Source organism: Larus michahellis, chromosome 7, assembly GCF_964199755.1.
Source record: "Larus michahellis chromosome 7, bLarMic1.1, whole genome shotgun sequence".
NCBI lineage: Eukaryota > Metazoa > Chordata > Aves > Charadriiformes > Laridae > Larus > Larus michahellis.
In genome coordinates this window covers 19060733-19121131 of record NC_133902.1, presented here as the reverse complement: position 1 = coordinate 19121131, position 60399 = coordinate 19060733, and the positions used below count along the sequence as shown (strand labels likewise).

The 60399-nt window shown below is 42.3% G+C and overlaps 1 protein-coding gene across 2 annotated transcripts; it reads right to left on the bottom strand.

The window, feature by feature from the left end:
• Positions 1-15007: 15007 nt before the first annotated feature.
• BARD1 (BRCA1 associated RING domain 1) lies at positions 15008-57428 on the bottom strand. 2 transcript variants are annotated; one of them, XM_074595809.1, is made up of 11 exons: positions 57050-57428; positions 56885-56941; positions 53992-54137; positions 46380-47374; positions 37941-38021; positions 37053-37225; positions 29106-29214; positions 27492-27627; positions 26346-26438; positions 17209-17306; positions 15008-16503 (listed from the first exon to the last, which is right to left on the bottom strand). In XM_074595809.1, exons 1-11 carry the CDS (start codon positions 57205-57207, stop codon positions 16174-16176), a joined length of 2376 nt encoding a protein of 791 aa, XP_074451910.1. In that variant the 5' UTR covers positions 57208-57428; the 3' UTR covers positions 15008-16173. The 2 variants fall into 2 exon arrangements, with proteins under 2 accessions (XP_074451910.1, XP_074451911.1); XM_074595810.1 differs by lacking the exons at positions 53992-54137; positions 56885-56941; positions 57050-57428 and adding an exon at positions 49882-49942.
• Positions 57429-60399: the final 2971 nt, after the last annotated feature.

The window sequence follows — 60399 nt, the reverse complement described above, 5'->3', positions numbered from 1 at the left end:
ACTTGCTCTCTCACAAATAATCCACTCCCACACATGCTGAAACGCTCATTTTGCGGTCCGTTAAGCTCAAGTTAATGCAGGTAGAGCATGTCTGGCATCAAGAGGATGGTAAAGGTTTCGGGTTTTAATTTTACTCAGATGAAAAATCCTACACGTTCCTGGCTGGTGTCGGTACTTCTGCAGCAAAGACAACAGGCCCCGCAGGAAGCATGAGGCCAAGGTTAAAGTACTTCTAAGTCAAGATGCTACAATACCCAAAGAAGCAATTTCCCATTGTATTACATATCTTCTGGCACTTTATCGGCATGAATAGAAACTGCGAGGGAAAGGGGTGCGCGGGGACCCATTGGAGCTGCAGATGGCTTTAAATTTCCCCTAACTTTCTCTGGATTCAAGGTTATCCTCTTGGCTTGCTGCAGGCCTGCGCGCTTGGGCTAATTGCATTTCTAAACAAACAGTAGCGCTGCCCCTCCTCGCCCCGCCAGCGTGAGAAGAAAGCAAATGAAGACGTGCCTGGAAAATAAAGCACGTTTGTTATCATGCTGTGAAGACCCACGGGATATTTTAGCCCTCGTGGTTTTGCTTAAAACATCCTAAATCCCACTGGTTTTGTCAGCAGCTTGAAAAACGACACATGGAAGGAGGTGCAGGCACCTCGGGCAAGGGAGCAGGAGGCACATAGGGAGAGACAACCCTTTGCAACCCTTAGAATTTCCCTGAGGGTGAAAGAGTCCACCTGGGGTAGGGGACAGTGCAGGAAAAGTGGAGATACCATAAATCCCACAAATGCTATGAGGCGATGGGGCTTCCCTGCCTGCTCCTCTTGGGTGCTTCCGAGAAGACAGCAGGCCGGCCTCCATCCAGATGGAGCCTGGGGACCAACGTTTCGTTTGCAGTCCCACCTCTCGCCAAAATTGTTAGCGACAAGGTGGGCTCCATCCTTCTGGATCTGAGAAAGTGGATCAGAAACCAAACCCATCATTTCCTGGGTCAAACTCACCCAATGTTTGGATGCTACAAGTGGCTGTGATGCCTTGTAGCGGAAATACAGGACTTTTCTTCTGCAAAACCATGTTAAGAGCAGAAATAAGTAGTTGCTGAATGGGAGATGAGATCCTGACAAGCAGGTGAGGGTAGAAACAGCAATTTAGGTGGATGCATGTCTGAATTTCTGACCAGTGAAGCAGACACACACCCTTTGAAGGAGTTACCCCAGCAGAGATAATTTCACTGGCCAGGCCTGGCCCACCGCGCCTCCAGCCTCGAGCAGGGTGGAGAGGAGATTTAGAGAAATCCACATGCACCACAGACTTGTTCTGTAATTTTGTCAGACACACTTTTCAATGAGTATTACACAACAAGTGGCATTTGGCCTTAGTTTTTGAGGCAGAATAAAAACTCCGGAAGGGATATAACACATAGCAAAGATGTTGCTACCTCCATGTGAAGGGGCAATCAGTGGGCACCAGTGCTGGAGCCTTGACCTCGGGAAACCTTGAGGTGTCACAGCCTTTCTGTTATCAATAAAGAGAAAAAGAGAAACTGAGCATCTTAGAAAACATGAAAAGAAAGAAACATGAAAACAGCGGAGCCACAAACAAACAAACATGAATTTGGACCAGAACCTGCTCCTGGAGAAGATGCAGGAGAAAAATTTCACCTCATGCAAAGATGCCACATCCGGCACCAGTGACACCAGGAGTCTCTCGCCGTTCCCCAGCCCTGATATCAATAGCTCCATTCACCACAGGAAATTATTCCTATGGGTACGAGCAACAAGGCTTCTCAATCCCATTTTCTCATATCTATTTGGTGACAAATGTACATTAATCCAGTGCCGGCTAATCTACACCACCTCTCTGACCCTGGAAACTTGTGCCTTCTGCAGGTAAAAGTGAACTTGGTACTTTTCCAAACGCTGTTATTTGGATGCACCGTGTAATACCGAAGTGACAACGGCTGGAAATGCAATATCAGTAGGATAGATCACACCAAAACCTGGGCCAATTTAGTTGTATTAAATTAGTGCACGGCCTCAAATTTCTAAGAGAAGCAGCTGGCATAAAAGTGATATAACTATCAATGCAACGTGTTATGAGCTTTATTCTTATTATCTTTTATTAACAAATTTTTCATTCTTCCCCCGCTGTGGAAATGCCACGCGATAAAGGGCGAGGGCTTGCTTACCTGCAAAACAGGAGCTTTATTACTTGTTCCGAAACAGATCATTTACAAGAACAAGAAACGTTATTAATAAAGTTCGGGGATAGCCAATTGCAGGGAACTGTTTCACGTCGCTGTGAGCAAGAGCTAACTTTGGGAAGGAAAATTAAATGCTAACCAAAAAGCCATTTCCAAGAGAAATAGTCCCACTGTACATCATCAAACTAATAAAAGCATGCAGTCATGTAACACAAGGAAATTCCTCCTTCTCCTGGCCACAAATAATATTTACCCCATTTTCCCGTGTTCTTGGTCCCAGAACACAATTACAGACTTCTATCAGTTTTTTTGGCGAATTTATGCGGCTCTTCACTGCTCACCCACTACTTCTCATCTCAGTCTTTTTCATTAATGAATCATGGAAGCAGTAATTAACGTTTAAGAGGCAGATAGTGGGGGTTTTTTTTGTCTGTGGATCACTTAATCAAAGGTGGGCCTGTGTTGTTCCATTATAAGCAGAAATCCAGAAATGGAGAACAGATACATTTTCAGGTTTTGCTTTACATATCCAGCAGGAAACATTTTAATATAAAACTTGAAATGTAAAGAAGGGACCTAAAGAAGCATCAGTTTCCAGAAGAGGCCCAGCCTTCACCAACTCTCCTCCAGATGATTTACAAGTCAATCTTTTGTGGAAAAATCAAACCCAGTGTAGTGACCGAAGAGGAACAGAGTTCTGAAAACTTGACTCTGGGCATCAACTCTCTGGCAGCCTTGGCAGCAAATGGAAAGCAACATCTGGAGGTGGGGGCTGCTCTTTATGGTCTCGGTGGTTGAGGAGTGGAAGAGCTCCAAGGTGGACTCCTGCGCAGCTGCAGGCTGTGGGAAATGGCGCCAAGGGCTCAAGAAGGTGGGACACAGGCATCCCTCAGCCATGGGTGCGTTCCCCTGGCTTATGCAGAGGTGGGTTGAATGTTGAGGGTAGACAATTATATTTTATGGGTTCACCTACAAACCCCATTCACTATCATTGAAGCAATAAAGACGGAGGGCTTGGCACTTCTGAAAAGTCAAGTTCGAGGTGTTTTCAAGAGTGACATCCTGAACTGAGACAGAGAAAACCTAAGGACCCAAAGCAGTTTGTTGTGATTTAGTCAAGGACTCTGGCACAGGACTGGACTCAGGGTGTCTCAGGATCCTGCCCTTGATGCAGGCCATCAGGACGTGCCACCAGGATGGAAGAGATGCACAATGATAAGACTAAAAACAACGAAGGAGAGGTGCTTCGAGGCAAAACAGTCTACCTCTGTCTTCTCATCAGACAAACCCTTCGACAGATCCTCCAGGCACAAATCACTGCATGTGTGCCATCTTTTTAAATGAATTGTTGCTACAATAACAGATCTCAAGTGTCCCCTGAAGGCACGCTGTTCGATATTTATAATCACTTAATAAACACATGAGAAATGGCACAGTACAGCCCTACATAATCTATGAGCAACGATCCTTGGTGACAAAGTGTAAGTGACCAAATCCCTTTCCAGGTCTAATGATATTTTGCTCTAGTAAGCCAGTGATATATCTCATATGGCAAAAATAAAGCACTCATGCATAAAATTAATACAGTAAGCTCTGAAGTCATAAAGCTTTCAGTCTGTGATATATTAGATAGGAAAAATGACTAACCTGTAATTCAAGTTGTCCCGGTGCCTTATTCCCGATAGGTTGTAGGGTCACCTAGGCATTGCATGATCAAACTGGGCCATTTCAGGAGAGTATGAATTATTAACCAACCAGTTAGGAAGCCCATTAGGGTCATGCACATACAAAGCCCTGTGAGGGCACAGGTAGCAGCTTCTCCTCCCAGAGGTCAAATGTTTCTGTCCTTTCCAAACCTGCATGAGAAAACTTACAGCAAATCGCTTCCATCCACGTTGCTCCCTCACTCCTTCCAGAAGGGCTCGTGATGCCACCAAAGGAGTTTGGTCAAAGTCTACTTAGTGAAGTAGCTGGGGGCCTCTTTCTAGGCAAGCTTCCCTGCTATTTAACAGCAGAAATACAATTCCCATGTAGGACTCCAATGTAATGGGGAACAATTTGCTAGAAATACGCAAAAAAGCATGATGGCAATGTGCACAAGCAGCCTATGCCACGCATTTGCTTCCAGAAACACCACCTTGATTTTCACTCCCATGATCCTCCAGCCCATCACACGCACACCAGCCATCCCAGTGCAGTGCCAGATTGGCTGCTGGTGATCTCTGAGGGGCTGGATCGTGGCTGGGCTCGTGCGCTGCTGTTGCAGGCTCATTCATCACACATCGCATAGCCCTTTGGGTGCTCTGTCTTCTGTACCAGTGTGAACCGGTGTCAGGGAAAATTTCTCCAGACACCTGGAAGAAGCAAGGAACCATCCAGAAGGCGAGAGCCGGGGTGGTGGCGAAGCAACCAGCAGCGTCGTGAGTCTGCAGCATGAGTGAGGGCTGTGAAAATGCTTTGCCATTGCAAAACCCGTTCCAGCCAACACCTTGCTGGGGCTCAGGGGAACGCACGGCATACAGCTGCAAACACTAAAACCCTTCATAAAGATATGCTCAGTAGGGTCAACTATTGAAAGGACCTCTTTGCACACATGTTGCAAACCTTTTCATTGCTGACTGTAGTAACCCAGTGATCAGAAATCCAACCCAATGTCAATTTTTCAAGGTCCTTCTATAAGCCCTATATAAGACATTCTATAAGAAAATGCAGACACGTATTTCTCCTACTGTGGCTGCGGCAGGCATCACACACAAGAACATACTGCAGACTCCATCGATCTGCAATCCATTCCGTGTATCAACCGGAAAAATAATTATCCTTTGCATGTGAAATGATCAAAGGGTTTTGAAAAAAAATCAAACTCCAGCTCCTCAATCAGGAACGCTGCCAAGCTATCAAATCAATAGGTTGTTAGATACTTGAAGTATGGAAATATGTGAAAGCTATCAAATGATTTCTTTGTTACTAAACTGCTACAGTAATTACCATTAGAATAGGAATGGAAAGATACGGATCAGAAATGGAAAGCTGTGAATGGTTTCTCATTAAGCAAAATTAAAGCGCTTTTCTTTTGGCCTTGATTCTGCAACGTTTTGAACTGGTGTACCCAGAGCTGCTCATGCACCCAGCTTTCTGTACCCCCATTTCACTTAAAGAGTTTCAAGTCAGTGAGCCGCCAGTAGAAGCGAGCTTACCTGGGATCTGGGGAACAATCGGTCACGGTCAGGGGCATGGGCATGTTGCACCTTGGAGAACCGAGCCTCATACATGGTGGTAGACCATCTTGCAGCAGCTCAGCCTGTAACGGTCACACTGGGGCTCAAATAAGTCCAGTGCAGATGTTCTCCATGAGCCACAGACACAAATCCTCAGCCTGAACAACAACATGGTACCGGGAAATAACAGTAACAAGATTCAGAAGTCAGGAGCTGCTGGTTCACAGCGCAGTGAGGGAGCCATGCCTCATCTTCACATACCACGTCTGCTCTGCTGCCCAGCCCCTCGGCTCTGCCAAGGGTGGAAAGTGGGGTACCATGGAGCATGGAGAAGCAGGTCAGACGTGTGGAAGGACCTTGGGGAAACTGGAGACCTGAGGGTTGAGTCCTGGTTTGGGGTGAGCAAGAGAGTGTGGGAAGACTGAGGGTGATGGTGTGGCTCTCCATTAGGGTCTTGGTAGATGACTCCAAGGGCGAGGATGTTCAGCCTGTGCTGACTACACGCTAAATACAAAGACAGCCAGCATGAGAGTATCATGACCCGAATTATTAACTTTCAAAGTCTGTGGTGCTAAAACATAAGGTTTCAGTTAAAGAACATGGCAAGCTCTGAAAATCTTAAATACATGAGAAGGCAAAACAAATAGCCAGCCCTCCCTCCCCCTCCCGCTTGCCACTTGTGGCGATTAGAGTAATAGACTCTTCAGTGAAAGCTCGACCTGGTCTAAAGTGCAGGTCAGAGAACGCAATGAGATACACTTAGGGGTCAGCCTCGCTCCAATTAGCAGGACAGAAATCGTCATGCTGGCTTTGGGGGGGGGATGAGGGAGAACCCCATTTATGCAGGTGGAGGAAGAGTCTAGCTGTTAAAGCCGGCTCAGCTGCCCACACAAGGGCCTGAACCACCCCGACCGCGCTCCTCCTCAGCTCGCCGGCAGCTGAGAGAGCACAGGGGTGAACGCACAGCTCCCTCCTGATGTGGGAGATCCACTCGCCGAAAAGAGCAGGTCTCAAAAAAACCCAACCCTTTTAATAAGGAAAAGAGAGGTTGTGGAGGTTGGGAAACACCTGAACAGTATCATTCAACATCTGCAGATCCCACTTTATCCGCAGCGCTTAGACAGGACAATATTAATAGCCCCACAGCTTTGCATGTGCAGAATTTCAAGTGCTTCCAGACCCTGTCCAGACCCAATGTATTTACTGAAATTGGTTGTCTTCTACTAGAACATAAAGAAGAAGGGGCAGGGGGGAAAGGACTAATGGATGTACATTAACCTTTTGGTACTAGATTTCCCGATACTAGCTGCTAATGCAAAATCCATTAGAAGGGAATGTCTGGGAACCGTGGTGTGTAAATGTTATAATGCAGTGAACAAGTCTGTAAAAATCTGAAGCGGGCATGGCGGGGACAGAGACCCATGCAAAGGTGGTTGCAAGTGCAAGATGATTAAAGCAAGCTCTCTGATTTGCTTTGGGCAGAGCAGCCCTGCAAAAAAAAAAAAAAACGGGTCTGGAGAGGTGAAGGTTTGGAGAATTTTGCTGCTCACCCCAAGGGCAGAGCTTTGAAGCACCTGCATAAACCTCTTCCATTGCTACACACGCTTTTTCTTGCGTCTTTTTCTCTCCCTTTGCTTGCCCGCCTGTGCCAGCATCGCCCAGCGAGCTGGTGGAGGCTGTGGTAGGGGAGATGAAATGGCTTTGCTTGCTCCAACGCAGCTGTTCACCATGGGTGCCTGGCTGATGGGCAGCGCCCCAACGCTCCATACTGACACGAACTCCTTCCCAAGTTCTCGTGCTGGCCTGGGCAGCACCAAAATGATGACTTCCATCCTCTGGGTGCCTCAGCTCCTGCCTATCACGAGAAAAAGTAGCCTCTCCACAAGAGAAGAAACACCACAAGAAGGATTTTTTCCTAGTGAAAAAAAAACAGGCTTTTTTCTGTGGGGCATCGCCCCAGGAATAGCTGCCCGGAGAAATCAACTGTTCAGTCCTCCGAGCAGGTACAAAATGATCTTTTTTTTTTTTTTTTTCCTTAAGATCACCTTTTTGAAGTTTTGAAGATGAAAGAAATACCAGGAGCAGCCTGGGCACAGTGTGAAGCAGGAGCAGAAAAGGTGCAGGTGACCACGGCATTGAAAACACAAAAAAGCCAATTTAAGGATTTCTTCACTTGCTGGGTGCTCTGCGTCAAAATTGTAACATTTAAGTGCTTTTCTTTCAGGGATGTGAAGAGAAAGGGGAAAGAATGAGACCAGAAGTGAGTATTATCATTTAATACACAAAGACAGTTTCAATAGTTACCTTAATACGTGCCCTAATTGCGTGTGGGAACACGCAACACCTCCCACAAGGGCTGGTTGTGGCCTCTCTCCCTGCTGCACTCAGGCGTGTTTCACTACCACGACCAAATGTTATAAAACCTACCAAGATTTATCACCTGTCAGCACCGACGTGGGACTCCCTGTGGCTGCCAGGAGAGGAGCTTGGACCTGGACAAAAACTCTCTCTCTCTCCAGATGCTGGAGCTCCCAGTTCTGTTTGCCTCACAGCTCCCCAGGAAACCTCTTCAGGTCTCTGGTTGTCCTCTGTCCTTTCCTCCAGCCCACCGTGAAGTCCTTGAAGGACTAAGCGTAGGTACAACGGGGCATACACCACCACCTGAAATGGGATCAGAATGGGATTCCTTATACCTTTGCAATCTCCTGACCTTGCGGCTTTCTCTAGGGTGCCAAACAGCTCAGCACCTGGGGTGAGCATGAGCTAAGCAGAGTTATCTTCCATCTACATCCCTCTTCGGCGATCTTGAGCTTATCTTGAGCTTGTTGTCTGCTTAAACACAGAGTCAGCTCTCCTCTTGCCTTGCCAGGGTGCGCATTTTTTTGTCTTTATAGGATTACAGCACACTGTTTGCAGGGAGAAGGTGAGAGAGGACTTCGCACCTTTGTGTGTTTGTGAAGACTTTTCTCTCCTTTTCTGCTCACGCTCTGTCACTTCTTTGCTCATGTCTGATGTGCAAGTGCCATCTCCAGTTTAACACATCCCTATGGTGCCATCCAGAGATTGATCCCGAGCCAGTGCTGCCTTGCCTGGCCTTCAGCAGGAACTGTGGTTCTTTCTGACTTGTGGCTCTCAAAGCACTTGCCCTTTGAACCGCGCGTGCCACAGCCACGGCACCTTAACGCAGGAGCTGCTGCATCCCATCACTTACTCCTTTGTGCGTGAATTTGGGGGCTTCAGTTTCAAATCCCGGAGCTCCGTTTTGCATTCGCAGTCTGTCCTTGCAGCCCAAATCCAGTTTAAAGTACCCGACTGCGGGCACTCAAAACCAAGTGAAAATGTAGGGCTGCCTCCAAGCCTGGTCCCTACAGATGCTGAGCTCGCTGCGCCTCTCCCTCGTGCATCCTGACAGCGCCAGGACCTACCTGCTTCCCTGCACACAAATAAGGTTTCATGCTGAAAAGCCCTGTAAGGAAGAAACAAAAGCAAGGTTATGGCATTTTCCTTGGATTTGACAAATGTAGGCGGAATGCAATAAGAACAAATCAAATCCCGGTGGTCCCTTTCCTCCCTGCACTTTCTCTGCCTGTTGATGAGTGCATCCTCAGCGTCGGCAGAGACTGGTAAGAGCTCGCCTTGCCGCTGAGACCAGTTGTGTCCCGCGCTAGCCCAGGGTGCAGGGCAAGCTAAGTGCCTCCACGCAGCTCCTTGGGCAAATCTGGCGCCCTGTGATGGGTGGGAGAGCAAGTCTGTTGCTCAAAAGGCCTGGGCTAGCTGGGGACATCCCACTTCCGAGCCGCGGATGTGTGCTGCTGCACAGACCGCAGGAGCTTCTAATTCTGCGTAAGCAGTTTCTCCATCTCTCATTATTGAGTTAAGGTCGATGTCATCAAGCAGTTTTTCTAAAACCAGAAGCCAATAGTCCATGGAAACTCTTGAAAGAGTCCACAAAAAGACATCACTGGAAAAAAACCCCGAATGCTTATTCCAGGCTGTTCCCAGATGTTTTTACCATGCCTTGGTTCAACAGGTACACAGCAAGCAAAAACCGGAGACCAGAAAACTTACACTTACATTGAGCTGGGGAGAACATCTGCCTCCAATTTTTCAGTTAAACAAAACTGTGAATTTTAATTTAATAAAAACCTTCAGCCTACAACCACAAATGAAATCATTCAGGCTTGGCTGAGTTTGAAACCAGAACCTGGCACCTCTTCAGAAGCGCGTTAGAGAGCTCAGGGTAGAAAATCTTCCCGTTTGACACATGCAGCTGCCGGGACTCAACTGCTGAGAGCAGGAATGAAGCATCGCATCGGGCCCAGGCTCCAGAAGCAAAGCACACAGAGGTGATGGGCAATATTTCCATTAATAGCAATTGTTTGTGCAGGGGGCTTTAAAAACTATGCATGCCACTAAGAGCAGCTCTTTTGAATCCAGGTCACATCAGCCATGCAGGTGACCCTGACTTTATACAGTCAACCTGAGGGCACGTGGAGGGGTTCAACCCAGAGCGCAGCCTGGCATTACATTGCTACGCAGCATAAAATAAATACAGGTGGGAAAAAAAAAAAAAAGATCCAGCACTGCAGACTTATTGAATTAAACATTATTGTGGCTAACGCGATCAATACAGCATTGATTGCATTATCCATATTAATATTTAATTCAATTAAAAGGCCCCAGATCTTTTATGATGCAGAAAAAAAAAGTTAAATTTCAGCTGGACCCAAGCTATAGCTGATCCGCGTTTCCCAGCTGTTCAAAGCTGACCCTTCCAGCAGAGATGGAGAGAGCCAATTCCCTGGCCAGGCCACCACTAGCACCCAGTATGATCCCCGCAGTGAGACCGGGACCCCCGCAGGGGAACGTGGAGCACACCGAGGGGGCAGAGGAAGCAGAAAACCTCACTTCAGGGGCTGTCGCACTGCAACTACGCCCCAGACGAATCCTGCCAAAAGAAGCAGTCTCACACCTGCTCCCCCCACCAAATACTTTTTTGACTTCTCTGGGAATTAGTACATTTTGCTAAACTAGCAGGAAACTACCCCAGCCCCACAATAACTGAAGAAAGAAGTAATTTTTTTTATCAGTTCAGCAAGCTGAGCAAGTCAGCCAGCTTAGCTGTCGCCGCACAGCCCGTTTTTGATAGATATGTTTAACTCCTTTCTCACCGTGTATCTGTTTAGCTTATGGGCTTGTGAAGGCAGGCACTGTGCATGATTGCACAGTGCTTCCCACGGCACTGCTCCCCATGGCACAGCACTGCTCCCCAGCATGTTTGCCACGAGCCAAATAGATGTAGCCCCAAAATAAACTCAGACCTGAGAGAGGGCTGCTGTGATTTACAGCTGTGCCCATCAGGGAAGAAACCTCTCTGCTTCTTAAACGCAGTAGACATCACTAGTGGGTGACTAGTGGGTGGGTCAGTTCTCCCAGCTGCGGTGCACGAGGTTTCCAACATCCACTGGAGCAAGACATGGCAACCAACCCCTCCTGCATCACACAACCCAGCCGCCCCATGGCCCGTCACCGCCTCAGCATCTCCGCTCGGTGAATGACACCCGTGTCTCAAACACGCAGCAGGAGCTGATGTTTCTCTGCTACTTCATCAGCCCAGACCTCCTGCCAGGAATTAAATTGAAGCACAGTAAATGCATCTTCTTCATAGGAAAAAAAAGAAAAAAGAAAAAAAAAAAAAGAAAGGTGGGAACCTTCCTCCCCTTCTTCCCCCATCTGATTACGCACAAAATGTTCTTCTGCTTTTAAGGGCAATTTAACACTAGTTAAACTACCGTTAATTTAAATCAAACAAGTCTGAAAGGATAGAACATGCTGCACTGCTATTAAAAACAGATGAATCTTCATTTGTTCCATCCGAGACACCACTGCCCATTTCCTAGCCAATCCTACCTGGTTGTCCAAAGACCTCGTTCTGGAATTTTTAAATTGATATTTAAGCCTACTTTGTTGGCTTTTGCAACATGGTGCGGTCCGCTTTGGCATCAGAAAGATTCAAACCTTTCCATCAAACTGTTTTTTCTTGCAAAGTATGGCAGAAAGCCAGAAAAAGGACACAGGGCCCAAACTGATTAATACCAATTAATCTGACATCAAATTCACCCCATTTCCAAGAACAAAAATAGGCGAACCTCCAGTGCTGAAGTACAAAATAGCTTAAAGAGGGAAAAAGTTTTGCTCTTCCATGTTTCATAGACCTGTCCTCAACAGGATCCCAAGATGCCGCTGCCCAAACTTTGCTGGAGATTCAGCTGATCCACACGAACAGATGCTCCTACCCAGAAGCTCTACTGGTACCACAGCCCTGGCAGGTATAAACTGATTTTTACTCTTCCCTCTACCACCCCGATAGGAAAGGGGGTGCAAGGGCATGTAGCAATGGGACGAAGGGCAATGGTTTTAAACTAGAGCAGGGCAGGTTTAGATTAGACATGAGGAAGAAGTTCTTTACACTGAGGGTGGTGAGACACTGGCCCAGGTTGCCCAGAGAGGGGGTGGAGGCCCCATCCCTGAAGACATTCAAGGCCAGGCTTGATGAGGCTCTGAGCGACCTGATCGAGTTGAAGATGTCCCTGCTCACTGCAGGGGGGTTGGACTAGATGGCCTTTAGATGTCCCTTCCAACCCAACACATTCTATGAGTCTATGAAAGCATGCCCACACAGATCAGAAACAGCACAGAACGCAGAGGCAGGGGGACCAGACAACCCCTACATTTACATTTTCTCCAAGTAATACGCACCAACATTTAGTTTTACAACAGTCTGTGGCTTCTGTACAGACATCTTTGTCCCGAGCAGGATATTTGTGAGCATTTCATTAGCCAAAATGCTGATCTGCTGGAAGACTACAGCATAAAATAGCTGCTACAGATTAAGTTCAGCCTTAAATAAAACACTGGACCTGGGCAGGGAATACAACCGGCTTCAATTCCCTGCCGAGAATTATTCCTTTCCTTCAATTATTTCCCTTCAATGGCTCTTCCTCCTTGTGCAAGCCTCACCCAGGCTGATCATGGATAACTTTGTTGAGTCCCTCACAGCCGGTCAGGTCCAAGCCCAGCTCAGACCCTTGTGACAGAGCAGAAGAGGGGCTTTTCTTCAAGCCTAATGAAGGCTGCGTAGAAGCCAGTTGGTCAAGCACTCGCTGACATCTTTGTTACTAGAAAGATGCCAGAGTTTGGACCCTCCCATGCTTGTTAGTTGTCAGGAAGAGGACTGCGAGACAACAGGCCCTGAGCACCTCCCAGACATGCCAGCTCTACTTCCAGACCACAAGAAGTCACCACTGGTTGGTGTTACTCCTTTGCCTGTTCTTTCCTTAAAGCACTTGCAGAAATCATGCGACATCCAGCTCTCCTGAGTTGCTCTGGTAAGTTCTCTTCTTGGGCCACTTGCTTCTACCTCAGAAAAGTCACTTCTGAGTATTTCAAAGCAACAAATGAATCCTCAATGTTCAGCAACAGAGAACAGATTTTATTTTATAGCCGGAGGAGCAAAGTCCAAAGAGAACTATTGATATTTTAGGGATAAGAAAAACCCATGAGAACTTTGAAAACAAGTAACCAAAGAGAGGCAGAACCAGCCAAAACTATGAGCTATTCTATGACTATATTCCCCGGGACCCACCCAGGACAGTGATGCAGCCTCCACACTCTTGAGTATCTTTCACTTCAATACACATACACAAAAACCAAACCCCACACAAAACAAAACAAAACAAACAAAAGCAAAGCAATCAATCAAACCGGCCAGGCTTCATATATTCTTAAACCACAGCCTGAACTCCAGACATTGCTGCTGAAAGTGTTAGCAGGTCCCAGATCAACTAATTCATAATGAGATAAACACATAAATTTCAAGGGAAGTTGCCTGAAAATCATTAGTCTTTCTGAGATTCGCTGCATTTCTGAGGTATAAATCCAAGAATAAAAACATCTATAATCCAGAGGACGTCTTGGACTCTTACCTCTTCAAACGCCCCAATTGTCAATGCGTATTAAGTATATGCACTTTAGCAAGAGAATACTAATACAAAATCACGTTATAGCTAATGTTCTTTACTACCCTTCAACATATTTTCTTTGATGAACTCAACTACTCCTTGCTTCAGACTATGCCAAAATAGAGAGCACCCAAACCAGGCTGTTGGTGGCACAAACCTACTCGCACTGCGTGGAAGACCTCTGCTACTCTGAGCCTGCCTTCTGCCACCCTCCTCTAACGCACCCTTGCTTCTGGACCACAAAAGACAGCGAGAAATGATCCCTATGCACCCCTTACCACATCCCTCATGATTTTATAACCTCGCCTTCACAAGCCAAAATCCATCCAAGGGATTGAGGGACTTGATTTATCCTTACTGCGAGACTTTGTTTAGACACGTTTTATCCCTCTGCTTTTAACAATTAGCAAGACTGAATTAAGCAGGGTCTGTCACCCACCTCTAGCTTTTGTGTACTTACCTATTGCTTCAGTAGTGTTTGACATCTGCTGCCATTCTGGCGTCAAAGCCCACTCACTGCAGAGCTCTCAAGCTGTTTAAGTATGTAAATCTGCGTAAGTTGATCACACACAGACTCTGAATTCCTGAAGAGACCTGAAGGAGACGGGCCAGAGTTAATCTTGAGCGCACTTCAATGAGAAGTAAAGTAAGGATCACTCCTTGGACAATATGAAGGGATTCTTAATGTGATTTGATAGTAATTCTGCTTTAAAACATGACTTGATTCAAATGAACAAGACCTTAGGAAGAGTTCAGAGTGTAGCTTAAAAAAAAAATGTAAAAAATTGATGGCAATTTTCTAACAGAGTTTCTTTTCAGCTGCCAAGGAACAATGGCTCTCAAAATCTGTGTATCTGCTGCCTCTACTTTAGGACACAGAACTGATTACTGGTGGGCCAAATTTCTTCCTGGTACACAGCAGAAAAGCTCCATTCTTAAGAAATTTGCAGAGATTCACTGCTACTTCTGCAAAGAATACCGCATTAGGTATATTGATGTGCTATGAAATGCCAAGTGAAAATGCGCTACAATTGTTAAAATAAATGACCAAGTGCACACAGTATCGACTCGGTACCTTATTTGCTGCCAGTGTTTATCTGCACAAAAACACAAAACACATTCATCCCATGGGTTGTTCCATTTATTAATGAGCTTTGCATTTTTGCTCGCTCGCACAGACGTGTGAGTACTTGAGAAACGCCTTTAGTGAAGAGCAATGATTCAGTCTAGCTTAAGTGATAGATCAAGATACTCCAGCTACAGAAGTCTAGTAGATGCTATTGAAAACTCCACCTGTTATACCTCAAGTGTCTAGTTCCAACTATAGAGCTTTATGCCTGAGAGAGTTCTATAGAGCACATTGAAAATTGGCATAAGATCTCCGGTGGCAATGGTTACAGAAAACAACTCTCCTGCACTGAAGAGCTGCTCTTGCAGAGCAATATGCTACCTTCACAGCTGGATCGAGTTCACAGAAAAGTACTTAAATTTCCATTTACCTGCTGAGATACATATGGACTATATAGTTATTCTGCAGCTAAGCTCATGCAATAAGATACTCCCAACTTACCGGCACCAAAAGTTTTATTATTACAAGCAATACAAAAACAAACACGAGAAACTTTGTTTTATCCCACAGCCATCATTCTCATTGTACATTATTTGAGACACCATTTTTAAATTATGAATTCACGAACTGCGGCAACACAAAAGATGCAACGCATGACATAGGAGCACAGAGTGAGCAAGTAAGATTCTGACAATAACTTATGATCAGTTATAAGAAATTTTGTAACAAATATGAAAGCTCCAGTATTGCTCCAATGCAGCGGGCTAAGTTTAAGTACAATTGTGCAAAGGGAGGCATCATTCTTTTGACATGATTAATTTTTTTTCATTAAAGTAACCATGATAGCAACCATCTGCATTTACAAACAAATTTTTTTATATAATAATTTAATAAGGATCCTGATGCTTAAAAACCTTTAGAAAATAGAATCGAATTCGAGTTACACATTTACAAGCATGAAAGGACAGAAGTGAATAAAGGATTACTCTTGTTACAAATAAGGAATTTTAGACCGAGATTTTTAAAGATAGACTTTTCAAAATTGTCTGTTTTCAAATTAATTCAGGCCATTAGTTCTACTCTAATTTCTACGAGGCTTATCGCATGCCAAGAATTTCCTGCAAAATTCAGTTGTACAAAGTTATAAGAAACATCACACGTCATCTGACAGAAGAGATGTCTACACAGGCAAATGACTACGTTCAAATCCAGAGAGTCCTTTTTTAAAAAAAATACAATAGCTGGCCTGGCTGGGAAATCTTGACACATACAGTAGATCCTTGTCAATGGGTACTAAACACAAAAGAAACAGGGTCACGCTCTATCACCCAGAAAGGGCTGGTTTAAATCAAGAATACAAAAGGTTTCGTTTTGCAAAAATCTTAGTTACAAAATGTCAGTGATTATTACAGTTAAGTCAAAGGCAAAAATAAAGCCTACTAAATAACCCAAGGCATATTTTTCAATGCAGTATATTTATCTCTCTCCTCCATTGTATGTTCATTTATGCCAGCGTATCAGTGATCTTAGTAACTCATTTAAACGGTCAAAGCTCTCCTAAGTGCAAAACATAAATCATAGCTTCAGACCAGCGTTTACCAGAGTGTTCCGACTGCTCAAGATTCACCACATTTTAAAAGCCTTGCTTATGAGCGACTGATCTTCATTTTACAGGCAGGAGCTGAAATGACATGACACAGTCTATAAGCCAGCTGGAGGGGGCCATCCAGACTTTGCCCTGACGAATTTTCTCTGGCTTGAATTTAGAAGACGCATCATAGATTACATACTGAGTGCAAAATCTCTGGTCAGAAGCAGATTCTGCATGGTAAGCCACCGTGTTGATCGTCTGCGTCACATCACTGTCTGGTTTTGGCTGCCTAACCAGAATTTGTCCTCCTGCTGCTTTGACCAGTTCCACAAGATCACTCTTCTGGTGACAGTTGAAAGATCCCATAAAATAGAAGTAGCATCCATCAAACAACTTTGGCAGCTAAGTGGAAGGGAAAAAAAAAAAGTATAAATACAGGACTGCACAACTTGAGCATGCATGAAAAAAGTGGAAAGGAACAATCTGTGCCTACAAAAAAAAAAATACAATTTAAAGTAACCACCAACACTGGATGCTAGAAGAGTAACTTAACGTTTAAGATCCTCAGTGCAACCAAGAGAAGTTGCTTACAAGGTAAATTCTTGCTTATGTTTAAATATTTTCCAGCACAACAGGGTTTAACTATGAGCTAGGAATATTTACAGCTGCTGTTACAATACATTTAATGAACTTCTCCAGTGTAATCCAGAAAGTAATCAGAAATTAACCCAGTTAAATATAAGAGTGCCCTTATATGGAAACAAGAAGCAATAAAAACATTTTTCTTTCAGCTTTCAGATAATTTCAACTAGGTTCTAAAGCTGAGCAGAGAAGACCGAAGCAGCATCACCTCCTGTCCCATATAGCTTCTTCCATGAGTGTAATACAGCACTCCCTCTGACAAGGTTATAGCAACATATCCACTAATAGAGAAAAATGACAGCTTTATGGGTGTTCGCAGTTCTTTCGATCACCTTGCACATAATCAAATTTCTGTACAAGACCACATTAAAATTTTACATCCGCTGCACCTGCACATGTGGCAAAGGGCAAAAATGCATGAACCAAAGGTCATTAAGGTAATCTGTCTCAAGCAATAAAACCCACCAGCTGTTTTCTGTTGAGCCGCCCTCTTTGTGGGCCACCTTGGATTTCATACTTCTCTTCTTGTTCTCGTGCTGTGGTTTGTAGACAGGCTCGCACCCCTACAAAAATCACAATAAGGCAAGCAAAGATTAGAGACCCCATGTTCTAACAGGGGCTTGCACTAAAATGAAAGCATTACCCACAATGCAAAAACATAGCATCAAAGCTTGTGTGCTTTAGCAGTTTGCTTTTAAACTTGAAAAAATTTAGAACAGTGGCTGAAGATGCAAGTTAGATGGAGAGACGCAGTATCACGCTAAAATCAGTGCTGTAAACACTAGGAATTAGTAGCTTTTCCTCTTACCCACTAAAGGTCAACCACTTAATGTCAAATGTCAAATTGCTGATCATTTGGAAGCTTAAAGCCAGCGTGTAGAACCAACTCTGCAGTTATGAAATGGAAGCAATTGCCTGATAAAGAGCAATTACAAAGCAAGCACAAAGCTGTTTCTGAACAGCTATAGCCTCAAATAACAAATCAGATAGGATTTCAAGGTCTCCAAGATCAGCACAAACTGGAGATTTATGCTAGGGTTTAACAGCAGCATTCGTTTTTGTTACCACCACTGCATAATGAGATTGCCTTTTAAAGTCAACGTGGTTTTACCTTGTTTTAAGGCTAGTTATTTTTTCCAATACAGAATGCGCTGATGCTAATGTATCACTAACAGCGGTTAAACGTACTACCTGACCTCACTTGGGCAAGAGAAATGGCTGTGGTCACCCATTCAAGGATGGAACATTTTGCCTGCACGTACATTGCACTCATTAATAAAAATTACCCAAGAAAGAAAGTTTGCAAAGTTGATTTTGAAAACTGTTCCATGAGGATTTAGAATGTTGTCAAGGTTGTAACTTTTAAAGCACTCCTTGCACAGTGTTTCTTACTCAGGCAACTTAATCCTACTGTTTAAGTATGAAACCCATAGTATTAAAAAAAAAAAACAAAACGAAAAAACCCAAAAAACAAACACTACCAAAAACCAAACAACAAGCTAATGAAAAACAAAAGTAAAATGCGGGGGGTTGATCCTAAAAAAGAAGAAAGCCCAAGACCATAGTCTTGTGAAGGATCACTGGATACTTGGTACTTGGATCCCTGGAAGGTACTTGGATCCCATGGCAGCCAACAGACAGGAACATCTAATCTAGAGAGATCTCAAAAGCCAGCTGTTAGCAATTTACCACCAGCTTGTACAAACTCACAAAATGCAATGTGAATTCATGTTTTAGTAACTACAAGTCCTCCAATGTACTTACATCAAAAAAGATAAAGCTATACAGAAAACCACAACTGGCTGAATACTACGACAAGGTATCTCTCCCTCCATGTTGGTTATTTGCAGTTATTCATTCCTTCAATGAAAATTAACACAAACTTATACATAACTAGAAGGGCAACCTAGTTATGTATCTTCCGGAAAAGCAACCTACATATTCATTATGGATAACGGCAATGAATACTGATAACTTATTTTCAAAGTACTCATGACTCAAAAATAAATCTAAAAGTTTTTTCAATTTTATTTTATTTTTTTTTTTATCATCACAACTCAACAAGACTTCCTGTGTCAATCTGCCTAACTTACACAGCTATTCTTTCCTTCCACGAAAATACAGATGTTAATGGGTGCCACTTACAATAAAGGAAAACCCGTCTCGTCTAGTCTCAAGAACAGAACCGTCCATTCATTAAGAGCATGTTTTATTTCAATCTACCATCAAAAGCTCAATTTCAAGGACTTTCACCACAAAGCTGAGGCTTTTATACAATGAGCACATCACAAATTGAGCATCCAGCGCCAGCATCAGTAAATGAAGGAAATTTGACATGAAAGCAATAACAGACTGAATGAATACAAAAGACTATGACATCTTTTTGTACTGTTACTTCCCTGGGGGGAAAAAAAAAAATTAATCATGAAAATGACTAACGTCAGTGGAATGTCTGTTTTAGGAGAAAACACACAATAGGTTATGTCTGTTTTACATACATATGTATGTCCATTTTACACTGCCAAGTCCTCTGAGGAATCTATAAGCCTCAAAGTTCCTTGTCACGCATAATGACAATCCTCCACGCAAGCAAGAAGAGATGCTCATCTACATGTCTCCTGTTTTCACTATAAGAACCACAAGACAAACACGTTTCCTTGAAAAACTGGAAATATGCAAAGAGACCATTTGCCCAGCCAGCGACTGCATGATCAGCATTCTCATTCATTTGAGCTTTTCTCAGCCAGCTAGAATCAGAACTGATCTGCGTCTTAACACATTTGTGGCACAAAAGCTGTGCGTTTCAGATAGGATAAAAAGCCATGACCATAAGTTCTCAGTGCCCAGGTCAGCCATGTCACCTTCTTAGAGGAACATTCCTTAATTCCTTTAGGATATTTCACTGGTATTTCACTCTTGGCTCCTATTACCTCAGGAGCCCCTGGCTCATCTCTGTAACACTTCAAGTGTGCTGCAGTGTAGTCAGCACATCTCAGAGCAACAGGCTGTGGGCCCTTACTTGCATCCCCTCCCTCTAGTTGTTGCCTGTTGTCCCACAGCTTGTCACAGGTAAGCCTGATATTGCCCTCCTCCCCGCTTAAACCCAGTTTAAAGCTCTGTCAATGAGTCCCGCTAACTCGTGAACCAAGACCACCTTCCCCGTTCAAGATAGACAAACACCATCTGAGGCCAGCAGCCTGGTGCTGTGTAGGCCATCCCATTAACAAAACATCAGTCATGGAGCCATGTATTAACAGACTGGACGCGTCTGTTTCTTCCAGTGTCCCTGCCCGCAACTGGGAGGAGAGAGGAAAAAGTAACCTGTGCTCCACATTCCCTTACCAAAGGTTCCAAAGCCCTGAAAGTCTCTTTTGATCCCCCTTGGACTACAGGTTGCAGCTTCATCGCCACCCACATGGCTTCATCACCACACAACTTGTTCTTTTCCCTAAAGAGAAGAGGGGGATTATTGCAACTACGCTTTAATGGCCCTCCAGTTTAATCACAGTAGTTCTTGGATCAGTTACCCGCACCAGGGTGACTTGTACCAAGGCGAGTGGCATATTCCCATTTCACACAGACCAGAGCTGTCTTGTAATGTCTTGTAATGAGCATGTACACGCTCATTAATAAAGCTTGCCTGACAGAAGACAACACTGGGGCGAGATCACACATGCAGAGGGGCCATGCGAGTCTCTTCCCTAGAAATATAGAACTTTAGAAGTTTAAAAGCCTCTTAGACAGGTGGTTTCACACTTGCAATTTGTAGATATAAACAAGATCATTTGCACCAGATTGTAGCAAAAACCGAGCCTGCATTAAGGTCCCTAGAAAATATCGCAGAAAAAAGGTTTTAGCTTAATACAACCGCATTTTAGCTTGATGCCACCACATTTGGCAAGGAGAATACTGCTCATTAGCAAGATCAGTAAAGCATCGCTACTTATACTGATCCTGATTACTTCACTGAACAGCTGCCCCTACCTTCTCACCTTCCGGTATATAAGGAGCAAGCAGGTTAAAAGGGTGCCCACTCTAACGGTATCGTTAATTGACCTTTGATACGACTGTAGCTATTAGTACTGGAAATAAAGAAATCGTTACTTGCAAAATTTAAGATCAGAGCCCTATAATCCTTATTCATGTAAGTCTTATTGGTTTATAATGAAACTAACTGCATCAGCAAAAACAATTTAAACAGGATGAAGTACAAAAAGAACTGGTTGCCAAGAACAAGTTGTAATCACCCGCAGATACCCAGGGGTAGCTCTCAGTAACTCAATTAGCCTTAGTGGAGTTTTGCTGGATTTGCATTAATAAAGCAAAGAGCAGGGGTTAGTCCCACAAATCTCTTAGAACAGCCAAAAGTAATTTAGAAATACACGGTAGCAACAAAGAAGATAAGATGCTACACATTCAACATCTCGTAGAGAACGCAACTGAAACTTCCTCAGCTCGCTCTGCACTAAGTTTTAAGACTTACCTGCAGATTGAGTAAAGCTTGGTGAGATTATTTTCCAAGAAAAGGAGGGAATCTGGACTGAGAGAAAACCTTAGGGGGATCTGGCATGACTAGCTTCAGTTTGTTTCCCATGAACAGTATTACTGGTCTCTGCTACAGCACAGAAAAGAAATTTTTATGCTGTGTCTTATATGCTTATAAAGTAACTTCAGAATCACACATTTTCATGGAGGTAGAGATCTTATTTGGTGAAACGAGACCGGTCTACTTTTCCAACACATGGAAATGACACAAGATACTGCAGAGACTAAAATGAATTTGCCTAAGAACAGTAATTAACAAGTTAATCCAGTTGATATTTATTAAACTTGATGGAGCAGATGCTTAGAAAGTCCTTAAACATCAATTCCCAGAAGCCAGGAGCATGTAATATGAAAATAATTACTTCACTTAAACCCCCAAGTGTCCTACCTTCTTTAAGAAACCAGCATTTGCCATTAGCCATTCCCAAGGTGCAGAAGGCAGGTTACATTCCACTGGAAGTGCTCATCCTCACTCCCGATCCTCTCCCATGCTTTTAAATGAAAGCAGTAATATTGCCCATCCTTTGCCTCAGAATGGGCTTCCTTAATGTAAGGTTTTCTTCAAACCAAAACTGAATTAGAACAAAAGGAATCTCTAAAGATGATAAACTCAACAGCCGGATAACACAGAACAGGGGGAGCAGTGGAAACATGGTTTCCTTTTCTTCTAGACCTTATTTCAAACCAGCCCACTTCCCCGTTCTGCTGACAAAGGCAAACACCAGATTGCAGCCATCCTTGCCCTCATTTTCTCCTCTGCAAAACCCCGGCAGCTTCAGTCTAAACTTGAGCTGACTTTGAAGCAAAACTGTTTCACTCCTCATTTGCAGAAGGTGCAGACACTGTGGGAGTGCAGAGGCTCAGACCCCATTGACGTGAAATGTTCCCCTCCGCTGTACACACAATACAACAAGAACATGCACGTGCACCTTAGGTATTTCTACCACCTCCCACAGAGCTGCGAGTCATTTCGTAGAAGGATGCAGCTGAAGCAAGTCCCCAACTGCAAAACAAGTGTGAAACTCCAGCGATCAAAAGTTTTGAGCTGTTTCAAGGAGGGAGGGCTTTGCTGAGTATCAGCCTGTTATCTAAAAGATGTTTATGCATGGAAGAGAGACAGCCCTAGCCTGAGAAGCAGTCAGCTCAAACAGCTCTGCACTTCCCTTGTCTAATAGCCTAAACAAGGACGGGCTATTGTTCCCAGAAATTCAGAAAGACGCTTTCGCCTTGAAATGCCAGTCAAGCAATCCTCTAGCTCTTCCAGTCAACTCCCAGTTGTTCCGAATCCTTACAGGAAAAGCAGTGTTGGTTTTGGGGTTTTTGGGGGTTTTTTTTGCATTCTTTTAAACGATCAGAGCTGAATCATTGCTGCTGCTCCAGGTAAGCAAAACAGAAGAAGGAATAAGCAATCAGATGCTTAGAATTCTGCCAGACTCTTCGCTGCAAAGACTGACACGAGCTTGTTTCAATGCATATCGTTACCAAGATCATTTTTCATTCCCTGCTTTAACAGATGACAATCAGTTTAAGAAAAAACAAGCTGAAAAGCTATTAAAGACTTCTGCTGGTTTTAATTACACTATTCTATGCTCTACAAAAAGCACAGAGGAAACACAGTGATACTTGAATCTTTGTCTCAGCCTACTTGCAGAAGGATAATGATATGCTACTTTGTGCCCTATTACCGTCCCAGAAATAATGAAGGCAATAAAATAATGAAACCAATGAAAGATATGGCCAAGGGCAAGGAGCACAGTGACAACAGTGTCTCAATTGAATTCTGTGCTGCTTTGAAAGTGGATATATTGCTGACAGTGTATTATATATGGAAAATGTGGAACTACTGCTGGTAAGGTGAAGTTTTTCTTCTGTGAATATCTAATATTGCTCAGTGGTAACATCCTTTCATCCTAATCTTCTACCTGAAGACAAAAGGGAACCCCAAAACCCAAGATACGTATTTAAATCTTGGCTCTCTAATACTTAGAGGCCTTAGATTTACCTCAAACTCTGCTGGAAAATTCCGCATTGCCTCTCTACTGATACTAACGCATGCCATATCGGTGTGTATAGACATACAGAAAGGGAAGCACCGTAGAATTATACAAGAGAAGGAAACTGCTTTTTATTTGAGAAACACATCTTGAAAGCCTGCTATAACGGAAGACTTAACATAAGAAATACACTCTCATATGAAATACTGTTTTTGCAAGCATGCAATTTTTTTTAAAAAAGTGGTGTAATTATGTGTAGGCTATAAATATAACTTTAGAAATAACACTCAAATGCAGCTTACCTTATAGTAAAAAAAAAAATATTCAAATACTCCTGCATAGTCAGCATTTCATTAAGTGCTACACTGAGCTTTGTTTTTTCAAATATTTTTCAGTGAAGTTTTTGAACATGAATTTACTTCAAGTGAGTGGTTTAGAACACTGACCTATAAGCAACTCCTTCAATTTATTTGCAGTGGCTTTGACAGAAGTAAGCCAGAATATGCACATACTTTTGGAAGTTTATTTGCATAACATTTAAGGAAACTTATCCAATAGAAGCCACAATAAATAAAGAGAGAAATTATGGAAAAGAAGAGACCTCTTTTTTCCTAGACAAATGTTCCATCAGCAGGAGTCCCATTATTTGTTATAACAATCTTTAACTTGTAATGACTCTGAAGAAGACTAATAACAGACTGGTGGGAACAGATGGAGTGGTGCTGTTAATTATAGGCACTTAGCTGCATCAGACCCCATGAGTTATTACTAACATTTCCCACTAGGGAGGAGAATCACTCGCTTTTAAGTAGTATGTTGCTTACTAAGCTGGGAGCATTAGCAGTCAGGATTGTACTAATCAGTACTAACAACATAAAATAAAACTCAGCTGCAAACAAAAAAAAAAAAGAAAATATTTCCTGAATAACCCCTCCACGGTTTTATTTATTTTTTCTTTTCCAATCTCTTCTAAATATAAAAGTTCTTCCACAAAGATTTAAACTTAGGTCTCACTAATTAAATCTCCCTACCACTCAGCTAAAGAAAGCTACATACCTCTACTGGCAACATTAGTTTTCTAAGCATCTGATTAGCAAGAAGATGAAATGAAGGACAACCACCCTAGCACGTATGACAGAAGGTACGCACACCTCCTGAACTGAGTGAAGCCAAGAGCCCGCAAAGGGATTCACCACAGAAAAAGATTACTCAGTCTTAAACGGGATATCGTTTCAGAGCACCTGCACGCATCCTTTCCAGTTACACGACCCAAACATTGCTTCTGGGCCTTCTGAGCTTCCTGCAGCATCCCTACCTCCAAACAGGAAACCATTTCCCTTCTGCTTATCAACAAAGTCTCTGGAGGTTATTAAAGCCATCTGCTTGCTTAAGCATAAACAGTATTTCTCCATGTCACATATTCAACAAGAAGCTACTCCTATTTGTACGAATCACAGCACAAAGACAACACAATCATAGAATGGTTTGGGTTGGAAGGGACCTTAAAGACCACCCACTGCCACCCCCCTGCCCTGGGCTGGGACACCTCCCACCAGACCAGGTTGCTCCAAGCCCCGTCCAACCTGGCCGTGAACACTTCCAGGGATGGGGCAGCCACAGCTCCTCTGGGCAACCTGGGCCAGGGGCTCACCACCCTCATAGGGAAGATTTTCTTCCTAATATCTCACCTAAATCTCCCCTCTTTCAGTTTAAAACCAATCCCCTTCATCCTATCGCTACACTCCCTGATAAGGAGTCCCTCCCCACCTTTCCTGTAGGCCCCCTTTAGGTACTGGAAGGCTGCTGTAACATCTCCCTGGAGCCTTCTCTTCTCCAGGCTGAACAACCCCAAGTCTCTCAGCCTGTATTCATAGCAGAGGTGCTCCAGCCCTCTCATCATCTCCGACACGCTCCAACAGATCCATATCCTGCTTATGTTGGGGGCGCCAGAGCTGGACGCAATACTCCAGGGTGGGGTCTCACCAGAGTGGAGTAGAGGGGCAGAATCACCTCCCTTGACCTGCTGGGCACAACTGTTTTCCTTTTGCAAATGCTTATAAGGCCACAAACAGGTGTAGGTGTTATAGAAAACACTTCTGAGGGGACACCAATTCAACAGACCCTTTAAAAAAAAGCCTGGAACAAGTCCACTGACTATTGGAAGCCAAATGAACACTGTGCAAAAGTTCAAGGTTCAAAGAGTCTGATGATGTGTCTTATTTGAAAAACTATGATGCATCTTTTGAAGCTTGAAGCAGTGCCTTCATAAGCATTAGTGTCTGGAAAATTTAAAGAACCCTCATATTCTGATGTTTAGTCACACAGTAGAAAACTGGCATTAAATTTGTCTGTGAGTTTTCCATGGATGATTAACTCATTTGTAGTGTACTTATTGGCTAAAAGGACTTAGCCATAAAGGTCAAGGGGAAGAAGATGGTTTTTACAACTACAATGAAAGCAGATACTAAGAAACACATTAGAATGAACAAATAAAACCCAGAATTTGGGGTGGAAGTCCACAGAACAGCTGTATAAAAAAAAAAGCAGGCACTGCATAAAAACTAATTACAGATTGCATGAAGGATGACATCAAAACTACTTTCATGCTAAGGGCACGCTATGCAAGTCATCTTTCCCTGGAAGTTACTATTTTAGTTGAAGAACACTCCAGTACGCAGGTCTTGATCACACACCGCAAGTTTCCTATCAATTTCAATGGAAGCTGCTTATAAGAAATCCAAGAATTTAATAAATTCCTTCCTCCTCTCCCAGGATATTTTCTAATCTTCCAAATCCTTCTTAATGTAGCAACGTACAAATTCACTCCCCACTGATACTGAGAGTACCTACCCAGTACCTCTAATAATGAAATGAACACATTTACCAAGGAAGGACTAGTTGTATTTAATTAAATCTCTAGTCATTCAGGAGATTAAAAAATAAAACCCTAACACTTTATGTTGATAGTATCGATACGAGGGCAGTTGTCGAAAATTTTCTCTGGAATCCCATCTACAATTTCTGGTTACAAAGCCCAAAAAACCCCATATATTTTATACTTACATTCAAACTTGAGGACCCAACATCCAGTCAGAACAGCCATCATACATTTGACAGTACTTGGCATGGGAGCATCAGGGATAACAAGATGAGTTACTAGGAGAAAGATTACATCGGTAGAAGTAAAAGCACATAAAAATCAAGAGCCATGCCTGGCTGAAAAGCAATCAATCACCATTTAAATAATAAACAGACTATAATAATTTATGAACCACTCTTTCCAGCACAAGTATGTGATTTTTGAGACTAACATACGAGTAAGTAGAAGTGCTATTAGAAGTTTTGTGGGTTTCAACATATACTTGCTGTGAAAAAGGGAAGCCATGCTTTTATAGTTCTAAGCTAACACATAAATCTTCAAAGGAGGTTCTGGTTTACAGGATAGTACTTTTTTTCCCCAGTCCTTTTAAAGTTATATTTAACTCTGACAGGAATCCTACTATGGAATCTCACTGCTTTAACACAAAGCTAACACAACTCAACTCATAATTCTGGAGTATTAATCAGGGTGTGAAAGATGGTAGGGGAAAATTACCTTAGCATTTCTTTTACAAGCAGGAGAAGCATCACTCCAAAGAAAAACTAATAGGAGGGATTAAGACAATGTTACCCCCCCCCTCAAAAAGGAACAAAAAAAAAAATGATCCTCAAGTCACATAATTTGGCCCCATCCTCTTAATGAAGAACAAAATTTGAAGGAAGGTAACACGTGAGAAAAAAAAATTGTCAACTTGTAGTCAGTGACATGTTCTTTCTAAAGGCAGCATCTGCCCAAGACTCACTTCTGCAAGACAAAAAACCTTACAGGATGTCTCATATGAGCAGAGATCTCGGTAAAAGTTGGTAAAAGAAGTGTAAAGAGAAGAGGTCTTCAAGCAGAACTTACGGATTTTAAATAACAGATAATATCATGTCAAACTGTGGCTCCCCCAGAAGTCTCCTGCCTCACTAACGAGGCAGGCTTTATATGCATTTACATGCAACACAAGACATCATTGTTCTACTACTGCTATAATTCGGGGATTTCAGAAACTGCACTTATTAGGAACGACAAAAAACCAACCCTGCTGCAGCTTGTATCTTAAAGGATAAAGTGCAGAACTGTAGTTACTCATGTTTAGACATAGACATTTCAAGAAGACTGCATACCTCTGCTGTTAAATTCCGTACACCTTTGGGCCTTCAGAACTGTTGCTAGTTTGATCAGCGACTTCTGTTGCTTGGAACTAAGATTGCTCCCCAGCAGAACAAGGGGTCCGTCTGTTTGCTGGCTAGGGCTTAGGGCCTGCATGAACAGAAAGTCCTACAGTAAGCTGAATGTTTGGGAACATAAAGAAAGCAACTAACTTGACAGATTTATTTAATAAAGAATAAGCATTTTGAAAAACAATTCATGGCAAACTTAGCGGGCAGGGTCCATAAATAAATCTCTCTATAAAAAAACAGCTCTAGAGGAAAAAAGCTTGACATTAGAGGTACTTCATTTAGCTTAAGCAAGGTACCAAAACAGTTGTGCATCAATTTTTTTCTTCCTTGCTTTTATTTTTTTTTTTTAAGACATTGGTATGCACACATTTAGCTGGTGGAACATAGTATAAACAGCCTTGCTGACTGCGGTGTTGAAGGAGAACCAAATTTCCCGATGAAGCAGTAAAGCCTCCTACTTGTAGTGAAGTATGACCAACAGATATGCTACATAATTAAACACCTGCATTTCCTTTTACTAAAACAGTCCCTAATCCATTGCCCTGTAAGTAATGAATGCTTAAGGGGTTTTTTTATGCAGATACTATAAGGCAAAGTAAGAGGAGCTGCTTGCTCAAGTTTTACGCTGACAAAGATGCAATACTTCAGCTCCTGGGTCTTCATAAGTATTCCCAGATTCCACATGGATCAAGTCATTCGTAGGAGCTGGTAACCATCCGCTGGCACACACTCATCCCAACGCAAATACAAATGCTGAGTGTTTTGTTTGAGACAGAAAAGCTGCATCTTACATTTGCTACAGGTGGGAGGAACGGTCATATCCTTGCCGATTTAGCTCCAACAGTTTACTTTTGCCCAATGGGTATCTTATTACCTCAGTGAGGAGGGATCACAACAAGCTGTATACCCTGGAGCAGAACAGGACTACTTGTATCAGCCAGGTGAGTTTAATCACCATTCATTAGGAAGCACAAAGCATTTCATAATGCAGTAACTCGTTAAGTCTGAATAACCTGATTTTGGTCACGAATCCTGAGAAATCTTTGGCAAAAAGAGGGGTTAAACAAAAACAAAACCCCCAAAACAATCTTCGAAAAGCTGTTCTCAACTGCTCTCAACATCTTCATTGTTGGACAAAGGACAATACTGGAATAGCCTTTTAAAAGCACACAAAAAGCACCTGGAGTAAAGACTGCTGCTGCTTTCAGCCAGTTCGGCAAGTAGAACAAATTTAAATACACAGGAAACAACAACAATAGCATGTTCAATCAACAATACTTCAAGAATAACACAGTGCTCATTCTCCTAGAATGAAGCCACGTTACAAGAAGCATTCTTTGTTTTCCTAGATAAAGCTATGATAACACAGAATACCATAGCCTGTAACCGTCCCGCATACACTCTAGAAATATTGTCCAAGTTAACATCGCAACCTATTTAAAGTCTCCCTGTTAAGGCAGGTGATGTTCTGTACTTAGGTCCAAGCCTTCAATATTTACAGGATAAAATTATGTTTTTTTTAAAAAGCAAACCAAAACAAAAGCCACACACGCTTACCTCACGGGGCTGGTTAAGTGAAAATGATTCATTCTTCACTGGTAACATCAGCACAGACTTCATCTTTTCGCTTTCTGCATAGTCCACAGGCCGCAGACCGAATATATTACTGGCAAAACAAGTACAGATGGGTTTAAGTAAATAAAATGTGACTTGATTCTTAACTAACTAGGCACATTAGCTGGGTAGCTTTCCCTCCCACTTTCTTATTAATATGTAATTTCAGCTAAAAACCACAAAGCTTCAAGTAAGAACTGCATCCAAGACAGATGGATACTGAATTACAAGCTGCTGCATTCAGCTGAGGAGTAAGGGATGTTCAGAGCAGTGTGTTCAGTTAAATAAACCACAGTCCTTGTTAAAGCTGTTTCCAGAGACACTTTGTTATCATTTGCAAGAGCCAGAAATTTCAGCTTTAAACTTTCATTGCAGTCCTATAACCAAGAAAAATGTATTTTTGGCTTACCCATTTGCCATAAAAGCCATGTCAGAAGATTCTATGATCTGTGTTAAACATTGGAGCTTGATGTGGTTGTGCTTTTATGGGAAAAGCTACCTGCTTCCTACTGGGGAACTGTGACTCCCTCGCACTTCCAAAATTTGAGCATGCATCTCATTTTCCCCTCAGTGTGCTGTTCCACAGCGCACGTTACAGCCAATTCATTCAAATTTTAGTTGGTTGCCAATTTTGTTGAACACTATTCATCCTTTGTGGCACCTCATGGTTATTAGATATGCTTCAAGACCCATTTCCTCCCTCATTCTTTTGGCATTACTCAGACAGATATGATTTGCTATAAACACAGCATCAAGCACAGCCATGGCTTCTATCTCTTCTTCACACAACTTTGCAGCTGCAGGACAGGAGTGAGCGGAGGAAAGCTTGAAACTGCAGAACAGGTATAATTGCCATTAACAAACACGATCCTCTGACAGTACTTTTTGGGAAATATTCTGCTTGCTTTGCCCTTTGCGAAAATAATGGTGATTCCAGCTGATCCTCTTCTCCCCACCTCATGTAGCTCTGGCTCTCAAAAGGCATAATAAGAGCTCGTTAGAAAGGGGAAGCTTGTCACCAAGAACATAGCCCTGACTCAGTATCTGAAATCCAGCAAGCTTAGTCATCAAACAATGAAACATTTAAAGAGGTCAAAAAATCTCTGCATCTTCCAAGCACTGTGTCTTTCTTAGCCGCACACTGCTGTGCAGAGTAGGAATCTAGGAAGATCTACAGGGAATTCCACATATGACCATAACCCAATCCAGCCCGAAGAGAACCTCCAATCATTAAGTCTTCACTCTGACTTAATGGGGGGGGCTTTGACCAGTACCAAGCTGAAGGATGCATCTGCCCTTAGCACCTCTCCCGGCTCCCGACAGAGCTCTGCTCACTAACACAGCTTCCCGGGAAAACAACAATCCACAAAAATCCCACACAGAAGATTCTGGGATGGTATTTTCACAATTGCTAATTTTACAGTATCACCAACCCCAAGCTCTTCTGTGTTACTAATGAGCAAAGAACTAGCATATCACAAATTCTGCCGACTAAAAGAGAATTGGTTAAATCTCAGCCCAGCCCTGGGAGCTGTAGCCCATTAAATATTGTCATGCTGTTCCTGCTTTGTCATGCACCATCAGGGTAGCTTTGCCCTTTCTTTAAATAAGGGCCATATTTGACTCAAACTGCTGCAGGGCAGAGTTCCTTTAAACAATGCATCCAGAGAGGGGCGGGGAAAATAAAATAAAAATATTAGCACATAGACTAAAATCACCTTTAGACTAGATAGCTGACCTTTCACTGTGAACTAAGCAGGGGGAGGAAATCACTGCGCATCAGTAGCAGAGGTTTGGGAGTGTCTCCCCCCAGTAAGTCACAGTAAGATCCTTGACTGTTGGAAAAAAAAAAAACAAACCAAAAACTCACGAATGTTTACCATAGATAAACATATAGGCCATCACAGTTAAATACAGAACATTTTTTGCCAATTAAACTGTAAAAATAAAAGCTCCAGCTACTCCCTGTGTATTCACTTAAAATTTTTTTCTGCATTTTTAAGATCATTTCAGTTGCCTCTTACCAGTGTATTGCAAAATGCTATCCTGTCATTATGCAGCACTGAAGAATTAATGGCTATTCGTAAGATGTTAAAGTTGGCATCGTTGAAGTAAAATCTGACAAACTTGGGAGCTGAGGTCTGAAAACAGGAACACCAGCCCAAGGGATGGTTTTAAGAGTTTTGAAAATTTGCAACAAAGCAGCTTGCTGAGCTTTAAGAAAGTGAGAAAAAGTAGATGAAACAGGAGAAAAGAGGGTTTACAAAATAAAAACTAAGAGAAGGAACACATCCTAACGACAGATTTCAAGTATGGTACTGCTGTAATTTACACATCCTTGCCAAAGAAAAAGGATGAAAACCAGATTTGTTCTTTTTTAGTTAAGCAGCCACTAACCATCCCAAAAGTAAGTAATCATGATCAGAAAGAGACCTTGCCCAGTCTTTGTTGAGCTGGTACACTTGGCAGTGCAGTTATTTGAGGAACCATTTTTAATATATTAGGAATGTGTATTATTTTTAACCTTATGGTCAACATCAAGGACCAGATCTATGCAGACACAAGAACACCTGTAACGCACAAGAACAGGAAACAGAAGTATATGGCAAACACCCGTGCTCAAATCTGTCTTTACTCAGCCAAGCTGAACAAGCAAAATCCTCCACCTTGTTCAGAGTAAAAAATGAATTTTGATCCCATTTGCAAAACAAAATTAAGCGAGACATGCACATTAGGTCCACCCTAATATACAAATGGAACATTTTTAGAAATATCAATAACTCTCTGTGCTCCTACTACAGGTCTGGGTTTGTGGAGAATGGGTCCAGCATACATGACTGCTTAACAGGACAAGTTCCACACTCAGATGGAAGACACAATTGTTCCTACAAGAGAGAAATAAGTGTCTCTGGTGCTTCAGCTAGAATATAACGTCTTCTAAGGCATATTTCTCTCTACCAGAATGCAAGTGGAGCTTTTTGCACGTTGTTTCAAGCATTCAAGAGTCAGATGTACCCTTTGATGCAAGCGGTCTCCTATTAGTCAGTCATCAAGGTACCGAGTAGTCAGTAGAGGGCTCTTACAGCTAGAACAAATTCCAATCAAAGAGCAGGATGTCTGTGCTGAGAACAAAGGCGAGACCAATGAAGAGCAACTTAATGTAATCTGCTGAGTAGGACTTTACATGAGATGACAGATGATATCTTAAGGACAGACAGATCAAAGAACTTCTTATGAAAAGCTTTAGAAATTGGATTTAGTTTACGGTGCGACATTGCTGAAGTCTTAGGTATGAAAACAACAGAAGTTATTGCTGTAGTCAAAAAGAAACTTAACACTTACCTTCTAAATGTTTCAGAAACTTTCAGGAAATAAGCAACCAGTGGCACAAACAGGGAGACACACCCTTGTCAATTCTTGAGAAGCCCCAAACTTTCACAGCTTTTGATACAAGCAAACAATGGCTATATAATACTTTGTAATCAGGAGTTTTAAGCCACTCCGTTTTGACACCAGAAGTTATTGGCTGTTCCACAGCCGAGTATAAACCAAGTTTTACCCCAGCCCTGCAAAAAGAGTTCGGTATTGAACGGAAGCCCTGCAACCATGTCCCAGAGCAGTACTGTATTTCCCAGATGGAAATCTGACCAGTTTGGGGCTTTCCAGTCAGCGCTCGCATCCCGGGAGTGTGGTAAGCAGAAATCTTTTTTGAACCTGACAGAAGGGAAAAAAAACTTAATCTGTGGAGCCAGAGAGACCGCCTTAGATATCCAAACAGGGCCAGGGTTTTAATTAACCTGCTGTCAGGAGGAAGTTAACCATACTGTCTTGCACTTGCACAGCAGAGTCCTGCACTACCTTGACTTAGACAAAGCCGACAAAATTATGTCAGTGTCACAGGTCTAACGCCTCCTGCAATTAACTGCAGGTTATAAACCGTTTTTGATCCTATGCTATTCAAATTGAAGACCACGGTCTATCCCTAACCATTTCCACAGGTTTTTTTTGTCCAGATTCAGACTCACAACTACTCAAAGACAACTCACACCTAAAAAAAAATCAGGGTAACACAACAATTTTTACTAATGCTAAACTGACTGTGCATGAAGAACTGGCAAGATAGCCCATTTGAGTGAAAGCATTTAGGAAGTACTGTGAAATTGCAAATGCACAGATCTAATTTTTCAAATCACTTGGCTTGCTGTGAAGCAAGGAAAAGAGACAGAATTCAAGAGAGTAAGCGCATGAAAAAAGCTATAAAAATATAAATTAGTTATGTGTAGGAGATTAACTTAAAAAAATTAACTAGACCAGCAGGACAATTAATAGGTCCACTGGTCCATATAATATTTTTCATTTGTAGTTTGTATCTTTCCCAGTCAGTGAAAGCTTCAAAGGGCAAACGAAGTGCCACAAGTATTAAATCTTACAGATTTCCCAAAAAATTTTTTTGCCAAGAAATACCGAAATCCTAGGATTGCTTTCTGGCAAAAAGAGGTAGCCTTCATCTGTATTCACTTGGTCCAAAAGATATGTAGCTGCTTCATATTGCATACAGTTACTTCTCAATGCACTAGGTATTAACATGCGAGGAGAAAAACAACTAGCCTGAAAGACACTTGGAATGAGATGTACTTGATGGGTCTGCGACCCTGATGGTTTAAATTTGAAATTGCGAATTCTCAGCTGTCTGATGGCTAAGGTTATGCTAATATCTGCGCACCTCATGAACTGAGGTCCCTCAGACTTCAGTTTGCTCCCAGATGTATCTTACATCCCTCTACAGACCGGTGGATCTTACCTACCTTTGGGCATACAGTCAGTAAATACTGCACATCCTTAAAAAATATTTAATCGTGCACAACTGAGTATCACACTAAATTTCAAAACTACTGCTCTAAGCAGACTATTCAACACAGGCTCTGTTTTTCTTCCAGTAGATTAACTCTCCAACACACAGGGGACATTAAGACACAAAACTGAGTTAATTCTGTGGACAAAACCGTGGCAAGACATCAGTCACTTTTGTGGGGTTTCATGCTATATATTCCATAGTGTCTCAAGTCACATTTGAATACATTTATCATGTTCACGTTTTACTTAGCTTAGCTAAAGTAAAAGACTTTAAGAAACCACAGTGAACTAATCAAACTTTCCTCCCCACCCCTGTGGGGTAATAAAGAATCACTTTGAGAGGATAAAGAGGGCCTTCTCCTGAACTGAAAGTTACTTCACCAAGAGGCTGAAGAACCCAGAAGAGGACCAGAAGCCACAAAAGGACTAGAAAGAATTTCATACACAGAAAAATAAAAAGGCACGTTAAAGTTAGACAAATGTATCAGTTTGGCAAAATTGGTTTGGTGAAGTCTTAGCTCAAACACCACACACCTCTAAAGTTAAGGTGCTCCTTACATATATTCCTAACGAAAATAAACCTTTGAGAAGAAATGCAAGTTCTACTCATCAGTGCTTAATTTCAACTTTAAAGATCCTAGAGTAAAAATGTGAAGGGGAGCAGATCCTGCGTTAAGTACGAAGAGGCCAATTATAACTAGTCATACTGAAAAGAACTATAATTGCACCATCTTAAGTGATCACCCTGTGCTCACCTCCTGTTTCTAAAACCATAGTCTGTAGGTCTCAGGGATCTAGGAAAAACGTCAGTGAAGAAAAGGAAGCTTCTTGTCAGATGTGACTTCATTATAAGGGCACCTACATCCACTAGAAAAAAAGTATTTAAGCCTTCTACATTAAAGAAGGTTCAAATCCACTTTCCTAGACAAATCCAACCACTGTTTAATTAGGACTACCAGAAGTGGCAGGAAAAAAACCCTGTAATATTTGCAAAAACCATGATCCAGGGAAAGATCATAGCACAATTCATTGCTGGAAGCCAGCAGGGCACAGGAAGGGAGGGAGGGAGGCACAAGATGGATTCTCAGAAGTCTTAGACATATCGTTCTTGTTTCTGTTGTTTCTTGGTAGCATTTGGAAAAGGTCAGTAAAATTTTACTATTTACTAAACACTTTGCTTGTATATCCCTTTCTCTATGTTTCTAATGCTCTCTGTAAAAACGGGGGTGTGAGGAAATCCCAATCTTTTCCATCATCAATGCAACAGTCACAGGCATTTCAGACAGAGACAGAGAGCCTACAGATGATTTGGAAGCCTCATTTTTTCCAGAGGGGGAGCGTACAGGACTGGATTTTTGCCAAAGCACCTGTGGTTCCTTCTGCCAGACAAATGAAACAAAGATTAAAGGCAGCTAAATTTGTTCCCAAAAAAATTTTAAGTTAAAAGAAAAAAAAAAATATATATTTATTAGCACCATGCACTAGAGATTCCAACCACCCTGGAGATTAAGTCAAGAGCAGTGCATACTGAGAAGAGGATTAGAAGCCATTTTTCATACTTCAGGGTACTGCAAGAGGTAGCTGGTTGCAGAGATGTGACATATCCTACGTCACGCGGTTTTAACACACAACTGACCATTACTCAGTGAAAAGCTAAGCCAGAGCTTAAGGGTTACATACGTCTTTCGTTCCATGATTAAGAAGTTCCTCTTTCAATAGGAAGTCACGTTTGCTCACGCATGTGTCAGAGACTAAGGTTATTAAGAGACCTGAGGAGTCCACTGTTGGCATTTGGAGTCTCTGCTGTGGAAATCTTCCAGTACCTAACTTCTGTCAGAACCTTCCATCAAAGCCGTTGCTTTGCAAAAGTGTTGCGCTACGCTTTCAAATACCAGAGAGACAAGTGGTAAGTGTCACACAGCGAGTTTCCAATATTCAAGTGGCTTGAAAATGAGTTTCCGAAGCTGTCAGCTTTTCAAGGTGTAATGTGCTGGTCTTTCTTCTTTAAGAACAAAGTGAAGATGAAGAAATGATTCTCGTTTTACCTTTTCATGCTGAAGATTTGAGGGATGTTTTGTTGTTTTTTAGATCCACTATATTCAAGATTAGGACTGGTTTTGAAAACTCTGTGCTTTTCCACAGAGTAACTTAATTCTGTGAGCTTCAAGAGCTGAAGTGATTATGCAGAACTTGTTTATGCTTCTTTATGTGTCATGCAAGACTTCATCCTATCGTGTTACTATATACGCACACCTATTGACAACATGCTTTGGACTCAAATTTTATACACACAGGCCCTGGCACAATACTACAACACCTAAAGCCACATTTAGTGTCTGAAATAATAGCTTGCAGGGTTATTCATAGACTAACAGATACTTTAGCACCTCCTATACACAAGTGCCAAAATCTTCAGGAGGCATAACTGTATGGAAGATTCAACTGAAAACATTTCTAAGGTTGGGGTTTTTTTAAAATTAAAAGTGTACGAAGTGCTTTGATCCCGAATGGAAAAAATATAAAACACTCCCCAAATCTCAGCCTGTATCTATGCCATTTTTGAAGGCAGAAGAGACGGGACAGAAACACCTTATGCTAGTAAGTAGTGTAGTAAAAGTAAAGAGACAAAAAACAGCTGTAGCAGTTCAAAACTCATCTAGCTCAGCATCTTGGATCTGACAGTAGCTATAACAAGATGCCAGCAGAAAAGTGTAAGAACAGGGTTATGAACATGCTTATGTTTTGTTCATGCTTAAGAACATGCTTATGTTTTGTTACTTTCCTAGTACAGCCTCCAATACTCCAGCTATCTATGACTCGGATGTCCTCAGAAAAGCTTAGGACATGGCAAAACGGAAAGGAAAGACCCGGAAAAGAGGGACATAAGTATAGCAGAGCATATGTTTAACACCCACCTCCTCACTTCAAATAAATCACATTTATTACCAGCTTTGCTTCATATTTACTTAACATACACCCTGGAAGTTGTAGCTGTAGCTAATGCCACCGGTAAAATAACATCCCACATGTACTTACACTGCATCACGGGAGGCACCGTGCAAAAGCAGCAGCTCAGCAATGCTCACGTGCCCATTCCTGGCAGCATCATGAAGCGGTGAGTCGTTCTGGTACCCCGTAGTATTCACTAACGCCTTGTATTGCAGCAACAGCTCCACCACTTCTTTGTGCCCATGATTACATGCCTCATGCTAGTTGGGTAAAGCCATAAGTAGCAAAGAGAGAAAACTCAAGTGAAACAGAATTCAGAGGAAGGACCTCTGTCACACCAGTTAGCACCACATTTGTTCTCAAACCCCTCTCAGTAGATGGTTGGGGAAGACGATGCAAGGATACTGCATTACATTCCTGACATGAATTAACCTTGGAACCCAGCGTTAATAAAAAGTACAGCGAAGAACTGAACAAAGGCCAATTGTGTGCAAATTAGACTACAGGGAACAAAGCCTCCCAGATTACAGACTCTGACAAGAGTATTCTTCAGGAGAGGAAGAAGTCATGGTTGAAAAGAACCTTTTGTTTATTTTCTGTAATGCAAGTGAGCAATTTTTTTCATTCAACTACTTGATATATTTCCAAAATGGTAAAAAAACCACTGAGGACATTAAGAACCCATAAAATATACATATTGCCTGCAACTGATCATTATCTAGTTATCATAGTTATATTTTCTGCATTTGCAGAATCACAGGCTGATAGATTCCTTATCATGCCCTACTCCAGCAAAGGAGAGTTGGATTTGGGCAGGTCGGTAGTTGCTGATAAATTCTTTTGAATTTATCATCACTTCTTCAATTGCATTCACCTAAATGCATGTAAAGGGAACTAAAATATAGGAGAGGAAAGGAGGGATGAAACGAAATCTGATCAGAAGATATATGACAGAAAAAAGTCTTCACCACTCACCAGTGGCGTCCAGCCAGCATTATCTTTGACATTCGGATCTGCCCCATTTTTCAGCAGCTCTTCAACAGCTGCTAAGTCACCCTACATAGGAAAAAAACACAGTTATTAAAAAATAATGAAAAAGATACACAAAGACAACAAAAATTTAAGAGATGCAGAATTATAAATTTAGCTGCAATAAAAATATAATTATACAAGTCTTCTGTTTAGATGTTGTCAAGATAACAAAAAGCCGACTGGTTTGGAGACCACAGTTTATCATTACTATTCATTTAGATGCACCTACACATTTTACACAAATATGTATTTTTACATAAACACAATGCACATAAGGCTTAACTCAGAATAAATGGACAATTTTTTGCTGATCGCAATCTGTCCACTAGAGTCAACTGCAAGGATTAAAATCAGGAACATTTCTTCAGAAATTCCTTGTCCTTCACACTGGATTTTTTTCAAACTAATCTAAATAACTGGCTAGGAACATGCAGAGGTGAAACAGATTAATAAGCCTGACAACCTTCTATAAATTGTTTTCCCACAAGTCAAGAGAAAAAGGGAAAGACTTTTATTTAACACTGCAATTACTACTCATGTTGAATCTCACTGACGTTTTCTCTGACAGTTGTTCTCCCAAAATAGTTTTCATTTGTTTTTTGGAAGAACACTATATTCAGTTTTTATTATAAGCAAGGAAATGTGTGTGGAAAAGGGTGGAAACTGATGCAGAGGTTATGGGAAGAGGCTGAGCAGAGACAAGGTGAAGGAAGCAACTGGACAGAATTAGTGAATCGGAGGTTTTGACACTCATAAAAGACAAGTATAAGAGAGAAAGTTGCTAATTAGATTGGAGCATATTCAGATGCAGCTATAAATAGGCAAGGAGAAGACTCCTGCAGAACCTGAGGCAAGGAAATCTCTAGAGTGCAGGTTGCCCTAAAGCAGGCAGGAAAAGTAACCCAAAGAGAGTAAAACCAAACCGACTTCGACCCCCTTCTCCTTTCACAGCACCATCTGCACCCCCAGCACGTAAAACTCGCTTTGTGCCATTTCAGCCAGTTCCTGCTTCTGGCATTTGTTACTACAGAGCAGCAATTGCAAAGGTTTGCCCTATTGGAATGAATTCTCAACTCTGTTCCAAAATTTTTGCTGCAATGCTGGGAATGCTCTACAGCTGCAGATACACAACTAATGGGGCCAGGCTGTCCCACACCTCTCAGCATCAGGTACCACCTCTCAGGCCAAAGCACTGATTTACCTGCACCACTACAGACTAGGAGCAGTTACGCACCATTTCTCAGCTGATGGGGTAACTGGGAAGTTATTGTCAAGTAACGAAAAAAATATCATCTAATGACCAAAACTACCTAAATAATGCAAGTTTTTCAAAGGCTAAGCTAGCAAAGTAGATCTTGAGTTTCCGCATGTTTTGCCACCAATCACTAGTGTCCCAGTTTTATTTGTTGGGGTTTTTCTGTTAGTTTGGTTTTAGGTTGGTTTTTTTTTTTAGGATATTCCCCCTGCAACCAAGCATGTCAAGACGACCGCTGGCACCTTCCCTCTACCAGGGTATTGTGATCCCCAATGAAAAGGCTAATACACAAACTGGTATCTAGCTCTAGCCCTTGGTCAAACTTGCCATATATAAATACTAGAACCTGGAGGTGGGGAAGAGAAGATTGGTCCATGGTATACAGAAAGCTCCGTGCCCTTAAGTAGTGGCAAGTCAAGGAATTCCTAACTGTTACTCCACAGCGTGCCTTAGAAAAAGTGAGAGAACATTAAATGAAGCTTTAAATACAACAAAAATAAACTTCATCCCATTTTTTGTTATGAAGGAACACTTTGAAAAAACAAAATAATCTTTACTCTTTAGTAACAATTTAGCAAACATGAAGACAAACTGCTCAGCAGAAACAAATCCAGCAAGCAACAATTGTAAACTCAAAATTCACCAAAAAAATGGTGAGAATAATTTGCTTTACGACAGCCAAGCAAATTAACACATCAGAGATAAATTTCATGCATTATATTAACAACCTAGATGTCCCAGCAAAGTGCTACCTTTCAAAGCAATTAAAGAATACGCTGCTGTTGGAATACTTTACAGTTGCAAGAGACATGCATCAATCTGCAGAGTTATTCAGAGGCAGCTAAGACAGTGCTCAGCATTAGATCTTTTTCTACAGAGAGAAGATACAATTATCTATAATGAGTGAGATCTAAGCTTATCATTTAAAGTTAAGTTTGCAAATACGTACAGCAAGGGTTTGACATTTCAAGAATACTCCTTTAAAGCAGTAAGAACAGTTAATAATTTGTGTGGGCATTAGGTAGTATCACAGCTTTTCAGAACAGTTACGTGAACGTTGATTTGTACGAGATTACTACAGTTCCATCAAAGAAAACGTTGCTGGTGTGGACACCAATACTGACAACATTTACAGAATGAAATCCAGGTCTAACTCAGAATTAGAAAATTGGTATTTTGCTGTTTACAGAAGAAAAATATTGTCATCACCACAGCTGTAAATGGAACCTGCTCCCTGCGACCAGCACCTAGCAATGAGAGTGACAGAAAGGGAGGGGAAGCTGTCACGCCAGTTGTACTGAGTGATGACTGGATGGGTGCTGTCAATCGGGATTACAAGAGATACGTTAACAAAATTGTTCATAGCTAGGAGAACATGCCTTTTGTCCCCTCAGAGGCTCTTTAGTCAGTTACTATATTGTCAATATTTAGTTAAAAAAAAAAAAGATGACGACTAAATGTCAAGAAGCAGAGCCCTAGCAGACACGTGTCAGGGTCCCTCCTGCAAGAGGGTCACCATCACCTGATAGTGATCAAAAAAAAAGTGCAGTTAACATATTGACCAGTTCTATCAGAGCTGATGGAATTACTCACACATTTAGAGGTTAATAAATGTTTTGCTCAACTCTAAACAAGAAAGGCAAAGCACCTCATAGGTGCAAGACTCAGCCACAAATATCTATATACCATATGTCTTCCCTCCACAAGTAAGAAAGCAGAAGAGACTACCCCTATACCCACCTATTGCTTTGAGATTACTAAATCAAACATGCTTCATTAAGTTGTGCTTTGACTAGCATTGAAATAGACTTCTTACATTTAGCCCCTTGAGTTTCCTTGATCTAGCAATGCGAGCGTAAAATCACCAGTCCCAAATACGGGGTTATAACCATACAGATGATACAACGAGGGGCCCTCACAGCTTGTCTTAGCAGTCTGTAGCAACAGCAGAGTGGAAACATAACTGGAGATACTACTTGTTCAGCAGTAGAGAACAGGACAAACACAAGGTAGAAAAACACTAACATTAACAATTCACAGGGAAGTGTTTATTTTTAAATCTCATTATCAATGAAGGATTACAACCAGCTTCTGAAGAGGCAGAAACTACTGCAGAATTTCAAATTATCCGTTTAGAAGAAAAAAAGCAAAGGACATTTTAAGCTCATCACAAAGCATATGTATAGTGACAACACAATAATGCAATGGGGTTCGCTCTTCCTCTGCTGCAGCTTAAGGGAGCTCTGAGAACCCTGGAAGCAAGAAAGGCATTGGGGCCATCTGTTGGCAGATGTGGAAGACAGCATTAGCTTACACAGGGAAGGGTATTTACACAGCTTTACAAACACCTCCCTCCCGATGAGAATTTAGTTCCTGCAGACGCAGATGGCATAAGCCCAGAAAAACCATCCTCACTTGGCTTAGACAAAGTTTTTTCTTTTGGTTTGGTTTTGTTTTTTTTTTCCCCCAAGTCAATTGTGTCATGATTTTAACACAGACAGATGGTTAAGAAGAACTGCAAGTCTCCTTTTTGCTCTATTTTATAGGGAGGGGAGCTCCATTTTACCCTTTACTATTTCCATTAACCACAGATATTTTCCACCCAAAAATCACATTTAAATTATTAAGTTAATGAAAACATATTCTGCCAGTTCAAAAGAAAGAGATCCAAAGAATTAGGGCAGAAGATAAAGCTAAAAACCTGAACCACTTCAACTAAACATTTCTCCCTTTATTTGCAAAGGTAACCAAGCGACTTCCATCTTTAGGTCAATGAACAAAACCCCCATTTTCAAACCGAAATACATTTGCTTGTTTAAGTTACGTCAGAGAGGAGGAACACTAGGTTATTTACAACTCATTTAGAACTCAAAGAGGGCAAATACGAATTACAGAGTGGTTATACTAATTGTGAATGCTCCAACCAACTTTTTCCAGGAACCAGCAGGTTTCTCACCTCAAATTTCTCTAAATTAATTCGCTGCCCAGCAGACCATCTCTTAACTAACAACCACACAAGTAGCTATGTTTAACCTTTAACAAAAAGAAAACACTCAAGAAGTTAAGTTCAACCCACCTCAGAAAGGGATGTAACAACCAAACATTATTGAAAAAAGAAATGGCAATTTGTTTCCAAGCTTTCAAATCAGCACTTGGAAAGACAGATTGCTTTGACTCATGGACACTTTGCATATTCTTAAGTTCTGCATTTGAAACCATTACACTGCTTCATATTTGTCTTAAGCTACCAGTATATATGGATACTACTCATAAAGAAGCTGCTTACCGTTCCTATACCACTTGGCTTTAACGTCAGAGTCAATGTCAAACTAAAATTTCAAAGCAGGTGCTATACCTGCATCTGAGTCATCCTGCCAGTGCCTGCCAGCATCTCTCCAATGAAACAGATATTATACACACAGCTAAGTCACCTGCCACACAAAATCACGAGGTCTGGGCAAAAATACCTTGGACCAACAGATGCATTCATTAACCATAATGCAGCTGGCAGGAATGATGCTGTCCATCTACTGCCTTTTGCTCAGGGAGGCTGGGAGCATCCAACTGCACAGGAGCACAACTCCCCTCTTGTACCTAAAGGCTCAGGAGGAAAGGCAGGAGGGGAGATGTTCCTTCCACGGGCATGTGTGACCCAACACTCAGCCATGATACATACCCATCCAGTATCAAAAGCAAGGAACTGCACAGCTGACTGGGTCAGACACCTAAAAAAGACAGATCTAAAAGGTATTCTGATGTTGGCCATCACATATTCACAAAACCACAAAATCTTCTTTCATTCTCCTTTCTAATGTGTCATTAACTGTTAACAAAGCAATAAAAAGGAAGAACAGTCTCACAGGCTCAGAAGGAATTATCTAGTAGTTATTACAGCGTTAAGTATAATGAATATGAAGAGTCCAGCACAGCAGGCTAGCCATGGGTGCAGCCCTTACGCAGGCCCTCCTGGTCAACTGTCAAAAATAAAGGCTCCCTGGAAGAGGAAGTAACCAAAACAGGTCCCAACGCGCCTTCTCTTTTTCTTCAGACTAAGTAGATGCTCTGCATAGATGCAATTTCTTCTTTCCTCAGAACAGGGACAACTCTCTAATTGCTTCTAACTTGAAGCATAAAAATCAAAACCTCCTCCCAGCTACCCCGCATCCGCTCCTTTGTAACCATGTGGCTGTTGCCATGGTCCTCTGTTGTCCTTGCTGCACTGCAGTTTGCTATTCCTCTTCCTGGGATCCACAACGGCAGCGATTCCACGCTGTGAACCACCCCATCATCTCCCTTCTCAATGCAGAAGAAACAGAGGCACAACTGAGACCTGAAATACTGTACCAAGAAACTATGATTGTTTTTTCTCTCCATAATAGATTTAAGACTATGTACTAACTAGTTAAGTAGTACCGTGCTGCATTTTTAATTGCCACAGAAGAGCTAGTCCTGTGAGCAACTTGTTATTTTACTTGCTATTTTTAAAAAAATTCCTATGCGGAAGTGCTGTTGAATGGGCAATTTCCCACCAGTTTAGAATATTAGGAGTGCAATAGCGTCACATTTTGTATTTTAACTAATTGGAAGTTTTACCTTTAATGACTATGGAGGAAGATAAACATGACTGGCATTTGCTATGGGAAGAGCCAAATTTATTTTAAATTATGAGTTTAACTCAGCGTTGAGTTCATCCACACTAGAACCTTTCTTGAGAACCATTTTGATTTCAGTAAGTTAATAACTAGTAGTAGTAAACGGGGACAATCCCTCAGAATCATTTGAAACAGCACAATACACTTAATTTTAATGCCTGATAATGTTGTTTATTATCTCTTTTAAATAAGAAAAAAGGGAGAACTCAATTAGCTTTAATTAAATTCAGGGTATTAGACCCTAACAGCTAATGAAAATACAGATTTATTTTTATAATTAATGAAGTCCCAGAGAATTAGACTTTATTTCACTTTGGGGAGAGGGTGGCAGCTACAAGTCTGTATCCCATTACACACATGGAAAAGCATAACTAGCTGTGGAAAGAACAAGAAAAAAAAAAATCACCTACAGAACAAAACTGGAAGAGAAATACTTCTTCCAGAAACAGAAAAAATGACAATGCTATTTGGAAAAAAAACCAAACAACAAAACAAAACACAATGAGAATATACATACAGTATAAAACCTAGTATTTTCAAGACCATTTTCTTCGAGAAAACACATTTATCAGTTCCATAGCAGGGTTCTACAACTTCGAAGAGTGATCTAGTTATATGAAAGATACTTGCATGCAAAAAAAAAAAAAAAAAAAAAAAAGGTTTTTTGCAATTGCCACACATCCCCAGCGGATTCATGGCAATTAATCACTACTATTTCTCATTGACCGCTCCACAAAGCAGAATGTTACCAAACCCCATGACCTTATAGCAGCCTCCCAGGACTTAAAGGGGGCCTACAAGGAGAGGTGGAGAGGGACTCTATCAGGGAGTGCAGCGATAGGATGAGGGGTAATGGATTTAAAGTGAAAAAGGGGAGATTTAGATTAGATACTAGGAAGAAATTCTTTGCTGTGAGGGTGGTGAGCCCCTGGCCCAGGTTGCCCAGAGAAGCTGTGGCTGCCCCATCCCTGGAGGGGTTCAAGGCCAGGTTGGACGGGGCTTGGAGCAACCTGGGCTGGTGGGAGGTGTCCCTGCCCAGGGCAGGGGGATGAGACTAGATGATCTTTAAGGTCCCTTCCAACTCTAACCATTCTGTGATTCTATAATCCACTTTGACATGGACTAGGAACTGTGCCTACATTTACCGGCTACCAGGGGATGCAGCAACTTCTTAAAAATGCTGTAATATACCCATGATTAAGCAAGATTTAACAAGAAGAAAGAACACTACAAGTAAAAGGAGATAATCTATATAACCTCCTTCTACAGATGGGGAACTGAGGTTCAGAGACAGTAAAACAACTTTCTCAGAGTTGCATTAGAAGTTTAGTCGCTGGAAACAAAGATATGTGCAAGCAAGCTATGACCATAGCCAAAAGACCGCTCTCCCTGCCTTATTTTAATTACATTTCAAAGACAGTGGTAACTTTGGGATCACCCTGAAGCCCTACCTAGTTAAACAAGCCTTTACTAATGAGCACCTCAATGCAAAGGGAATTGACGGATTAAAACCACAGTCAAACTAATGAGGAACAGAAGCAACTTCCCATTTTAGCTCAATAATTATAAACATTAAAAGACAACACCAAAATGAATTCACACACAAGACTGAAAAAGCCATTGATGTGTGTGCCTACTCCACCGCCTACACTACAGCTGGAGGTCAGCTTTTCAGCCCACTGAAATAGCCCTATCCCTTTCTCAGAGGGCTGTACCAACGCCAACAAGCAGTGCCAGCTGAACTTGAATAATCAAAACTTGTTTATTCTTTTCGTCCATAGCATGAACTGTTTGATTTTTACTCGTTAATCTTAAAAATGCTTTGCAATGAAAATTCATCTTATTGGCATATCGCTGTTTACTCCAAGTCTCACAATAAGCAGCAGAGAGGCTCTTTTTTTCTTAGATGAAATATTTGTGTTCCAAAGAAATATCAGACATATGGCTGGAAACCATAACTGTGTGAAAACTTGTCAAGGCAGATCAATTTTTTTAGAACCATTCAGTCACGACAGTATTCCTTACAAATTCCCTGCAAATCATGGAAGGATAATTTGTAAACAGTGCTTTAATAAAGAGGAATATACAGGACTTATGACGAGAAGTAACAAGAGATCTATCCTTTAAAGCTCTTTAGTCCTGTGAGGACAATGTTTCATTTTCTCGTCCCTCATTCCATATCAATGGTATCAAGTAAGATATTTGAACTCAACTCAGCTCAGCTGCCACTTCCTTTTAAAAAGGTCTCATGCAGCAGGAGTGTCTTATTAGAATGCCCTTGAAAGAGGACACAGTTATTTATCAAGAACAGCCTTTGTCTCGACAAACAGAAGTGCTGAATAAATGTCAGGATGCTTACGGGTGAATCAATTCTACCAGTTTAGGCAGTTTATTAACCACATGGTATTTCTGTATAATGATTTAGCACGAAGTATACGTTTAAATTGCCAGACTGCTAGAAGATGATGGTCCTACCTTGATGGAAGCAACATGCAGCAAAGTCTCTCCTTTGTAATTTCTTCTGGCAATTGTGTTACCACCAGGGGACTTCAACACAGAAGGACTGTGTGGTATTCCTACTCGATTACAGGACTTAGAAGAAGATGGGGTAGAGGGAGGTTTTGAAAGTGAAGAACTATCTATCGCTTGAAAGACTGCAGAGCTTCTTGTCTTCATTATGGTGCCAGTGAGTTTTGATACAGAGGAAGAAACATGAACTGGTGTCTTCTGTCCAGTTGCTGGGGAGATAGGGCAACCCTCAGGTAACTCCTCGGAGCGATCTGCTTGCCTGCCTGACTTCCCATCAGTGCTCCTCTCAGTTCTTGGTCTTTTAGACTGAGAAGTAACTGGAAGTCTGGATTGCTCCCTTCCACGTTTTAAAGGTGTAGTTTCATTTTCTACTGACAGCGATGTCTCTGTAGCACAATTTTTTTCCTTGCTAACTTGCACAGGACATGCAACCTCACTGTTACTTTTCTTCTCTGAGGATTTTACCTGTGGTGCTATTTCCACATTTTCTGTATTTTTGCTGGAGACCGTTTCCTTTGTAGACTCCTCAGGTGTCTCTTCAGGGCTATTTGGTTCTGGAGTGCACAGAACTACCAGTTGACTGCAGATGGTCACACGCTTTTCCTTAGGAGTCTTCTCCTCAACTCCTCCTTTCTGCTCAGGCTTCTCTAAGCTCCACACTTTGTTAATGTCTGCTAGATGTTTCTTCTTCGTCTTCTTACTCTGTCTCTGTGGTGGCTTTTCTGTCTGCTTGGAGGGCTTTTCACAAGGAGGGGAAGGAATGAAATCATAAATTGAAGATGTGTCTTGACAAAGGTCATGGCTTTTAGTCTCAGGCTGATTCTTGTTCAGGATGCATCGAATCTTTCTACTTCTTGGGCTGAACCACATTTTTATCTGTTCCTTCTTATTCTTTTTTCCAAAGTCTGATTCCATTGGTGTGGACATATCTTCCATTGAATCTAAATGCAACAGGGAAGAAGAAAAATAATTTATAGAGTACTTGTCAGTAAAACATCACAAAGAGAAAAAGATCAGAATAACAACTGTAATAACTGATGAAGTGTTACTAAATACAACCTATGAGTGCCTTCATTTCTTCTGAAGAGACACGTGTAATGGCTTTAAAACAACTGGCAAGGTCACACACCACTCTGGAGTTCAGGGATTCCAGTGCAGCTAAAGCTATCTGCTGGGCAAGTGAGCACCCTGGTAGAGACCTTTCCTCATATGTCTGGGTGCACAAGGCACATGGGCACGGAAGACTTCTGACCGCGTTTACAGAGAGGAGAGAAGCTGCTTCTCTCACTTAGCCCTCCTTGGAAATGGGTTTAACAAAGTAGTCTGTGCACCCACAAAAACCATTTTCTAAGAAGGTATTACAGTTCATCTGAAGATGAACAGGAAGAATAACTGTAAGCAAGCAAAAGTAACGTCCTTATAAGAACGTTGAACGTTCCTGACAAATTTTGACTGATTCCACAGATATAGCAGATGAATCAGAGGACTATATAGAAAATCTGTAAGTAATTGTGTCCTGTCACTTGATCCTTTACCCCTTGGTAGTAAATAACTCCAAGGAAGCTACACATTTTGATGATCTCAAACATTTCTTTAAAAATATGCAGGGGAGCAGTTTTATAAGTCACATCGTAGAGCATATTACAAATCAATAACCAAGATGACGGAGGAATATCCTGTACTCCTAACGCATGAAATAACAGTTGAGAACAAGGACTATAAATGGTGTCCTCAATGGCTTAAGAATAAATTAAGCAGCATAAAGTGACCTCTAAGTTAGACACTAATTTAATTTGACAACATCTCTTTCAGTGCAGAAGAACTATAACAGATTTTTTTTAGAGACTCCTTCTTGGAAACCTACATTATTTAATGTTACTTGGACAAGTCCTCCAAAGCAAATGCACAACTTTCTGTTGCCTCCAACCTCAGGGACTAAGCTACCATTCACAAAAGCCCTAGTGATTTTTTTTTATAGCAACCAATCACGAAACCAATATTAATTTTTGCCTAGTGAGGCAAGTAGGGTATTGTTATTATTTTTAAACAGAACTAAGACCGAGATTAGTGGGGCTTTTTTAAACATTCTTGAACTATACGAAGTCTTGATTATTAAAAGTGAAAGTCAGACCTCACTACAACAATGTATTACTTTCACTTCAGTGCATTAACTTTCTATGGATGGTTTGTCTTCTCCATACCACCTCTTCTATTTATGGCCTATTTTCCACAGCAAGCTGTGATGAACTCACAGATAGCAGACAAACTAGGCCCAATCACTCAGCCACAAAAAAAAAAAAAAAGTCTGACATTTCACTTAAAACAGAACTGTATAGCTAGTAATTCAACACCAAAATAGACATTTGCAGTTTTCTTTTAAAGCAATATTTCAAGGTTAAATGTTTCCTCAATCTTGATTTAAATTACCATACTTACCCCTTGAATTAAAATATGCTAGATATTAGGAGATTTAACTAGAGTAATATGTAAGGCATCGGAGTGTCTTTAAGAATACAGCTTGAGGCTAGCTAATCACTCATTTAGGTATCTAAAGATAATCATCAGTACAGAGCTGCAGCTATTTGGTTTTCCTGCAGGGCTGAGCCTGGTGCCAACAGGAAAAAAAGTACTGAAATTGAGACTGAAATCTCATAACTAGCTAGCCTTCGGAAAGATATCATAGCCAATTTCATTCTGACAATAATATATAAAAAAAGAAAGAGCTTGATTGCAAACAGATGCAAAATATAAAACACAGTTACTATTTATTTGTCTTGCCTTCACTGTTTAGATTTCCTTCTAAAATATTTACCTTGCTAGAACTACCAGTCATCTCCCAGTTAAAAGCAAGAATAAAATCAGCTTGCAAAAGTAATTTGTGCAACAGTTTTGTGATGTCCAGAATTCTTTTTGATGTGTATAGCACAATAAGACTCTGAATTCCAAGTGACAAATTCAATCAAAGGCACTGTCTTTCAGAAGTAGGATCTAAAGCTGCATAACACAATTAAGTATTTACACTGGAAGCTATGTATGTACCACTTCTGGCAGCAAGAAAGCTTGTGAAATATCAACTACAGGGCTCTTAAACTGAACTGGTCATTACTGGTTGCTCAGCAGGGACTTACTAGCCAGGTATTAAAACCCTGCTGAAAATACACCAAATAAATATTTTCCCAGGATTGTTTTTCCTCATATGCAACTGTTTCAGGTGTAAAAGAGTACGTTGCATGTTTTAGAACAGGGAGGCACTCGCCAAACATGATTAAAAGGCCACACATACTACGTAAGAAATGTGTCACATGGAGAGGCCAGTCACGCGCATCCAGGGCATCTCCATAGCCTTCTGAGGAAGACACAGCAATTTCTGCCCGGGTGCGTGTTGTCTCTCAGCCATTCTTCAATAACGCTATCCTTCAGAATACTCTGTAGCTAACATCAACTTTACCTGAACAGTTCTGTATAGCATCTGCAAAAAAGGTTATTCTTAGACTCTGCTACCCCTTTCCTCCATTTCCAGAGCGTACAATGCAGGGTGTAGAAGTAATAAGGACAAATGGCCGATCTACCCTCCTCAAAAATCAAATCCTTTGATGGACACAGAGCTGCGAGAGGGAGAGAGTAGAGACACAGTGCTAAGAAACTGAACGGGAGATCTTATGGTCTTATATGTAAATGTTAATTTATATAAAGAGTGTAATACGCGGTAGCTAAGTGCATTCAATTAAACTACCCTCAGAGAAAATTGCTCATGGAAAAATCGATTCAAAGGAATTCTTTGCTGTCTCAAAGTTGGAAGTCAGGTCTTGTGTTTCAACAGGAATGAAAAAAATTACTATATACAATTAAGATTTAATTGTCTTTTTAATACATAAGAAGTACCCTCCCAAAATTTAATAAAGCATGCCTTACTAATTCTATATTTTAAGCATTTGCAATAGTGTAAAGACTACTCACAATAACAGTATTAGAATCAGTTTATAATAAATGCAGTAAATTTACTCTCCATTACCTATTAAACATAACATTCACATACACGATATATTAACGGAATTCTTTCTAAATTAGACTTATTTGCTCATAATAAGCACAAGTTTCTTAATGCTGATATTTAATAGAGTTGAATTTCTTAAGCATTAAAAGGGTTGAGAGTAGACAAAAATATTAGGAGATACACAGCACATTGCGACTGGAGAGGTACATCTCCAAGTTCTGCTGTAGTACAATAACAGGCTAGAGCAGAAAAAAAAAAGGAGCAATTAGAAAATGTGGTTTAGCTATCATTAATCTGCATCAAAGGAATATAATGATGCACATTGTGTGCCTTTCAAATTATTCTCTATTATGGGTTTCAGAACAGAAGTTGAGAAATCTCTTTGACAAACTAGTCCCTTATTAAAAATCAAAGGGAAGTGCTTTGGTACCATCTGTGCAACATTAGTGCCTTCGCTGAAGAATGATTATTTTGCAAGTTAAGTATTCAACACAGGGGGAAAAAAGGAGAAATTCCAGCTATTCAAAAACTCATCTTTAGCTATTATGAAAAATGTCATAGCATACATGAAATGCAATGTAATCTATTACAACAGGAGTTCAACGTCCTTCCCTCCACATCAGTAAATGTGAAACTAAATTATGATACTATAAAGGCTAATCAAAAGTTAATCTCTCCTACTGTCCACCAGCATCAACATGAGCTTAGGAAGCTTTGACCAACACCTGCAAGGTCTAGCTCTGTATGAAAAGCGGGGAAGAAGGCTTTTGCTTTCACTGTGTTGGAGTGAAGCAGATTATGCTACAAAGAATAAGGTAAAATCATCTATAAATGGCTGTTGTGAAAATTTACAACAATCTTTTCTTTTTAAAGAACATAACACAGAAAAATCTGCCGAAGTATTTAGAAATTCACTTTCAAAGTCATTATTGTAAATCAACCTTCTTCATCTCTAGTATACTACATACACTATGTCCATGATTAAACAAGTTCTTACTAATTACCCACCTATGAGGCCCATCATCCCATCAATTCCAATTCTCGAGATGTCTTGGACTCTGCAACCTTAGAGCTAAAGCTTTTGAGGTGCAGACATCCCATCTGTGAAGCCTGCCATCCAGGTAGCTTCCCATTACCCTCATAAAGGTACAACACCAGGCAGTGAAAAGGTCAGCCAGCTCTCCTCACCTTGCCACAGACTAAGGATATAACCTCTCCAATAAGTGAATTCATTTTGAGACTCAGCATTTGCTACCTACAGCTTGCAATTTCCAGCCAGTTTCAGGTTTGTTGTTTGCCAATTCCCCTCCAATCACCCCAGTACTATTCTGTAATGTCATTTGCTGTGCTTCCCTTTAATTTAAAAAGGAAAACATTAGCTGGTTTGTGCACTCTTTCCTGAATTACTTGCTGTTGCTTCTTAGAACACAGACATACGTTGGGAAAAAGCTGTCCTTATCCCAGTAGAGTCCAAAGTGATATCCCCCTCATACCCACCCGGGGGTACAAGGATTTTTCTACTCAAACTGTTCAACACATGAGCTTAACCCTATCGTTTTCAATCATAGCAGTTCTGTGCTTTTTTAAAGATAACACACACAACTTACTGTGTTCACTAGGTCTCTCCTAAATTTAAAAACTGCATACTGTGATGCATTTGCATTAGACACTTCAACTTTAACAAAGATCTCAAACAGAAGCCTTGAGACAAACCACGATTGTTTCAAAACCAGGCATATAAAACAAATATGCAAAAGACATAAAACAAATACATGTAAAGATTCCTTTTTCAACCGCTTCTCTTCGTTTTCTCCACAGAAAGATTGATTTTTTCAGTTTGTTTCGTTTACTGGAGCATAAAATACAATTTCTGACCTTCTAACAAAAAAGAAAATACTGTTGACAGGAAAGTGGCAGAAGTACAGTGCCATAAGAACAAGAATGCAACTCCATAGTACAACACATAATTGCCTGTTGATAAGAGGTGTGCTCATTTACTTACGTATCCAAACCATTCCTGACAGGGAACTATCACCAACTCAGGAGGATTTTCACTTAACCTCAGTATGAAACATTCAAAAGGCCATTAATCCTTAGTACAGGGCAAAGACTACAAGTGATGGACAGTCATCTCCCACATCAGTTCATAACTTCAGCCCCAAATAAAACACTGTTGTAAACTTCAATTTTGTGTCTGCTTTTAAGTCAGAAGAAGGAATGATAAGAAGGACCTCATCTTGTTCACTGGTTTAGCCACACCATGCAAATTTATTTTAGAAGAACTATGGGATTAAATGCATTATTCAACTTCTAGTACAGCTAAACATCAGACCAATTTTTAAGAGTTATTAATCCATCTGTAAGAGTTCTTCAAAATGGCTAAACAGTATCAATAACACTACCATGTTGTATTTTAAAGGCTTTATTTATAGCGTCACAAATAGCTCCTCTCGGAGATTCTCCTCCAGCTATGCTTTTAAAAGCTTTCACCACTTAAAATGTTTCACTGAAATCCTATTTAAGCCATCATCTACATTTTCTATGCTCCAGAAGCTTTAATCACCGTAGGATTTTATATCTATATAAAATGTATTCCTTTACAGTTTGACATAAGCTTCCAGCCCCCTCACTTCAACGTATTTTCATGTCAATAAAGAGCTACCCCATAAATGAACACGAAGGTGCAGATGGGATTACTTAGAAAAAGAATCTTTAATTTAGACGAACATATTAGGAAGCAACAATGAAGAAAGAATTACCTTTTCTATATCTGACAGCTAAATGAATGTTTTCTAAAACTTGGTATTATATAAAACGCTCCTCTCTGGGCTTGCAGAAGAGACATACACTCACCTACGCTCGTTTCACTTCATTTTTTCCTACTTTGACAATCAGCCTAAAATTTGATAAAGAGATGAATTCCCCAGATACGATCTCTGCGATCTTCTAGCACAGTCAGCAATGACAAAATTCCACTGTAGCAAACTTATTTTGATTGTTAGGGACCAGAAAATAAATGAGTTGAGACTTACGCCCTTCCCCTTTTAGGCAAGGAACACAGATAACTTTTGTGGTGTGCAAAAACCCTAAACTGAAGATTACTGGGACAGCACGCACATCTCGGTGCACATAAACAAGAAGCAAGAGAATATATGCATTAATCCTTCAACAGGGCCCCTCTAAAGTGTACACTGCAGAACATTACACTGTGCTCTACTGAGCACATTGTGCTCTGCTAAGAGCACAAAATATGACAACGTGTGCCCCTAGTTCACGCAACTAACCACCACATGACTTGGGAATGTATCACACTTTCATCTAATTGTGGAAGACAGATTCTAATGAATTATGGACTAACCCACTCATGCAGATTTCTCAGTAAAACGGATTCAAAGAACGAGCAATCCATACAGACAGTTCTCTTCAAATCAAATTTTCCAAACATGATTTGGAACAGCCTTTCAGAATCTTAAACAGGGCTGCACTGCTCATTGTCTATAAAGCCTGTGAAATGAAACAGAGCGCTCTGGATTCACGGGTTCAGAGACCCAGGCTTGCTCTCACCTGAGGTGTCCACACCCAGTAGATGCCGCAGTTTGCTGCAAAGCTGAATCATGTTATCTAGTTGCCGGTTTATCTGCGCATCTTGCACCCAGGCTGGCATGTGGCACACTGGGCACTCTGTGCCAATGCAGTCACCCACACAAGACCTGAAAGTCAAATGGAAAATCCATTATCCAGCATAAGTTATCTACCGTACTCGCTATCAACCTTTTCACAGCCAGATGCTCAGCAAGAAACTCTTATTTTAGCATTGACAGACCACTGTTGTAAAGCCCACATGCGTTAGTCACAAATGCAGGAGAGGACATAATTATCATGGCAAGTGACAAGTTGTAATTAAGCAAGCCAAGTCCAGAGCCTTGTCAGGACACTGTCATGAAAGATGCGTTATCGTGTGACTCCCACAGACTCATAAGCTGATCCAAATTTTCAAGATATACTAACGCTCCACTGCTGTTTGTCTCCAGATAACAATTAGTCTCAAACAGTTAGAACACCACATTCTTTTATACCTCAGCTAGAGATAGGAATATTCTTCTGCAGTCTTCATTTTTAAACAGATCTGTTCTCCGAGCTGGCATCTCTCCCTCAAACACCACACAAGTATCATGCCTTCAGTTAATTCCAAGACAGGAAATTTGGTACGTAAGAATTGCTGCTAGGTGAGTTTTGCGCTTTACACTGCCTGCTCTGAGCACGTAAAGGACCTCGAGGCTGAGACACTGCTACGATTGGGAGAATGAAGTACAATTCTTGGCTCTGACATATTCTAGATGACATTGACAAAGCACTTGGAACAAAGATAAGAACCGCCAGGTCTCGTTCTCTAAGAAAGCTGGCCTCAGGTCTCCCATGTCTGTAAAAGGTAGTGCAAAGGAAATGCAGAATGACTTTTATACCATGACATTTCCTAATTACTTCTAGCTGTTGGGTTTTTACAGTCATTATCCATTAACTATAACTAACTTAGTAGAGTTACTCAGACAAAACTGCAGAAACTGATCTTAATAAATATCCTTGCCCATAATAAAACCCATGCTGAGGGAGAACCAGTTACATTATGTGTGGCCTGATTATTGCAGTTTGTTAGTTTCACATATTTTACTTCATGTATCAGAAGCCAGCTCTGGCCATTCACCGCACTCCTTCCCGGGTATATTAATAAATATATTCTGTCTTAGCAACGGATCAGAATCGGTTCATGTCAAAATACTGCAGATTCAATCCATGCCCCACCAAATTTGCTTGTAAACAAATTAATCTAAATTTCCTTATTTTATTTAAAAAAATAGCCACCACCCAAGACGCAGTCATCAAAGGACATGTTACATTGATGACGAAAAGTCCAGGCACACAAAGGATAAAAGATCAGGTATAACAATAACTTGGGTAAGAGCAAATAAACTCTTTTTCTGGAGTAAGAAGTAGCTGCTAATGAATGCTTAAGACTCCTATTTGCTATTCTTTCCAGCCTCATCAATGCGCACTGCATCATCTTCTGATGTCTTCAAAGTTTTTCTTAAAAAAAAAAAATACTTCAACAAACAGTGCGTGTTTGAAATCTACACCTAGAATACACTGTGGTTATCCAAAATAAAACCACAAAGCCTTAGATGCTTGACAACTAAACAGTTATGTTTATTAAGCCACCCTTATGCTACCCTTCAGCAATCTACAATACACCTGAGAAAAAAAACCCAAAACATTTTGTAAGACAGATATGAACACATTCAACCTGGAGAAAAGGCTCCATGGAGACCTTATAGTGGCCTTCCAGTACCTAAAGGGGGCCTACAGGAGGGATGGGGAGGGACTCTTTTATCAGGGAGTGTAGCAATAGGACAAGGGGTAATGGTTTTAAACTGAAAGAGTTTAGTGTTTTAGAGTTTTAGTTTTAGAGTTTAGAGTTTAGTGACTAGCTTACAAGCAGCATTTGTATGAGGAGCAGTGACATACAGGGCAGCCAGGAGGTTCCACGACCTTCCCCAAATAAGGTTCTGGACCAAGAACATTTCAGACGCTGCCTGTCCCAAAGATGTCCTAAGACAGGCCAAGTAACTACCACCTCCTCAGACCTGCCTTGTTAGCAGGATGTTTCTAACTTAGCTCAGATTATGTGGCAAACTATCAATAGAGGTACTCATGCTATCACAGAACGACAGGGGTTGGAAGGGACCTCTGGAGGTCATCTAATCTGATCCCCCTGCCAGAGCAGGTGGCACAGGAACGCGTCCGGGTGGGTTTGGAATGTCTCCAGAGACAGAGACTCCACCACCTCTCTGGGCAGCCTGTGCCAGGGCTCTGCCACCCTCAAAGTAAAGAAATTCCTCCTCTTGTTTAGTTGGAACTCCCTATGTTCAAGTTTGTGCCCGTTACCTCTTGTCAACATGTTTGGATGGACCATGAACACAGGAACGGCTACGGTGGCAGACTGAAGGAGCAAAGCCATTAGCATAGCAGAAGGCCAAAGCAATGACAAGCAGCGCCCGATCCTCTCAAGCAGAGCAAAGCCCCCTTGGAAACAGGAAGCATCTTTCCAGGCCGCTCTTTGTGTTTGTTTTGAAGGAAGGAAGAGGAAGGAGCTGGAGATGACAATAAACTGGACACGGTTTTCTTCTTACCCCTCTACGAGCAGGCACACCCCCCCACCACACCGATGGTTCCCTTTACGCGCAGCCAACACCCCGAGGCCCAGCCCAGCACTGACAGGGCCAGGCCTTCGCTCTCTCTCGCCAGACACTCGGCCCAGAGCAGCGAGCCGGACCTGCCCGGGGAGAGCGGCTCCCGCCCTCCCCTCCCCGGCCGGAGACCGCCGCCGGTGTCCGCCTCCCTAAGGCGCCCACCCTTCCTCCACAGCACGGCGGCCCGGGGCGGGCGGCACCGCGCTACTTACAGGCAGAAGACGTGCTCGCACTGTCCCAGGGACACGGGCTGCCGCAGGACGCCGGCGCTGTGGGCAGAGCAAGGAGAAACGCGGCAGTTTTAACACACGCGGCCTTACGGGCACGCCGGCAGCCCAGCGGCCAGGGTGCAAAGGGGAACGGGGGGCGTCCGTTACCAGCGGGAGCAGCTCAGCGCTCTCTCCAGCCGCGCCAGCGCGGCGCGGGTGCGGGCCCAGGGGGGGCCGGGCGGCGCCATAGAGGAGGGGGCGGCGACGGGGGGCTCACCGCCCGGAGCCGGCCGGTTGCCCGAGCGGCCGCGCAGCGCCTCCCGCATGGCTGCCCGCCGCCACCGATCCGAATCCCCCGCCCGCCCCCGCTGCGCAGGCGCCGAAGGCAACGCGCACGCGCGACTGGCGGAGCCGCGGTCACGGCGCTTCCCGCGCTTGGGGAGAGGGGCGGGGCCAGGGGAGGGGCGGGGCCAGCAGCGAGGGGCGGGCTGAGGGAAATGGCGGGCTGGCCGGCAGGCGGGCTGAAATTCGGGTTTGAGATGGGCCGGTAGCACCCAGCTCGGCTGTCCACAGGTGCAGGCTGCTCCGAAGGGACAGGGGAGGAAGGCGGGGCTGGGGCGTGGAGGCGTTGCCCTCTACATCAAGAAATGGGTGGAGTATGAAGAGCTGTCTCTGAAGAATAGCCACGAGCATGTTGAAATCCTGTGTGGCGGAGTTGAAGTCCCCGGTGACCGGAAAAAGGGAAACATTGCACCCATTTTTATAAAGGGTAGAAACTGGGAACTCCCGGCCTGTCAGCATCACCTCTGTGCCTGGGAAGATTGTGGAACAGATCCTCTTAGAAGCTTAGTTAAGGCACATGGGGGACAGGGAGGTGGTTTGAGACAGCCAGCATGGCTTCACCAGGGGCAAGTCCTGCCTGACCAGCCAGCAGCCTGCCAGTACTTCACGGGGGCCTACAGGAAAGATGGGGACGCAGTTTTTAGCAGGGCCTGTTACAATAGGACAAGGGGTAATGGCTTTGAACTAAAAGAGGGTAGATTTAGACTGGATTTAAGGAAGAAGTTTTTACACTGAGTATGGTGAAACAGCGGACAGGTTTCCCAGAAAGGGGGTAAATACCTCATCCCTGGAAACATACAAGGTCAGGTTGGATGGGGCTCTGAGCAACCTGATCTACTTGAAGATATCGCTGCTTATTGCAGGGCCCATGGGACTAGACAACTTTTAAGGTTGTTTCCAACCCAAACTATTCTATGAGTCTATGAAATCGATCAAATACTCAGACCTCATGCATCTGTATACATCGTTCCAATTATAACCAACATGTCTGAGGCAGCACAAACGTCTCCAACTGAAATGAGCCCAGGAACGGGCGGGCGGGCGCGACATGGCGGTCCTGAGGGCCTGCTCCCCTCACACCCAGCACACAGCCCAGGCAGGCCACCCGCCCCCTGCCAATGCCGTTCCACCCCGACTTTAAATGTTTAATTTTCTTCCCTCTCTTTCACCTGTTCATCAGCTTCAGTCTGACCGAGACACTTCACTGGTCACTGTTACGTTGAGTGTCAAGGGTGGTTTTTTCCTCGGCCTGTGTGTCCAGTAGCGCTGCAGGGTTCAGCCCAATCTTCCACTTTTTACAGGTTGCTTTTTTGAGGTGGTACCTCCATAGAGGCAGCCCCCGCCTTCCCCGTACAGTGTAATTACTGAAGCACATAAAGCAGTTATAGCAGGAATTTATCACTTTCAGGTAGAAATACTCCTGGCCAAATAAAAGATAGAGCAGGAATGCCAGGAGCGATTTATAACAGGCTTACTGACATTTCGCATCGAGAAGCTCCGCTGGTGAATAAGCATCAAGCCATAAATCTCAGAGAAAACATGATTAAAGCGAGCGAGTTATTCTTTGAGGGAACTTCATCATAAAAAGGATGTGGCGGCATGGAGCTGCAAAATTTGGTTGGCGACAGTCATAGAAAACAGCCATCAGAGAGGTGTCCCAGCAGCCCTTCTGAAATTTTGGCAGCGTTTCTCATCCTGTGTCTGCCTCCGTTTGCTTCCTGCAGGTGGGTGGTTTCCCTTCGTCCCTGCTTGCTGGGTGAAGTAAAAGCAGCGAGACGTTGGGTACCGCTGCTCAGCTGAGCAATGGCAGCCCGACAACAGGAACTAATTTGACTGCTGCTGGCAACTGGGCATTTTCCACAGCTCTTACCTCATCTAGAGAGAAGGGCTTCTACTCAGATAAGTGTTAAATCAGGGCTGAAAACATATCTTAATAAGTTATCCTTGTCTTCCAAGAAGGGGTTTCTTCAGTTTACAGGTTTCACGCTCCTTTGCTTCGGTAGTTCATTCCCTTTGTAGCTCCTGAACATGGGGGATGGTTTAAATTAGGTTATTTTTTTTTCCTTTATTTATGGAAGGTTAAATATTTATCTTTGCTACTAACATTAGCCAGAGGTGCAAGGAGGTCAGCTCCACACCGGATAGGGAGTTGTGAAATCTCTCAGCTCCATCGATCTGAGAAAATTTGCTGCTGTCATCTAGGGCAAGCTGATGTGTCACAGGGTGAAACACCATCACGCTGGTTTGAACAGTGGCATATTCAGCCTTTATAAAATCAATGTCATCGTATCTCCTAACCTGTTTGACCCCAGCAAACAACATCTTGGCTTTCTCTGTCTTCATGATAACTCATGGTCTTTACCCATGAGAAAGGAAACTGTGGAGCTGTATGGAGGATCCGAAGGGTTAAACAACAGCCTGTCCTTTACAGGTGACTCTGTCCTTGCAGACTTGGGGCTGGAGCCCGGAGGGAGAGGTATGGATGTAGGCATCCCTACCACACACCCCATCCACACACCTCGGTTTCCTTGGCACAGAGAGGAGAGCTGTTTGTTGTCATTGACAGCACAGTAGCTGCATCTGTGCACTTGGATCCAGCTGTGAAAAGTGCGGTTGTATCTCTGTAACAGCCTGTTGTTTTCTGGTGCTCAGGAAACCCCCCGCTGCGTTAATAACACTGAGCGGTGTCCCCTTTGCTAACAGCCTGTCATCCCCAGTGGTTGGGATCGTCAGGCCCTCTGTGGTGGAGAGAAGCAGCTCTGGGGAAAGAAACAACAGCCTCAGAGGCGAGCATGGAAGTAAAACAAAAGCAAATGCCAACCGCACCTTGTTAAGAGACATGTGTAGGCATCAGATGCCCCTGGGCAGGCAGACTCAGGCGTGTTTCTGGCAGGAGCTGACTGTGGAGAGCTGCTTCAGAACAAAGTGTCCTTCTTGCCTGTCCTGGGGAAGGAAGGGGGCAGCAAGAGGTGCCCTGGGCCCTGTCCTGCCCAAAGGGGAGCTTGTCGCCAAGCCCAGTGAGGTCGGGGACTGGTCCATCCCATGGTGTCTCCTCACGTCCTGGGTGCAGGTGCCAAAACATCTGGATGCAGGAGAGGGATGACAGCGAGGGACACAGCGAGGGCACCTTCACTCCTTTCCTCGGGCTGCAGGGCATGGAGCTGGGACGGGGACCT

Excerpts from the sequence above, each read along its gene's own strand:
- BARD1 (XM_074595809.1), bottom strand. The coding sequence starts at position 57,207 with ATGCGGGAGGCGCTGCGCGGCCGCTCGGGCAACCGGCCGGCTCCGGGC. Across the intron at positions 54,138-56,884 it reads TGCGAGCACGTCTTCTGCCT|GTCTTGTGTGGGTGACTGCA; the intron begins GTAAGTAGCGCG and ends TTTGACTTTCAG. Across the intron at positions 47,375-53,991 it reads ACTGGGTGTGGACACCTCAG|ATTCAATGGAAGATATGTCC; the intron begins GTGAGAGCAAGC and ends TGTTGCATTTAG.